Source organism: Acanthochromis polyacanthus, chromosome 13 (genome assembly GCF_021347895.1).
Source record: "Acanthochromis polyacanthus isolate Apoly-LR-REF ecotype Palm Island chromosome 13, KAUST_Apoly_ChrSc, whole genome shotgun sequence".
NCBI classification, from domain to species: Eukaryota; Metazoa; Chordata; class Actinopteri; family Pomacentridae; genus Acanthochromis; species Acanthochromis polyacanthus.
In genome coordinates, this window is record NC_067125.1 from 24,423,196 (window position 1) to 24,484,143 (window position 60,948).

Here is a 60,948-nt window from a genome sequence, read left to right on the forward strand (position 1 = left end):
AATTTTTGGCGCCTCCTAAAAAGCAAAATGATAAAAATTGAGAATTTAACAAAAATGTAACCAGTTTTGTTCCAATTACTAAAGCATAACAGACATTTTTCTTGAGAAAATGCTCAGAACTAACATGAAGATGCAAATATTGCTCTTAAACAAGGTGTTCGTCACACAAGAAATGCCCATCTTGAGCCAGGAAACCCTACTTAACTCACTAAAATCATGCTAATTTCCTTTAAATTCTGGGTAAATTAACTGTTTTTTTAGGTGTATCAAGCTTCTTGGAGAAAAAACACCAATGAAACTTGCTGCTACGGTCTTGAAAAACTCTTTTCCTTCTGTTGCTCCACAGCACCATTAACAAACCATCAGAGGACAATAATAAGAAGAGATACAAGCTGTTATGTGTCTCTTTTCTACTATAATGTGAGATTGCTGTGGTGTGTTTCACAGAGCAATTGCTACAGGAACTGGACTATCTACCATGAATGTGAATAGAATAGAATAGAATAGAATAGAATAGAATAGAATAGAATAGAATAGAATAGAACTTTATTTGTCATTGCAACAAGTACAACGAAATTGCAAAAGCTCTTCAGTCAGTGCAAAACTGTGAAGAAATACGATTTAAAAAACACAAAGATATAATAAAATAAGGTAAGGTGCAAAATAAAATAACAAATTAAGTAAGTAATAACAATAAGGTGCAGGAGGGAATGGACTGGAATGATACAGGAATGACATGAGGGAGTTATGTTATAGCAAGAGGTAGTGCAACTAGCCTTGGTTCAGAACTGAATTTCAGTCTAATCTGTCCAATAATTGTTGAAAACCCCCAACGTAAACGTCATCAGAGGGTCAGCAGGCTTTATCCTCAAATGAACACAAATGTCATCCAGTAGTTGTTGGGATATGTTGACGAAATTTACTCTAGGTCCTTCGTAGTTTGCTGTAGTGGTGTGTTTTATTGGTATTTCTGGTAATAGTGTAGATTTACCAACACAGAGTATGGGTCTGCGGAGGTAAGTCGACCCAGAGTGTTGTCAGGGTAGATGTTTGATAGGGTTGTCAGCAGACGGATCAAAGAGTAGGGAGGGAGCCATATGGAACTACCAAGATGAATATTGGTTAATTTGGTTGCTAATCAGTGATGGAGGGTAAGACAACAGAACAAAAGGGTAATCAAATCAAGGAGTCTGGCAAACAATTGTAAAGAGAAGGTCTGGCAGACGTTAGCACCTAATAAAGGTGACTGTAAGTATCTGTAGCTAAAGAAGTATCTGTAGTATCTGGTATTTTCTTCATCAGATACTTGGACCAAAATGATGGACCAACTCAATGTTTGATATTTTCTGCTTTCAGGAGGGTCGTCTTGGAAACGCATCCCACCGAGGACCAGTCGGGTTTGTCCAACCTGTACATCCTGGAAGTCGCCGAGAACTATGTCATGCTGCCCTGAGCGTCCCGCCAGCTGGAGCAGGGCATCATGGGAGACTTCCGGCTCTGTATAAACGTCTGCACCGGGAAGGATTTCAAACGTCTGGATGGAGGAGGAAATGTTGACATGGTGTTCCAGGTTGATTGTTGCTGCCTTCGTCCCTCCGTCTGAAGGGAAACTGCTCTTATTTATGCTTTTGTGGTTTGTGGAGGGGCTTGGAAGCAGCTAGGAGATCCCCGATACGCGTCCCGGTTAAACTCCTGCATGGAGTTTGCATGTTCTCCCTGTACACGTGTGGGTTTTCTCCGGGTATACAGTCCAAAAACATGCTCAGGTTAATTGGTGTTTCTAAATTGTCCGTAGATGCGACCCTTATGAGGGTTAAACGATGTATAGATGATGGAAGAATGGATGGTGGAGAATCCAGACAGCTGAGAAACTAGTGAAGGAAGACTCTCCTCCAACACTAAGAGGAGTCTCTGCTGATTGAAACTGATGCTCCGCCGTGTGTTTGTGAGCCGAGCTTGTTTTCAGTGTTGGATTAAAGTTTTACTGCTGTAATAAACGTAATTGACACAAACTGAGGTGAAGCTGTGTTGATCTGGGAGGGAAACGGGACAAATCAGTCAATGGAAGGTGACAGTGAAGGTAATTAAGTCATCTATAGTAACATTTGCTTTAAAAATGAGTATTCTAACAGTTTTCCACTGTGTTTTTTGGCCCATTTATTGTTATTTTACAGATTTTAACTGCTACAGATAATATGTAGTAAAATTAGAACACTGTCCGAATCACTAAACTGTATTATAACAAATTTTAATTCACTGTTTTACAATGTGAGACCATAAAATTACAGTTTTACTATATTTAAATTAGCAAAAAAGTCATAAAGTTACAGATATTTGCTGTTACTTCAAAGAAATGTGTATATATTAAGGATTGAAAAAATGGCAAAACATTCATTTTAACTTTTAATGTGACAATAAATCACAGAAAATGAATCATATGTAAAATAAATAAATTTTATATATATATTTGAAATATTTATTGAAATTGTATTTAATCACGTGTGTGTATATATACACACGTGGACAAAATTGTTGGTACCCCTCAGTTAAAGAAGGAAAAACCCACAATTCTCACTGAAATCACTTGAAACTCACAAAAGTAACAATAAATAAAAATTTATTGAAAATTAAATAATCAAAAACAGCCATTACTTTTGAATTGTTGATTAACATAATTATTTAAAAAAAACAAACTAATGAAACAGGCCTGGACAAAAATGATGGTACCTCTATAAAAGATTGAAAACTATTTGACCAGAGTGACATGATTAACTCAGGTGTGTCATTTAATTGACATCACAGGTGTTTCCAAACTCATAATCAGTCAGTCTGCCTATTTAAAGGGAGACAAGTAGTCACCCTGCTGTTTGGTGAAAAGGTGTGTACCACACTGAACATGGACAACAGAAAGCGAAGGAGAGAATTGTCGCAGGACATCCGAAAAAAAATGATAGACAAACATCTTAAAGGTAAAGGCTATAAGACCATCTCTAAACAGCTTGAAGTTCCTGTGACAACAGTGGCTCATATTATTCAGAAGTTCAAGACCCACGGGACAGTAGCCAACCTCCCTGGACGTGGCCGCAAGAGGAAAATTGATGACAAATTGAAGAGACGGATCGTTGGAATTGTATCCAAAGAGCCCAGAGCAACCTCCAAAGAAATTAAAGGTGAACTCCAAGGCCAAGGTACATCAGTGTCAGATCGCACCATTCGTCGTTGTTTGAGCCAAAGTGGACTTCATGGGAGACGACCAAGGAGGACACCACTGCTGAAAAAAACTCATAAAAAAGCGAGACTGGAATTTGCAAAAATGCATGTTGACAAGCCACAAAGCTTCTGGGAGAATGTCCTTTGGACAGATGAGACCAAACTGGAGCTTTTTGGTAAGGCACATCAACTCTATGTTCATAGACTCAAAAACCAAGCATACGAAGAAAAGAACACTGTCCCTACGGTGAAACATGGAGGAGGCTCAGTAATGTTTTGGGGCTGCTTTGCTGCATCTGGCACAGGGTGTCTTGAAAGTGTGCAAGGTACGATGAAATCTGAAGACTATCAAGGCATTCTGGAGAGAAATGTGCTGCCTAGTGTCAGAAAGCTTGGTCTCAGTCGCAGGTCATGGGTCTTCCAACAGGACAACGATCCAAAACACACAGCCAAAAACACCCAAGAATGGCTGAGAGAAAAGCGTTGGACTATTCTAAAGTGGCCTTCTATGAGCCCAGATCTGAATCCCATTGAACATATGTGGAAGGAGCTGAAACATGCCATTTGGAGAAGACACCCATCAAACCTGAGACAACTGGAGCTGTTTGCTCATGAGGAGTGGGCCAAAATACCTGTTGACAGCTGCAGAACGCTCATTGACAAATACAGAAATCGTTTAATTGCAGTGATTGCCTCAAAAGGTTGTGCAACAAAATATTAAGTTATGGGTACCATCATTTTTGTCCAGCCCTATTTCATTAGTTTGTTTTTTTAAATAATTATGTTAATCAACAATTCAAAAGTGATGGCTGATTTTGATTATTTAATTTTCAATAAATTTTTATTTATTGTTACTTTTGTGAGTTTCAAGTGATTTCAGTGAGAATTGTGGGTTTTTCCTTCTTTAACTGAGGGGTACCAACAATTTTGTCCACGTGTGTGTATATATATATATATATATATATATATATATATATATATATAAACATGATTAAATACAATTTTAATAAATATTTTAAATAAAATATAAAAATGTGAACATATTAAATACATTTTTTAAATATATACATTTTTTAAATATACATATATATATTAAAATTGTATTTAATCATATGTTTATATTTTTATACATATATATTTAAACATATTAAATATAATTTAATAAATATTTTATATATGTATATATGTAATATTTATTAAAATTGTATTTAATATGTTTAGATATATATTTAAAATATTTATTAAAATTGTATTTAATCATATGTTTATATTTTGATATATAAACATATTAAATACAATTTTAATAAACATTATTATTATTACTGGTGGTAGTATTATGGGGTGTGTTTTTTTTTGTTTTTTTTTGTTTTTTTGTGAGCCAGTCTCACAGTACTCGTATTATTCTATAAATGTATATTGTGGTGGTCCTGCCGGGTGTCTCTGGGGGTTACACCGGGGGTAAGTGGAGCGTAGCGGGGCGGGCTGTCCTCTCTTTACCCCCGGACTGAGCAGCGCCGGTCAGCGGCGGCAGCAGGCGACGCACCGTCACGTCCTGACGCTGGAGGAGGCAGAGACCGGCGGAGGATGCTGCTCACACCGGCTCAGATGGGCTGTCTCTGCGGGCTCAAGCGGCAGCCAGCGGCGGAGTAACATGCAGCGGAGCGGCCCGGGTGTCTGGTCGGCCTCGCTGAGCTCGGCTGCTGCGGCTCTTGTCTGCCTTTTCTCGGCTGCTCGTCCCTCCGTCGCGGCGTGATCGTTTCCAGGTCAGAATCTGTGTTTCCTGTGCGGCTTGTTTGTACTGAAAATGGCCGGAGATGGCGGCGCTCTGAAGGATATCAATGAGATTAAATCCCAGTTCCGGACCAGAGAGGGCTTCTACAAGCTGCTCACCCTCTCCGACTCCCAGCAACGGGGCGGGCTGCCGCGGGGTCCGTCCGCCGGAGCCACGCTGGGCCCCGGGGCCGGCCCCGGTCCGATACCCGGCGGAGGGGTCGGGCTGCTGCCGGGGCCCGGGGCCGCCGCCGCCGCTGCCGCCTCTTCCTCCTCCAATGCCGCGGCCAACTCGTCCCCGGCGGGCTTCCTGCCTCCGGTCCGAGTGTCCATGGTGAAGCTGCAGCCCGAAGACCCGAGCGAGGAGTCGGAGCGGGTCTGCTTCAATATCGGCCGGGAGCTCTACTTCTACACCTACACCAACATCAAGAAGGTGAGCCGCTAGCCTAGCATGCTAAACTGCCGGGGGATGCTGGGAGCCGCTGTCATGTGTTTTAACGGCACATCTCCGCCCGTTATGCAATGCAAGATGGAACTGCGGAGCCGGCCGAGTGGTGCATCGGGCGGCTGAGGAGGCTGGAGGCAGCGGCTCCATCCGCCGCAGAGAGCCTCCAGAGCTGCAGCCTCCTGGACGCTAAAACCAGCCTCCCCAGTCTGGGTCTGGAGGCTGCAGCTGTGGAGGGACACTGCAAGGTGAATTATTAATCAGCACAAAGTCAACATATTGTTGGTTTTAATGCAGAAAAACCCTCATTAGCCCTGCAGCCCACCCAGTCCTCCCATCAGCAGGTCAAACAGGCCAGAAACACACCAACACCCCCACTGTTTCTGTTCTGTTTATCTACCAAAACATCCTCATAGCTCAGATTCAGATGGTTTTCTGTGTGTGTCCTCCACTGTCTCCTTCCAGATCTTGTTTTTAGCATCACTAGCATTCACACAGGGTTCTCTGTGGAGCTCAGTGCTTCCAGCTAGCTGAACCTCCTTCTGCTAATAATACATTTAGTTTGTGCAGCTGTCTACATTTTCCAATAAGGATTTGTCTCTGTTCGATGGTTTCTATGATGCAAACACACAGAAGCAGAGATGTGCACTCCACATTTCATATTTTCGATGCTCCCAGTCTGTTTTTGGTGAAGAAACCAGCAGAGTTTACAGTTTATGCTCTGAAAAACAACAATTCAGCTGTGAAATAATTAAAATTCATCCTCTGACGTGTCTAGAAGTCATTAAAAGTGATGCATCTTGTGTGATTTTCCTCCTTTAATACCTAAACTCAGCACATCTACTGAAACCAAGCACATGATTTTGACAAATAACCTGAATTTACTGCTTCATAAGACACAAAAATTGCTTTAACTGATCAGTTGTTCCGTCCGTAAAGCAGAAATTATCATAATAACGTGCCGGAGCCCAACTCGTTCATCCAAAATGCAAAAATAATCAGTTTACTGCGATGTCAAATCACAAAATCGGAGTGGAGAAGCTGCAAATGTTTCCATCGAACCTGTAAAACACCAGATCTGCAGGATTTATTACATTTAAAATCAATAAAACCGACATTTTCTCCTCTATCTTTTCTCAATGACCACGGGAAACATGTTCTAGGAGGCTTTTAATCCAGAAACCTGCACAGATTCAGGTCTCCAGAAGCTTTGCCATCTGGATTTGTGCAGTTTTTGTCATTATTTCTTAGAATTTGATGAGGTTCTTGCTTGGTTTAAAGAGTCCTTCTAGTTCAGAGCTTCAGAAACAGTTTTATTCTGTAATCCTGATCTATGACCAACTGCGGTTGAGGTCTTCAGAGAGTTCTTGTGCTTCATTGTTGGTTTTTGTCCTGATTGTTGGATCAGGTGTGCTGTTTACTTTGCCACATTTCCAGCAAAGCTCAAGAAACATCTCAAGGATTGTTAATAACTGGATGCAACGGAAGACAAATAAAATGTCTGAATACTTTAGTAAATGAGAGATTTTAGTGTTTAATTTATTGATCTGCTGGATTTATTGAATTTAAAATCAATAAAACTGACATTTTCTCCTCCATCTTTACTCCGTAGACCTTAATGACGACAGGAAACACATCCTAGGAGACTTTTGATTCAGAAACCTGCACAGATTCAGGTCTCCAGAAGCTCTGCCGTCTGGATTTGTGCAGTTTTTTCAAAGAGGTTCTCGCTCGATTTAAAAAGTCCTTCTGGTTCTGAACGCATCTGAGAGATTATTGATTCCACTTTGCTCTCGAGAGCTTCAGAAACGGCTTTATTCCGTCGTCCTGATCTATAACCGAAAATGGTTGAGGTCTTCAGAGAGTTCTTGGACTTCATGGTTGGTTTTTGTCCTGATTGTTGGATCAGGTGCACCGTTCAGTTTGCCACATTTCCAGCAAAGTTCTAGAAACATCTGAAGGATTGTTAGCAAATCAAACTGGATGCACCGGAACAAAAATAAAGGGTCTGAATGCTTTAGTAAATGAGAGATTTCAGTTTTTAATTTATTGTTTTAGGACTCTTTGGTGTCATATTTTGCACCTTTGTTCGATGCACGTTATTCTGATGGACTTCTAAGAATCTGTAAATGTTGGAAATAGACGCCACGAGAAGTTTGCCTCCTAACATGTCTTTAAAAAGATATATTTAAACCCAAATCAGGATCTTTTTACCAAACTCAACCAAACAGTGAGTGAAACAAGACTTAGAATGCTAAATAAAACATAATTAATTGGAAAAAATCCCGTGACTGACCCGTCCACCACCCCTCCAACCTCCTCCTTGAGGCTCTTTCAAACTGGAGATACTTTCATACGTCTGTAGGTGTTGAACATTGATGTTGGCAGCACTGATGCTCCTATTCGTTGCTTTATGATGTTGGTAGCTTTGAGAAAACACCCTTAGAATAGGTTAAGTTGATATCTTAATAAATTAGTTCATAATTGAGTAGGCTTGGTTCAGATTCTGGCTCTTTTTCTGCTTCTCTGTCCAATGATTATAGGCCAGAATGCCAGAAAATAAACCTTTTTTTTTGTTCAAAAAGAAACCAAAGAAACCTATTCACTTTGAGTCGTAGAGTGTAGATTGATGACAAAAATGCTTTATATATCCCTTCAAATTAAATCTATATCACAATAAAGTGGGACTAAATTGACAGTAAACAGATGAATAGTTTCAGGTCTGGTGTTGATTTTGCTTCTCTAATGTTCAGTCTAGATACTCCCGAAGTTTAAGATGATAAAATGTTGTTAATGGTGCTTCTTCTGGGGTGAAGGTGAAATTGGAAAAGACGTCCAGTGGTTTTTAGACGGTTGTGTTTCATGTCGGTGTTGTTTAATCAGTGATTGTATTTACAGTGAAGAAGATCCAGAGAAAAACATCTTTAGCTGCTTCTCTGACCGTAAATCACTGTTTGATGCTTCACCTACGTCTGATTCACTCACTGACTTCTTGTATTAGTTGAAAGTTTTCCTCAAGGAAAGGATTGATCTCTAACCTCAGAATACACATTTATTGAGAGGAATGGTTTGCCCTTCTACAACAGTTCAACCAGAAAAAGTGCCCATTTTTTACCGCAGACACTCTGGCTTGCAGCAGAGAAAAGCACAGATGTATTTAGGTTATTATCACAAAATCACCTGATTGCAGTTACATTAGTTGTTTGCATCCGTTTTGTCCACCTGTATGAAACCAGCTGGATGAAAATATCATGTTTCAGTCATTATCTACATGTTGTTTCCTCCATTGGCAGCTGTTTCTTCTTCTGCGATGTTAGATTAATCCTTAAATAACTGTTTATCTCAAGGTACATTGTGCATTTATTGGCTTTAACATAATGAATTTAGCTGCAAACCCAAACATCTCAGCATGATTTTAGACTAAAAAAGTAATTCGGAGGAGATTTGCCGCCAAAAGGTGGCATTCAAAGAAGGCAATTCCACTTATATTACTTTAAAAAAGGCCTAGGATGAGCAGAAAAAGACAATGAAATCACTGTCATTTGTAAAATGTCCTGTTCGTGACAGCTCTGGTTGTATCAATGATGGCCGGGTTCCAGTTCTAGCAGGTTCTGCTGTTGTGATTGTTTGTTCACGGTCCTAACAGAACTGAGCTTCATTAACTCCAACTGTGCTTTTCATTACTGTGATGAGTCAAAATGTCTGCTGTCGAAACAGTTTGTAGAAACACAGACCCCTCTCTAATGTGATGCGATTCCTGGAAGGTGTTTCAGAAGTACATTTAGAGGAGATTTCTGAACAAGAGACACAAATAGAGCGAGAAATGTCTGTTTTATTGAACAGATACCCAACAGAGATGAGAAAATGTGAACTTTTTTAGTCAGTAAATTGTGTTTTTATCCTCTTGTTTTAACTCCACCTGAACCTTGACATCCTGAACAACTCCCCCAGAGATCAGCTGCGACCTTTCGGTTCGCTGTCCAATAACATGAGCAGGTTTTTCCGGTCTTGAAACACTCCTGCAGCCACGTTACCTTTCGGTCCTTCCTGGCCATTTTTCCTGCCTCCTTGTATGATTGATAAATGTCTACAGCTCCACAAAGAAACCTTTCTGACACCAAACCCTGACACTTTTTGTCTGAAGAGATTAAAAATGTTGTAGCTGCACAGGAAATATCTCAATGTCACTTTTCATTTTCTACACTCGAATTGGTTTCTCAAAGTAAGACAAACATGCCACCTGATAACAAATGTTGCGGGAGTGTGACGCACATCGTCAGCAGATGGTTGAAACTGTAGGAGATTGTTGGTTTTTGCCTCCTCTGGGACACATGACGCTGGTTTAAAGACCTCTAAATGTCCCTGAAACTTGTCTCTTTTTTTTTGTGCTTATGCGCATGGTTTTATTTCCCCTCGCTGTTGCCTGCAGGCCGTGGACCTCAGCAAGCCAATAGACAAGAGAATCTACAAGGGAACCCAGCCGACGTGTCACGACTTCAACCAGTACTCAGCCACGGCGGAGAGTGTAGCGCTCATCGTGGGTTTCTCGGCCGGACAGGTCCAGTATCTCGATCCCATCAAGAAGGAAACCAGTAAACTCTTCAACGAGGAGGTATTTGATTTGTTTCCCAGGTCGGGGTTGCAGCTCTTTGTGTTGCTGCGATTAAAGCCTGCTGCAATACAACACAAGTAATCCGTCATTCTCTACTTCGATTTTTCTGCCCCAGTTTGGAAGCTGTGATGTTGCCTAGAAATGCAACTAGGCTTCACATTCTTTTACTGTCTCCTGAACTGGCGCTTTTTCTTTAATGGGATTCCTTTAATGGGATTCGCAATTAAATTTAGACGATAGGAGGTGTGTGTTCACTGCTGCATGCAGACTTTGTGTTTGTGTGACTCCTGCATCTGTTCACCTGTCTGGGATTTGCTTCTCTAAATCTTTGTCTTGTACCTTCTCTCTTGTTTCAGTCTCTGCTCCAGTTTGTTTCTTGATCTCTGTGGATCTTCTTTCTGCATGAGCTTTTGTCTCGTTATCACATATTTTGCTACCTATGCGGTGACTTGTTTTTGTAATATCTTCCTCACCTTTTCCTCCCTTCTTTCCTTCTCTCTCTAAATCCTTTTCTCCATCCTGTCCTTCTCCTTCTACCCATCTCTTTCTGTTTTCCAGAGGTTGATAGACAAATCCAAGGTAACGTGTCTAAAATGGCTTCCTAAGTCGGAGAACCTGTTCCTGGCCTCCCACGCCAGCGGTCACCTCTACCTCTACAATGTGGACCACCCGTGTGGCACCACGGCACCACAGTACTCTCTGCTGCGGCAGGGCGAAGGCTTCGCAGTCTATGCCTGCAAAACCAAGACGCCACGCAACCCATTGTTGCGGTGGGCCGTCGGTGAGGGAGGCCTCAACGAGTTCGCCTTCTCGCCAGATGGTGTTCACGTGGCCTGCGTCGGTCAGGATGGCTGCCTGCGCGTCTTCCACTTCGACTCGATGGAGCTGCAGGGCGTCATGAAGAGCTACTTCGGCGGACTGCTGTGCGTGTCGTGGAGTCCTGACGGTAAATATCTGGCCACCGGAGGGGAGGATGATCTGGTTACTGTGTGGTCATTTGCAGAGAGCCGGGTGGTAGCGAGGGGTCACGGCCACAAGTCCTGGGTCAATGTCGTAGCGTTTGATCCCTTCACGACTTCACTGGAAGACGACGAGCCTATGGAGCTCAGCGGCAGTGAGGAAGACCTCCACCAGGGGGCGCCAAATAACTCCATGCACTTTGGCCGGGTTCGAACAAGCAGCACATTATCGCGTCTGTCTCGGCACAGCTCTAAAGGCGGCTCGGCATCGGTCACGTACCGGTTCGGCTCAGTGGGGCAGGACACCCAGTTCTGTCTGTGGGACCTGACGGATGACGTGTTGTACCCTCGGCTGCCACTGTCTCGCGCCTTTACTAACACTTTCGGACCCTCGCTGTCCAACTCTGGCAGCGGGGGAGTCAACAGCACCTCAGGTGGGGGAGGAAGCGGCAGTGTGGAGGGACACCATCACCCACCCAACACTAACACTGGCACCCCCAACCCACCGACCCTTCCCTTACCGCTTCCTCGCTCGCTGTCACGCTCCAACTCCCTGCCCCACCCCGCGGTGGCAAACGCCTCCAAGGGCCAGGGCGCCTCTGAGGGTGGCGGGGGAGGCGGAGGAGGGGGAGGCAGCAGCGGCGGAGGAAACAGCACCCCCTTCAGCATCGGCCGCTTCGCCACGCTATCCCTGCAGGAGCGCAAGTCAGACAAGTCCGGCGGCAGCGGTGGGGTGGAGAAGGAGCACAAGCGCTACCACAGTCTGGGCAACATCAGCAAGAGCAACGACAAGATCAACGTGGCGCCGCGGAGCAACCGGCTGGATGCCGCCAAGGTCCTGGGAACTACGCTGTGCCCTCGAATGCACGAGGTGCCACTGCTGGAGCCGCTAGTCTGCAAGAAGATCGCACATGAGAGGCTGACGGTCCTGGTGTTCATGGACGACTGCATCATCACAGCCTGCCAGGAAGGCCTCATCTGTACCTGGGCTCGGCCGGGGAAGGCGGTACGTCTCCAGTTAACTCTTCGGTTACAGATTAATGCTTATTGTAATTAGTGGAAACAATGTCCTTAGAGTTCAACAGTCTAAAATTAATTTACTGTAGTGTGATTAGTGACAAATAACAACAATTTGTGACATTGTACAAGCTGGAACCAAAATCATGCATGTAAGTAAACCCTCTTAACGGCCACATCATGTTTTCCATGTCCAATCAGCAGGCGTTTCTCTGTTGATACCACAGTTTGTCAATTGCATTTCCATTTATATTGACAACAGAATAACTATTGAGGAAACAGCAGCTGGTTACAGTTTGAAATGCAGTACCGTGGTAATATAATTATTGTTGAGGTGTGCCGAGCACAGTTTGAAGATATGGCACAGGATTTCTGGAGATTTTAGAACTTCTTTCTGTGTTTGAGCTCCTTCGATGGGAAGCATGTACAAATGAAAGCTCCTTCAAAGTCCAGCAGTAACTTGGTCACATGGTGCTGGATGTCCAGTAGCTGATTTCTTATTCTTCAGCTACAGACTCATTCTGGAAAGTAACAATCTCTCATACCTTTTTCTATGGTCGGTCAGCCTTTAATGGAACCTGAAACGTGATTCTTTATTCCCTACAATAGATTTTCGACTGGAAACTAAAACTCAGAGATTTACTTTTCTTGTAAAAAGCAATCAATGTTCAGGTCAGGGTGCTTTGTAAATCGACCACAGTGGAAATGTATCTGTTAAATAAACACTGATGCCTTAAAAATACATAGCTTCAACAGTTATCAGAGTATTTCTGTTTAATGATTTACCCTTAAATTGTGGGAGTGTCATACTATCTATACGTTGCCGAATTGATTGACTAATCAGGTACTAGGTAGTTGTGGTCAACTATTACAAGTCGTCTCAGCCTTAGTCCTAAGGCGAGACTTCAGAGGAAATTGTCCATTATCCACTAATTTATAATTCGTCGGTAAGAGTTGTAACTGAAGTAGTCACTGCTGAACGTTGGAGGTGTTTTGATTTGAACATGCTTTCAGTCAATGGTGCTAGGACTCTGTGGAATGCCTAAAATCTCCAGGCATTTTCTGCTATCAATGGTGTCCTTCAAAAATGTCTAAAATCTTCAGATATCCTGTGCTATCATGGTGTCCTGTAGCCTAGCCATGCTACACCCATGTTTCTGACGGCACAAGGGTCTAGGGAAGCTCGACAGGGAGGGAGGCGGGCTAAAAGATTGTCTATCAAATCCCTCTGCAGCAATTGGGTAGGTATACAACCAATCAACGCAACGAATAGGCCGACGTAATTCCTAGAGCACCGGCGGATTGTGGCTAAGTCCCATTAGCTTCCCAACCAGCGGAGCCGCGGAGCCAACTGGTATATTAAGGATTTGCCATATCCCGTCGACATAAGTCCAAATACGTCTTTCTTCTCAATGAAACACTTCAGTGCCGTCCTTTGCTTATCTTTCAAGTTGAATTTTAGCTTCAAATCTTTAAGGGCTATGGCCAAAGCCGAGTCGAAAGATAACTGTTTATTGTGCGCTGGTTGTTTCTGTCAGAATCGTCACGCCTCTGTCGTCACTTCGTTACGCCCGCCTTATGACTCTACACTTCATGGTGATTGGTCCGGCCAGTTTTAGGAGAATCCAGCCTCGAGCCTTATGGAGGGTAACTAGACCCTCCCTGGCAGTGAATTAAATTCGTTGCCGTGGGTTGTCTAGCGCGGCTAGGCTAGGTGTCCTGTGGAAATGTCTAAAATCTCCAGATATCGCATGCTGTCAATGATGTCCTCTAGAAATGTCAGAAGTCTTCACATGTCCTTTGCTATCATTGGTGTTTGTGGAAATAACTAAAATTTCCAGATATCCTGTAGTATCCATGGTGTCCTCTAGAAATGTCTAAAATCTTCAGATATCCTGTGCTATCAGTTGTGTCCTCTAGAAATGTCTACAATCTCCAGACAACCAGTGCTATCAATGGTGTCCTTTGGAAATGTCTGTAATCTCCAGATGTCTCTTGCTGTCAATGGTATCCTCTAAAAATGTCTAAAATCTCCAGGTATTCTATGCTATCAATGGTGTCCTGTAGAAATGTTTAAAATCTCCAGATATCTCGTGCTATGTCTGCCGACTGTGCTCAGTACACCTCATAAATAATCACACGGATGTTTGTGTTACAGTCTGATCTCTAACCAGCTGTTGTATCCTGCAAAAAGTGCAAAGCTTCAGCTTTTTAGACACTGTTTTACGTATTGTAGTATCGACAGAACCTGCCTTCAAAGTCCACGTTGGACATGCGGAAACCTGAAATGGAATTAAATTACTTCCAGCGATTAATTTCTTACCAGAATAGCTGTTTGAATACATTTTGTGATGATGATGAAGACTAAAGCTGCTTCCTGTCCGTTGGTGTTGAGGTTCAGAGGGATTGAAGTCATTTTTAAAGTTGCACTGTCTTATTGAGGCTTTATAACTTATGTGAAGATTTTCTGCTCTGAATTGAGGGCATCCCACTTTCCTCCACTGCGATTTTATTTATTTTAGGACACTCATTATGATGCTGTAATTAACCTACTTACTGCTAGTTTTTACTTTAATTTTCCAGTTTTATCGTGTAAAGTACAAGTCTAGTCAAGTCTGAAAGTTTGCAGATTTTCTGTGAACAAGTTGAGTCGATTTTTCAGAGCCCACCTCAGGAATGACTCAACAGTTGGAGGTGATTTTCCTCTCGGCTGCGGCGTTTCATCTTCCTGCACTCTAAAGTGTTTCTTTTCTTTTTTGTGCTGTGATTGTCTCCGCTGTCTGACTCTCCTTGGTGTTTTTGTGTCTCTCGTTCAGAACTTGACAGCACAGAACGGAAACTCTCCGAGCGGCACGGTGGTATAGCTGGAGGAGAAGATTTGCACTCGTCCCTCCTTCCATCTCCTCCCTCGTTTGTCATCGTCTTCTTCTCTCCACATCGACCCTCGGAAATGTCAGATTTGGGTCCAACAACCAGAGACTGAACCTCCCCACCACTGCAGTATTATACCCTCAGTCTTACTCTCTGTACTCGCCATGAACCAGAAGGTTGGAAACTCCTCCTGAATCCTGCAAAACTCAACAGATTCATGAAGTCTTGAAACAGATTCATAGTTTGGGAACAAAAGCAAATGCATGTCAGCTTACATCCAGGCTAAGTTAGCTCATGAGGCTAATGTCTGGTAGTTGGATGATAGAAACTTCGTGGCCAAATGTTTATGGACAGCTCTGATTTAGAGATGTTTTCTTAATCGTACAGCTTGCAGGGATATTATAGCAAAGGTTTGCATCTTGTTAATGCCCCCAAGTGCAATTTCGATCCATAAGCTAGTGGTTCTTCCAGTTTAATAAGCAAAGAACCTTGACCGTAACCCTAACCAACACTTTTAGGATTAACTGGAGCTACAACATCAGTGTTGGAGCTCAACAAAGTCCAAAATCTGATTAGACTAAAATCGTAGCTACTCTTCAACCGATTGGTTGCCAGGAAAAGAAATCCATAAGCTAAATAGACCACAGAGTTTTTTTTCTAGCCTAATTGAACTCTAAATCAACATTAAAATCTAGTATTTGCAGCATACCATAACTGCAGGTTAAGTCAGTGTTTTTATGTTTTCATAGCATAAATATGTGATACCAGCTGACCAGAATTACTAAAAGAAGCAAAAGATTCCTTATGATGTGATTTTTAGTAGCTATATTAAGTTAGAGAGAAGGTAGCTGCTGTCTGTAGACGATCAAACATTGAGCTTTGATACACAAACTGCCGTTTGCAAAGTTTACACTCGACTCTTTGGCACAAAATGCAGCCACGATGACGACTTCTTTGACCTGTTGTCAGAGTAAACATTCAGTAAAAGGTTAAATAAGGCAGAACCTGCAGGTTAGACGAGTTCAAAGTAGTGAAAACATGGTAGTGTTTACAGGTAGTTTGATCATCCTGCTGCCAAAATGGTGGTTTTATCTTAGAAGACTGTTGATGTAGAGCTTTTCTCCTCTAAGAAGACACATGAGAAATTGTCCGATCAATTAAATTTTGAGCCAATCGATCAACAAATCAGACAATTGTAATTTTTAGGTGTCCGTATCCTTTTGGACGTAAAACACCAACTTTGGTGGCAACAGGAGGAAATAATTTGAGTTTGTTAACTAAGGTTTAGCTGCTTAATTCTCTGTTTCATCAACTTTAGATCAGTAGTCGTTCATTTTCCAGTCAGAGTTGAATAAATTAAACGGACACCTTCCAAAAACCGGACATGGGAGCAGCTAAATGTCCAGATGATCTACTTCAGACGAGGTTTTCAGGAGCAGTTTCCCGCCTCGACGCCACCGTGGGAATAAACCTTTCATTTCCAGCTTCAGCCCTTCATGTTTCTCCGTAGAACGAACTGCATCGACGTCGTTCCTCTTCCACGTCTGTAACCGAACGAAGCATCCAGGAGCGAACGTCCGGCCAGGCTCCGACTGCTCCCTCCATCCTCCCCCTTCATGCCAGAGACACTGCGAAAGCCACGGCCATGTATTTAAGTTATTTATTTTATCACGAGACTGTGTAGTAATTTATACTGTACATAATGAAAATACTCTATAAATACAAAAAAACGTGAGATAAAGACTCTGGAGCAGCGACGGAGCGAAGACAAAGCGGGGAAAAAGAAGAAGAATATTAATATATGAAGATCCTTCTATTGTACATAGCAACAGTTATAAACCGAATGTCTGCTGTTTTAGGGAACTTGAAGATGTCAACGTGTTTTTATTTTGTGTGATAGAGTTTCTCCGGTTCGTCCCCCCGAAAGCAAAAATCTTTGGAGTCGAGCACAGACAGCCGTTGGCTCTGGAAAACGCCAACAAACAAACACTATCGCACATTCCCAAGGTAAACAAACAAACACCATCTACTGTCTCCATTCCTGTCGCACCTCAGTCGCCTCCTGCAGGAGTTTTGCACATAAAATAAACCCACAGTCCATCCTGAACTGCACATTCGGGGTTTTTTATTTTGTCGTTTGATCCGACGTCTGTGCAGGAAACGGCTTCCAGAAACTAAAACACACAAAGTCACAGATTCTCGGCTGGTTTAACAACACAAAACGGGTTTGTTCCCTTTGTCTCTGCAGGGTTCGATAACTTCTAGATTCATTTCTGTTCTGTCAGATTCAATAAATCGATCCAGATGGACATTTCAAGTATTTAGTGGCTTAAAACATGACACAAAACCAGTCAAATGTAAAAATAATACAACTAAATGATGCAAAAATGTGAAATAATGCAGAGTAAATTGTGGTTTACAGCAGAAAGGTAACGTTGCATATTACAGAAATGATGTTACAAAATGTTGTAAAATCTCTACAAAACTCCTGATTCCTGACGTTTTATCTAAAAATAAACCAAAATCAGTCGCAAGCAAATACATTTTACAAAATTAGCAACTTTGTGCTGCCTACATAAAGGTGTTTAAGGGTATTATTTTTGGTTAAAATGCGAAAATAAACTCCCTCTTATTTAAATATTGTTGTTTTTCAGCAGAAGTGACCTCAATACTCATGTTTATTATAATTTATGAATAACAGCCAGGGTGAAATACATGAATTTATCAATTAGTTCAGTGACTAAACATCAACTGGCAAGAAATTTGGTCATTATTTTAGGTTAAAATGGTAAAACACTGCCCATCCTGGTAAACAAAAGTTGAATATTAGCATTTTAACAATTGTTTTTAAGCAGAAGTGGCCTCTACTGATCCTCAATAGAAATGTTTTTATACCAGCCATCGTGAAATGTGTTGATTTATCAAAAAAGTTACAACTTTAATGAATGACTAAGCTGTTTTTTTTTTTTTTTCAATTTTCCCCCAAAAATCACTAATATTAGTGCACAAGATTTCTCACCTTCTCATTTCTGATTTTAAAACAGTCATCAGATGTGATATTAACAAAAATAATCTTTCATATCGTGAGTTTTTCTGGGTGTTTAATCAATAAAAGCACCGATAAAATGGAAGCAGTTTGATAAAAATATCATTTTACAAGTTGGTTCGATAAAAGCTAAAATAATTGAAGCTTTAAAACTGGATTCAGTTGATTTGACACTTAAATGGTGCAAGTTTCAAATAAATGTATTCAGATTTAGTGGAACCAGAAGACATGTAATTTGGAGGTTTTCTTCAGATCAGTTTTCTTGCATTGAGCATCCTGACAGGTTTTATTAGTCGAGGTAATAATCTGACTGAATGTTTGTTTAATATTCACTTTGACGTCTTTTATTTTGAAATTCACCCATGTTTACTTTCTTAATTTTGGCAGTTTAACGCTGTAAAACAAATGTTTTAGGAGAAATGTTGTCAGGAATCAATATGTGAGACTGAAAAAGAGTCCAGAACCAGGTCTGAACTCCCACCTCTGCAGGCTGAGGAGGCGTTTCTCAGCAGAATCTTTTATTTCTGGTATTTTTATGCACATTTGTTGAGGGGTTTTTTTTGTTTGTTTTTTTGGATTCTCTCTGCGTGTTCTCGTGTTACCTTTCTGCGACTTCCCGCCTGCAGAGTCAAGGTTGTGCCCTTGGAGCTTCCTTCTGATCCGGCTCCTTGATGTTGCTCATCTCCGTCGTCATGGCAACGGCATGTCTGTCGGCTTTAAGGGCGAATTAATGCTTTGTCACTACGACCGTCTGCTCAGATTTTAAAGGAAAATTCACCAAAAATCCTCCTCAAATACTGTTTGATTAAGATTCTGCAAACAGGTTGCATAAATTCTGATCACAGGCAACAACATCCTGGTCCAAATGCATGAAAAACCTGCTAAATTTATGATTTCTCTTCTTTTTTTAAAAATAGTTTCTCACTTCTTTTCTCTGATTTTGACATTTTCTAAGAGATTCTTCAGCTCTGATTTCACAGTTTTCCTCTTTGGCTCAATTTCTAAATGTTTTCTCTCTTCTCAGTGCAACAGATTAAATCACAACCAACTAAACAACAATCAGAGATCTCTCAGTCGTAATGTGGATGTTTTTTATGAACAGTTTTAGATCAGATATCCTGCTATAAAACTCTGATTGTCCTTTGATGAAGCATTTTAGGCTTTTTTCTGCAAAAAAAACTGAGACGTAACTGTTATTTCTGAGTAGTTTTTAACATTTACCTGCAGAATTGAATTATTCTGGGTGGTAAAAGGTGCAAAAACATGATTCTGCTTCTCCTAAACTGAAGGTAAAACAGGAATTACAGATTTTAACCTCTAATTCTTGCCTTGTGGCCACATTTCTGTGCAAAATCTTTCTTCAAAATCTAACTTTCTGCAACAAATTTGCTCTTTAACTCACTGATGTTCGAAGCTCCAAAGACATTTTTAACCTTTTTATTATCATGTTGTGTAACCCTAAATTGTTCTGGAGGCCCAAATTGCTGCTGAATTGATCCCATCTTCCACAATCACAGATTTTGAGAGTAGTTTAAAGCTCTAATTTGGAGTTTTTGATGCTATTTTGGGCCTTTTTTGACAAACCTAACCAGAGTTTAGAGTGAAATTGTCGACATCCACAAACCAGGAAGTTTATCTGACAATGGCTGCATTTAGTTTCTGCTGCTGTGGTGATTCATTTGCAGAATTGTTTGCATTTTTAGTTAAAAATCAGTCCAGGACTTAGAGATGTTTGTAGATTTCCTGACTTTTGGTAATTTGCTGTATTTTTTGCATTTCAAAGATTCCTCTCACTCAAATTAAACCAAAGTTAAGATTTTAATGTAAATGTGGCTGTTGGTAAAACTTAGACTGCTGGAGAAACTCAGAATTCATTTGAAAAGTCAAGATGACACTAAAACTGTCGTGTTGATGTTTTAATACGTTGTAGCTGAAGATTTTAAAGAAACAAGATCTGACTGGAGTTTACGCATCGTCCTGTGAAATAAACACAAAACAAATTATGTAAATATATGTTCTATAAAAAGGTAAGATAACCATAGAAAGATGCTAAAACTATCCTGAGTTCATTTAGAAATTGAACAATTGAGTTTCAAACAGATACAAGATGCTGTGACTGTTCAATTTGTCATTCAAGACTTCAAGAAACAGGATCTGACTGGAGTTTGTGCATCATTTTGTGAAGGAAAAAAGTTCAATTTTGAAGAAAAAAGTTGTATTTTGCGGCTAAACCAGCAGAGAGAAAAGTTAAAGAACTATAAGCTTTGAGTTTGCAGAGTTTGAAGGATACAATTGACTGCCGAAGCACTAAAAAGACGAGTTTTGCAGCTGATTAAACTCAGTAACTCACCTTTTATTGCCTTAAACCGATCGTCTGCAGGTAAAAATATAAAAAAACAAAAACAAATCTGAGCCAAAAATGTACAATAATTCACTGAAAACGTTCTTTTCTGAGCCTTTCCTGCACAGAATCAGTTCAAACGTTCACAACAAGCATCAGTTCATGATTAGCATCAGTTTTATTTCTGACCGGAACAAACAAGTTTAAGTTTTCCAGGTTTTCTTTCCCTGTGTGTGTGAATGTGTGTGTTTGTATTAAATATGCATCGTCCATTATCACCACACACACACACACACACACTAGAACACACTATCACACAGTCACTGCAGCTGATGGGTCGGAGTTAAACGGCAGAAAGACGTCACTGTTTGTAAATGGAGATCTGTTATTAAAACAACGTGAAACCTGAAACTGTCTCTTCTCTGAATGTTTGTTGGCTTAAAAATACAACACACAGCTTAAAGAAATACTCATTTTATTATTAGTGTTATGAAGTTATGAAGCTTGGGTTTAAAAACTGCATCAAATTAACAGAAATTGTCAAAAAATGTTCAATATCGTCACAAAATCTGAACATATAAAGGAGCCTGAATCACTTCAAGGCTGAATTTTGGTTGATATAAATAGAAATATGAATGATTTTGCATGTTTAACTGCAAAAAAAAAACACACTTCATGTTGTTTCCTAATCATTTCACAAACTGCTACTGCTGTGTTCTCTCAGTGTTTAATAAATGTTAACACCAGATATCACTTTAATCAAAGGAGCAGCAGAAAATAATCAACTTAATCACAACATCTAAAACCTGCAAAACAACAAATGTGATTTAAATCTGGTTTAAACTCGTAAACTTACATTTTTAGGCCTCCTAGTTTTGTATCACCAAAAGGACACTATTTAACAGCCAGAAAAACCTAAAAACAGAAATAACTATGATTTTAATCTTTCTAATAGCACTTTCCTGTTTTAATGTGGAAAATAAAATCTAACTGTGAAAATTCATCAAAACTGTCTTATATATCTCATTCAAAAAAGGTCAAAAGAGACAGTTTGAACCAGATTCTGTTAAAAAAAAGAAGACACTTTTAAGACAAAAATTCTGGAGGACTCGGGTTGAGTTGAAGGCAGAGGGAAGACCACAAGAGCGGTTTAGATTAAAATAAAACATAGAATAAATGTAGCATGACTCAGAAACAGGAAACAGAGGAGCAAGTTGTTGGAGATACATTTAGCATGGTGAAACATATTTCTACAGATGATGAACAGAGACTCAAAACTAGACTAAATTTTGTCCATTATAACTCAAAAAGTGTCAGAGCTAACATTAGCTAACACTGATGCAACCAGTGGTGGACGGAAATTTACATTACTGATACTCCGATTTCCAACGCTCCTGAACGCAACTTCGTTGTCCGACTGCACCTGAATGCACCAATGACATTAGGTTGATCTTTTGACTGTATTTCGTTTGGATTTGAAGAAGCTTTGAAGACATTTCCTAATGCCGGAGGAGAAGACGAGCAGCTTTGTTCCTTTGCGGTAAGTAGACTGTGGCCGTTTCTCAGTAACTGTCCGTACTTTTTTTTTTTTTTTTAATTAACAATACACAATAACACTGTACAATTTAACAAACATGGCTTTGGAAAGAAAAATATGAAAAGCTCTTAAAATGGGAACAAAGTCAAGAGGTAATAAAATAAAGTAGGTAAACAATAATTAGACCAAAAAAAAAACAATAGTGCAACAAATTGTGCAAGGGTATGAGTCCGGAACAATAAATACAGTTTGTAGTTCAAAGGGAGTCATTTTGTTGTTGACTTGAGTCCAGTGGGATATCACCTATATAAGAAAATAGTTTCATGGCTTTAGGACCTTTCATACATTTCAACGATTTTAAATACAATTTAAGTTCATTTTTGAAAAAGGAAAGCATTTTTGACATTTGCTTTTGTGAATACAGAATTTAGCTATACATAAAATCACATTAATACAGAGTTCTTCTTTTTTGTTATTTAACAGGATACCAAATGTTATATTATCTCTTGGAAAAACAGGATGGTGATGAAGGAAATATTTCTTTTATCCATTTCTGTAAATCTTCCCAAAACTTTTGTACTGTCCCACAGTGAAAGAAAAGATGGTCTGTTGTTTCTATATCAACGTTACAAAATGTACAACTGTTTTCTTGTATATTAAAATAATTCTAAGTAACTGTTTAGAAGGATAGATGTTGTTCATAATTTTGAAGTGTGTTTCCTTGACCTTAGGAGCAACTGGAAAAGATAAATACATTGATCTCAATATTGAAATGGTCTTTTTATCAAATTTGGAAAGAATATCATTTTTATTTTGTACCTCAGGAAATAATTCATCTGCAAAACATTTTCGAATAAGAGAGTTACTACATTTTTTATCTATAATATTCCATGAATCATGGGAGAGGTGAGATTAACTTCTGTTTTTTGATGAGCAAGGTCATTTTTGGATAAAAAGATAAATTCTTTGGGAAGAGCATTGAGTAAACGCATAAAATCTAAGAAAGGGGGGGGGGGGTGAAGTTGTATTTTGCACAGAAATGTTCATAATCTAGTAAATTTCCTTCATCATCCAAAAGATGTAATATTGACCAGATATTCTTTTTATACCAGTCATCATAATATAAGGATTTGTTACGATGAAGAACATAGCGGTTGTTCCAAATTACTGTTAAATGTGGAGAGAAGTTGTGAACGTATAACATTTTCCAGTACAGTAAGATTTGCTTGTGGAACTCTGATAAGGATATAGGAAGCTTATTCATTTTGAAGTCACAAACAAGCAAAAGATTTAGACCACCCAATTTTTTAAAAATGTAGTTAGGGATACAGTACCATAGGGAGCTCTGATTTTTGAGCCAAGATTTAAGCCAATTTATCTTTAATCTACCATTAAGGCATTCTAAATCAATCATTTTTAGGCCACCTTCATTTGTATCTTTGACCATATGGATTTTTTTCAGATAATGTGGTTTATTACGCCAGATGAAATTAAAATTAATTTGGTTTATTGATTTAATTAAATTTGAAGAAACAGCATTTGAGTAAAGAGGGTAAATGCACCTTGACAAGCTCTCCATCTTTGTTAGATATATACGACTTAATATTGATAAATCTCTTTGGAGCCACATGTTGAGTTTGGTATTACATTCTTTGAGTTTTGTCTCAATGTTGATAGTCTGACATATTTTTTGTCTTTACTGAGTTGGATACCAAGATATTTGATCTCTGATTTCACAGGTATGCCACATATTTCTTTTGTAGTGGTGTCATGAAGAGAAAGAATTTCACACTTCTTAAGGTTTAAACGTAATCCTGAAGCTTTAGAGAATTTTCCAATTTTTTCAATTACTTCTGGGAACTGTTCCTTATTTTTTTAAAATAACGTTGTGTCATCAGCTAATTGGCTGATCACAATTTCTGTACTCGGTACATTAAGTTTTTGAATATCATCGCTTTGTTTAATATAAATGGATAAGATCTCAGTAACCAGAAGAAATAAGTAGGGAGAAATTGGGCAACCTTGCGGGATACCAACATCAACCTTAAAGCTTGGAGTAGAACCATTTGGAAGAAGAACACAGCTATTTATGTTTTCATACAGGCCACAAACCAAATTTCTAAATTTAAGACCAAAACCAAAACGTTCAAGTGCAGTAAGAATAAATGGATGTTCCACCGAATCGAACGCTTTATAAAAGTCCAAAAAGAAAATAAACCCATCGTCTTGGATTAGATTACAATATTCAATTAAGTCCATAACCAACCTTATATTATTATATATTGATCTTCCTTTCATAAAACCAGATTGTTTCAGAAATTACACTTGAAAGTCCTGATTGTAGCCTTGATGCAAAAATATAAGTTAGAAGTTTGTAATCAGAGTTCCTGAGAGTAATGGGTCTTCTATTATCTATAATTCTAGGATCTTTATTGGGTTTTGGAATAGAAACTATAACACCATGTCTCATTGTAGTTGGGAGAGAGCAAGTTTCAAAAATTTCTAGAAAAACATTGAACAGCAATTCTCTAATTTCCATCCAGAAGTGTCTGTAAAAGTTTGCTGTGAGGCCGTCTGAACCAGGAGATTTGTTAAGTGCTGATCAGTTGATTACAGCATCAAGTTCAGCAATTGTGAGGGGTCCATCACAGGTGTCTCTGTATTTCTCATCAATTTTTGGAATATGCTGAGCAACATTCTGTAGAAACGTTTCATAATCAGATTTAGAAAATTCTGAACAATAGAGATTGCTGTAAAATTTGTAGGTTTCAATTGATATTAATTTATCATCACTAATTTCTTTGTTGTTGATTAATAAAGATTTCACATTGTTGTTTTTTTCTAATCCACAGAAATAAGATGAATTCTTCTCACCTTCTTCTATCCACTTTGCACGAGATCTAATAAATGCTCCTTGAGCTTTATGAGTGTAGATTTCATCTAAATTCGACTGTAATTTTAATATTGTTTGTTTATCATCTTCACTCAACATTTATTTGCTGCAAAAACTGTTTAGTTGATTTATAATGTTTAACTCTTTTTGATCAAGTTCTTTTTTGTGTTTTTTGCTGAAAGAAATAGAAGCTTCACGAATTTTGAATTTGACACATTACAATATTGTACATTCAACAACTTTTATTTTCCTGTCAGGCCAAAATATCATCAGGTACAAAATATAAAAACACTGACTTTAAGTCTGCATAAAATGTCAATATGGGACAACATATAATGATGAACCCAATGTTCCATATGCCATTTGAACATCAAATGGTTTGAAGTAAGTCAGTTCATTTATGTCCAACACCTTTACAACTTTGTCTGGATGCAGCCTAATCTTAAAGGCATGGTAATGCTCATCAAAACACAGTGTTTCCATCAGTTTTCCACAGAGCAATACAATATCATCTTTCACAACAATAGTTTTTATCTTACAAAACACAGGCAGATCAAATGCCACCTCAGTACAGACAATGAAGCCACAGCGGTACTCTGTACCATGATGTTTTATCCATTTGGCAGAATACACAATAGCTGTTGACAATCCAGCTCCAAATTTGGAAGCAACCCCTGGACCTTCCTTGAGCTCATCAAGCGTCACCATCTTTCCTGGACCTAAAGTTAATCTCTCCTTGCTTATGGTCTCCTGATAAAATGCCATACAACTCTGGTGCTTTTTGGCTAATGTTAGTGTAATGTTTTTAAAGCATTTTAATTGTTTCTTGAAGAAATTGTGCTTAGCTTCATAACGCACTGTGGAAGAAATTTCACTCTCGGTCCTTCAAAGTTTGCTTTAATGATGTGATTTTATTAGTATTTCCGGTAATACAATGGATTTACCGGCAGAGTATGGGTCTGTAAGGGTAAGTCGACCCAGAGTATTTTCAGGGCACACATTTTATAGGAATGTCAGAAGATGGATCAAAGGGTAGGGAGGGGCTGTATGCAAATACAGAGCATAAGACAAAAGGGACATCTCAGAGGATAGATAAAAGGGTTGGGAGGGGGTTGTAAATAAATGTAAAACAACAGAACAAAAGGGCAATTGGGTAACAGGAGGTAAGACGGGAGGGTATGGCAGAAAGGTGTGATAACAGGAGGTAGGACGGGGTATGGCAGACAGTATCAAAGAATGAGTCTGGTGACAAACACCAGCGATAACAACGGTGAGTTTTCTAACTGACAAGCTGGTCATCTGATGAAAATGCCTTTGGGAATAGTGGCTGGCTTGCCAGTTGTTTTTGCTTCTCATCCAGTCGGCTAGCTAGATAGTTAGCTGAGAGTTAGCTAATCCTAGCTGGTTAAAATGAAAATTACTTATGTCTGTAATGTTTAACTCCTGTCTGTGCTCATTCAAATTGTACTGCTCTACTTGGAAAGAACTGCCAATTTTGTTGTAAATTTTGAATCTCTGTTAATAAAAAAAAAAAAAAAAAGAAAATTACTGCCAAACTGACAATAACTGCCGTTAGCAACGATCCTTCGTAGCTCGCTCGCTGGCTAACAAGTAAGCGGTTTCAGAATGACAATTGCTGTCAAACTGACAATATTTTTTGGTATAATTATTGTAGATAGCTAGCTAGTTCATTTTTTAACACACACACACACACACACACACACACACACACACACACACACACACACACACACACACACACACACACACACACACACACACACACACACACACACACACACACACACACACACACACACACACACACACACACACACACACACACACACACAGCAAGGATATCAATAAATGTTTGCTGGTACTGCTAGCTCTGTAAGACTTCTTGGTAAACTAATGTTTATGTTATCAGCTGCAAAAACAACAACAACGTTTGTCTGACTCTGATAATTATTATTATACATAGGTAATTGTTTATGCATGTTTTTTATTGTATGTCTTTACCAGATGACAAGTGATAAGACACCGGAGTACGACAACTTTACTGAGGAGGATCTTTTCGCGAGTGAGGAAGATGTGGCTTATTACTTTGGAGATGAGGAAGTATATGTCCATGAGGATGAAATATACGTCCACGAGGATGAAATATACGTCCACGGTGGGGATGGGCTCTACGGTGATGATGACGACGATGGGATGCACGGTGTGGACGGTGATGATGTGGAGGGGTGTGTACGCTGTGGTGTCGTCACTTTGGAGCAGATGGAAGAGTGGTTGGCCTGGCAGCAGCAGCATGAGTTGGAGGGTTTGACGATGACAATTTATGAAATTTGGGTTCAATGGCTCTTGCCTAATTTGTGACCTGTTTGAAATTATTGACACTGTTCATTTATTTGTTCATTTATTTGTTGATTGATTGATTGATTGCAACCCTTTAAGCATTTCAGTGATTATGTTCCATGGAATTTACATGATTGCTGGTTAAACTTGTGTGATTTCAATGACTCATAGCTTGATTTTAAGATTATTTACATGATTTTTCTTGCTTGTAAATATTTTATAAATTATAATATATATTATATATATAGATAATTATTTATATTTGTATTATAATATATATTATTATATATATATATATTATAATATATAAGATTATTTACATGATTTTTCTTGCTTGCAAATATTTTATAAATTATAACATAATATATATATTATATATATAGATAATTATTTACATTTGTATTATAATATATATTATTTTATATATATATTATAATATATGATTATTTACATGATTTTTCTTGCTTCCAAATATTTTATAAATTATAACATAACATATATATATTATATATATATAGATAATTATTTATATTTGTATTATAATATATATTATTTTATATATATTATAATATATAAGATTATTTACATGATTTTTCTTGCTTGCAAATATTTTATAAATTATATTATATATATTATATATAGATAATATTTATATTTATAATATATATTATATTATATATATTATAATATACAAGATTATTTACATGATTTTTCTTGCTTGCAAATATTTTATAAATTATAATATTATATATATATTATATTATATATATATTAAAATATATAAGATTATTTACAAGATTTTTCTTGCTTGCAAATATTTTAATTTCTCTCTTAATTTCTTCATTTGTTTATTATTATTTATTCTACTGAATTTATTATTGTTCTTTATTTGATTGATTTAAAACTTGTGTTTAATGCATGTAACAGTACCAACAATATGTGGGCTATTTCTCCATCAGCATGCACCACATGTGCAGAACCGGGCCAATTTTCCTTATACAACGAGGGTAATGAATCATGAAGTGATGCTTTGGTAAGAGGTTGATTGCAGGAAATAACTGCTTGAAGAGCCGATGACGTAGCCTAGCCACGCTACGCCCATGTTTCTGACGGCACAAGGGTCTAGGGAAGCTCGAAAGGGAGGGAGGCGGGCTAAAAGGTTGTCTATCAAATCCCTCTGCAGCAATTGGGTAGGTATACAACCAATCAACGCAACGAATAGGCTGACGTAGTTCCCAGAGCACCGGCGGATTGTGGCTAAGTCCCGTTAGCTTCCCAACCAGCGGAGCCAACTGGTGTATTAAGGATTTGCCATATCCCGTCGGCATAAGTCCAAATACGTCTTTCTTCTCAATGAAACACTTAAGTGCCGTCCTTTGTTTATCTTTCAAGTTAAATTTTAGCTTCAAATCTTTAAGGGCTGTGGCCAAAGCCGAGTCGAAAGATAACTGTTTATTGTGCGCCGGTTGTTTCTGTCAGAATCGTCGCGCCTCTGTCGTCACTTCATTACGCCCGCCTTCTGACTCTACACTTCATGGTGATTGGTCCGGCCAGTTTTAGGAGCATCCAGCCTCGAGCCTTATGGAGGGTAACTCGACCCACCCTGGCAGAGAATTAAATTTGTTGCCGTGGGTTGTCTAGCGCGGCTAGGCTACCGATGATGATCAATGATTAAATGTCTGAGGTAAACGGTCACACCCTCTGACAGGACAGGTGATAAAACAATGTTGACAATGTGTAGAAGCAAAAGTAAAAGATGCCAGTACTTATCATCTGACTGGAATACATCTCCAAATATTAAAGGCATGTTGCGCAGTAAGCACCAAGACTGTATGGCATTCAGGCCCAAATCATTACTTCCATTAAACAACTTTACTCTCTGTGGACGGTTTCGTTGCCGATTGTACCCATAGTCAAATGCATGTATTCTACCAGCTAGTTGTTCATCACTGAGGAAGTTATCCTTAATGTACTGCAGAACAAGTTTCATCTCAAACTGAGCAACCCCCTCTAAAATATCATGCATTACATCTACAGAATAATTGGTTGCTGTATTGAAATACTGAAGAGAGTTCAACAGACAAAAGCGTTTCACACCATATACATGAGGTAACGTAGGATCTGCTTGCATAGTTTGACAGTGGATTGCATGCATCTCCACAGTTCTTAATACAATCCTAGGATCATCTTCACAGAACACAGTCTGAACTCCATCTTTTTCAAGGAGACAAAAACGACAGCAATATCGAGCCCCAAACGACTCCACAAAGCCAAACAGACTATGCAAACCAAGATTTTCTCCAGTGACCTGAATTAGAGTACCCCGAATCCTACGGTTAAACGTGGGAATTTCAAGTCCCTCCATCTCAAGTCTTTTCAGATCATTGACAAGTGGCTCCAGTATGGAATTAAAACCATAATGTTTGATGTCCTGTGCATGGAAAAGAGCACACAAATGAATATTAATTAAAGAGGAATTAAAAATTGGGGGGAAATTCCTTAATGTAAAATATATAGCACCTAATTTATGTACACCCTTTTTAGAGCCCAAAGGATTCGCAGTTTCAAAGTCATCATAAAACAGCTGAATCTGCAAGGCATCTTTTACAACAGAAAACAGGAGATTTTCTTTACAATAGGTGGCATCCCTTAAGTCTGCATACACTCCTTCCTTTGGCTTTAGTCTGGGCTTGAACATGTTTGCAATTTCTGGGTTTTGAAGAATTGTCTTCAGTGTTTCCAAAATGGAAACATATGCAAACTTATCAGTTACAATGACCTGGTCATATGTCCCAGTAGTTTTGTTTCTTCTGCTGTCAAATCTTGTGCCAAGCACCTTTTCAACAGGTTCAACAATTCCCCATTTCTCTGCAAAGTATTTTTTTCGTTTAGTTTCTGAATTTAAGGGTGTGAATGGGTTTTCAAACTTTCGGAAGGTTTGGTTTAATTTGTCCTTACTGTCTGTCCTGTGGAGATAAACACTGCATAGCTGCATCTTTTGCCTGACTATGAATCTCAAAAAACACTTCCTCCATAGATGAGACAAAACTATTTACAGTAGACCGATTTAATCCAGCTGCCTTAAGTTGTGCAACAGCATTGGCACACATATCCAGACAACTATTAGAGTTTCTTGACTCTGATGTTGTGGCTGTCTCATCTGTATTAATTGTTGCTGCCTCGTCTACCCTGTTTAAGTCAACATTGGTGTCAATCTGTTGTTCAGCACACTCAGTGTGTTTGGTGTTCAAATGTTTCCTAAAACCAGAAAAAGTACCAAACACACGGCCACATCCAGTTTGAACGCATTTAAGGCTTAGATTTTTTCCAGGCAGGTAACCATGAACCAGCCGTAAATGTCGAACAAGCATGTTTGAACTAGTTAACTCAGCCTGACAAACAAAGCACTTCATGATGGAAGACCAATGTCAAACACTACAGAAGCAACCTCGCCCTCACTTCTGCAACACGAGGACTCTCTTTGACTTTGCCAACATCACTGTTGTACACAGTGGTCTGGATGAACACGTACATGTTGTGGAGCATGGTGTTGTACAGGGTTATGACACAACAGGGTTGTAACGGCCCGTTACGCTGTCATAACGGGCCGTTACGCAGTCTTAACGGGCCGTTACGCAGTCTTAACGGGCCGTTACGCAGTCTTAACGGGCCGTTACGCAGTCTTAACGGGCCGTTACGTTCAGTTTAAAAGATTACGCTGTTGTTATGAGAGTGTGTGGCTCCGTCATGAGAGAGGGAGAGAGAGCAGCATGTGTGAGCGTGAGAGAGGAGGAGAGCAAGATGTCCAAGCTACCTTGAATGCAGCCCGAGACGGCAGTCGGTAGAGGTGGAGAGGTGTGTAGTTGCTGGGTTGGCGGTACTGTGCGGTTCAGCCACTGTTGATAGACAATAAAGGCTGCAGTGTTCTTTGATACGGCTGGGCTCCTGTGTCTTTGCCTCTACGGCTGCTGATGAAGTGAAGGGGGTTAACCCCGGGCTTCCTGACCACGGGCCGAACAGGAAGGGTTAACACTGTGATTAGGGCCGCTGCGCTGTTATTTTGACAGATAACACCATGTGCGTTTGTTTTAAATCGACTGGGTGCCTATCTAGGTTAATTTATGTCTCCCCACCTCAGCTGTACTTTCCTGTCGATTGACCCGTTCCCGTCTATTGCGCATGCACGTTCCCATTTATTGTGCACGCGTGTAGGAGGACCTGCCGTTACGCTGAAAAAAAATCCTGGTGAGAACCCTGTTGTATGATGTCCCAAACACAAAGTGCGCCTTAAACAGTTCATCAAAAGCACAAAGAGAAGAGGGTGACCTGCAAGGTATGGCATTCTTGTCGAGAATGACGAAGAACTGGTGGATCGCGTTCTTCCTCGCTCCAACAGCCAAGAGATAGGGTTGAGTGCTCGTAGTAATAGCATCAAGATGCTCTTGAATGCTTGTTCCAGTCTATGGAGAAGAGAGAAAAAATTATATGGTTAATATTATAACAGAAATGTTTACATGACTAATTAATGTAAAATATACCTTATCAATTAAGAAAAAATACAAACCTTCTTGAAAACCACAAGATGCTTCTCAGCCCGGGACGCAGACACCTTTCCTGGTCTCTTTCCACCCAGAGCAGTAGGTGGAATCAAGTGTAGGAGCAGTAAAATCAATGAGAGGTCCCTGTCCCAACCTGTAACAACACAAGTTTGATAATGCACTTGAATTGTGGACCACCAATATCATTTAGTACACTGCAATGTCAGCAGCATCTTTATTACAATATAGATAAATGATCATACTTTAACACCACCACATCAAGCTACTCTATTCTAAAAATCCTTTTGGTCAAGCCAAACATTTTGTTCAATATACGGTTCCAGTCAACATTTTGGACACACTTCCACATTTAAATGAATGTATGCTTACAAATATCTTACCAAAATCAACATCCACTTCAGCCCTATCCTCAGGAGGATCAGCTGCCAGCAGGAGGTCCTCAAGCTCACTGATGGAGGGAAGCTTTCTGCATTGTTGATCTTTTTCTTGAATGTGGTTGGCCACTTCTCCAGAAACTTGTCTGATAAATCCTCACCAAACATCAGAACAAAATCCTGTTCAACCTGGAGTGGGATGTTTGGTGATAATTTCAGGATTACACAGATAACCAAAGTTAGAAGGTGCAATAGTTATAAAATATTGATATAATTCCCATCTACTGAATTGAAAACTATTAAAGTACTATAAAACTGTTAAAATGAGATAATTACCAAGCCCTTGATGTCTTTGAAATGTGGAAAATCAGATAGTATGTCATCTGACTGCTGTGGGTCAAGGACCATGTTACGTCGATGGACAAATGTCAGCTTCATCTTCTTCCTGACCATGTCCTCATCAGCTGAATGTTTCATCAGTGAGATCGCTTCCTTGCATTCATCTTCACTGAGGACAGTCTCTGGAACGAATTGGGAAACTCGTCTGACAGTTGGTCCTCACGACATGTCCTCACCAGATGGTCCTTCTGCTGATGCTAAACAATGTGGGGACATAGTACTAATGACAATCACATACATTTTAAAACACTTTGTCACTTGGATGTAATCATATTATTTTAAAAAAAATAGCTTATTGGCTGAAAAGCATTGCAACATATAAAACAAAGGCAATAACTGATGTTGTGACTATTCTGTTCAATACTTGTCCAACACTATTGCAGGATTACCTCCAAATAAAGATCGCCTGTCTTTAGCACTGCATCTCTGAATAGTTTTAAGTCTCCAGGCCAAGTACCCAGTGCCACTGTCACCATCATAATAATGCTCCTTGGACAATGAAAGGATTGCAAAAACAGGCATTCTATTAGTGATAAACGTGGAAAACAATATGCTCTAGTAGGATTTTAAATACTTTAACATAACAACCATCAGTGTGTGCAACTCACATAGCCATACTTGGAGAATGGGTCTCTGAGGTAGGGAAAGAAGTTCACAATTCCTCGCACATACATTTCTTTCACCTGTCTGGGTGGAGATGTACTGCAGGAAAAAAAAATCACATTAATATTTCAGAGATTTATTTTAGATTTCAAATTACTCTGAAATTTGAACAAGAACACAAATGCTAATTAAAGCCAATAAACACATTACCCATTCTTCTCAGTCATATCAGCTACCAGTATGTTCACCATTTTCCTTCTGCTCTCATCTGCCAAGGACTTAGTTCGGTTGTATTCATTTATCAAATATTCTCCACCAGATTTCTTGGTAAGAACGGATTCCACCAGCTTAAAGACAAATACCAAACAAAAATAGAAAACAGTTTCAGGATTATATCTACTGCAAAACAAAGTTAACTTAAATGCTGGACATAATGACTTTAACAAAGTCCTCACACAATGCAGTTTAAGATCAGCATTTGTACCATTTTAATCCTTGTCCAATAGAACGCATTAGTGCAGGGATGTGAGGGTGTATCCTGAATCGATTAAAAACTGATACAATTAAGGGAGGAGCTAAATCGATGCAGAAAAATTTGTGTCTGGATAGTCTTTTTAAATGGTGAGGGAGGTGTGCTTAATATGTAGTTTGGCACCAAAGCGGCACAACAAGCAGGAAAAATAATCTGAACGCTGTCAGAAGTAGCTGCTGAGACAACGGTTCCTGATTAACTTAGAAGCTAATGTTAGCTGTTAGCTCGCCATGTAACAAGTACGTGCGCAGTGTTCATGGAGAAATGAGCCTCGGTTGACATTGTCGACACCCACTGCAACAAAAGCTTTGAGTATTCTCAGTTAATTACTAATGAAAAGCAACAACAACGTTGTGAGTGTTTACCTTGAAGCATAACATACACAGTTATCCCCTAACCAGACTAACGGAAGAGCTAAGGAAATAAAGTGCAGGTATTTCTATGGCTTTTATGATGTTTTATGTTTTACAAACATGGGATTTGATAAACACATTACAGCTAAAATTTTGCATTCCCATATCCCCACATTTCAGCCAGTCTGTAATGCCTGCCCTTTGCATGGAAACAAAAACTTTGTTTATAAAAGAACATAAGAGGAATATATATTTTTTAAACTTTTCTTGTTTGAGAGTGGAAATAACACTTATCTAAATTTTAACTTTAATCTAGCTTTCTTAAAAATCAGAATTTGAATCATTTCGTGGGCTGAGTGTATTATTATATTGCTACATTCGTGTCTGTGTGAAGTCTTACTTGCTTAGCTTCCGAATCCAGCCTCTGACGCTTTCTGGAAGGGCTGTCTGGAAGCATAATTGTATCAGAGTCCGATGAAGCAACAGATGAAACCTGGGACTCAGTTGAGGCTACCATGGAGACAAATTCTAACCACAATTGGTAAGAGGAGAAAGAAGACATGTTACACATAGTTCGCTCACACCCATACCGTATCTAATGAAGAATATAAGCTTCACTTGAGATTAAACTAACTTAGCTTTGTTAGAAATAAAGATTCACCTGGAGTCACTATTTGAGTAAAAAGGTTAATAAAGATTACAAATTTAACTGGAACAAACCTTTTTCATATGTAATGGTTAGCACCCCAGTGGAGGGATCTTTTATGATGTCCTCAAAGACATCATCATCCAACTCAGTCCCTGAACTGTCAATGACTAACACCTTCCAGTGTTTCCCCTGGGTTGAAATGGCTGTGAGGTGGTGGGGTGTAGGCAAGGGCTGAGGGCCCTTGCATTGGCGAGCGCCGCAGGCGTGAAGGAACTAGGGGGGTCCGGGGGCATGCCCCCCCCAGAAAAATTTTGAAAATCAAGATGCAAAATGGGGCATTCTGGCACAATTTGGAGCACATTTTGTTGTATTTGTAGCCATTTCCAAAAACTAAATTAAATAAAATTTTCATGTTTCTTTTCTAAAAATTTTTGATAGGGAGAAAATATGACAAATATAAACCCACTTGTCCTCGCGATCAAAACATGTCAACTAGTCCAGTCTATTATATTCTGGTCAGATTTCCACAAGCCATTCCAAAATGCCACATCAGTTCTTATTACAAATTTGAAAAAGACGACAAAGGACTTGAATCTGGAATCAAGTGGTGACTTTTACTTTTTTTCTAAAAACAACTACATGTTAGGTACCAAATTCCCACTTCATTTTTATTTATAATAAAAAGGTTGTCATGACCTTCATTTTACTTAAACATGTGAAAGAAAACTTGAACTCTGGGTTGACAACTGGTTTTCTGAAGGAGTTAGTTCTGTTTTCAAAACTGTTACCTTTTTGAACAAAGAAATAACTTCTTTAGAATACCAGTTGTTAACCTTGAGTTAGAATACATAATTTTGCACTGTGATATGTGTCAGGCAGCTGAATTAAAGACTTTAAGTAAACATTCTTGAAAACACAAACACCAAATTTGAACACATGCCCTCTTTATTACATGAGGCAAATCAAATATAAGTGGGGATTAATGTTGATCAATCTAAGCTTTCCATGGGTGTATAGTGTTTCTATAATCGCGTTGGCAGTGCCGTTCTATTTTGAAAAATGCTTATGCAGATATCAAAACGGCCCGCCTGCAGGCCGCTGAACCGTTGAAATTACAGAATTTGTTTTGCCATTGAATGATATAATTTCGGGCACTCTATAAATCATTTTATCAAAAGAAACTAGGAACTTCATAGTCCGTTGAAATCATTTGTCTCGTTGGTGAGAACGGGTTTTGTCGTGCCTAAATGTTTTAACTGGAGCCATTTTTGCAGTCAATGTAAATTCGTATCGCCACAGACAACAAAACAGTAAGCAAACTCAGTAAAGGAAGCGAGATCGATGCCTACACTGCGTTGCTCACTTTATTTTGATGACATACGATAGTTTTGATACTTAATTTGACATATGTCTGTGATACACACCTGCTTTTAGCCCCGAAAAACGAAACCCTGGAGCGCTGCTGCTTCTTGTCCGCAATGGGGATGTGCCTTACTGTCTTCAGCCACGGCGAGAAAAGGCTGCCATTCTGGCTTGTTGATTTCAGCGGCGAATATACCGTACTTATGTGTCAATGCTTTCTAATATTTAGCATTACCTTTTTTTTTTTTTTTGGTGCGGACCAGTGAGGCGGCAATGTCTTCAGAATTGTAATGAGGCGGTGGCCTATACCAGCGAGGCGGCCCGCCTCATCGGTCATATAGGAGGGGAAACACTGCCTTCCATTACAGCCGGGACACCAAATTTGGCAAATGCTAGGAAACAGGAACAAAAGTGGAAATCAAAAAGTAGATATCTTTAAGGGCTGGACCCAAATATCTGAATATTTGTTTGTGATGGCAGTATCTGAATATTAAACTGCTTCTCAGATATTTTGGTGTCATAATTGTACGCTCTGGCTGCCTATACTTATTAGTGTCCTCCATTTTTGTCACAAACAACATCATTTTAGTAGCTTACTTTACTAGCAAGTCAATAGGGCAGGTCATAGGTCACATTTTAAAGATTTACAGAGCCATCTGCTGTATCAAACAGCAAACTACATCACATTATCTGTTGGGCTCATAGACAGTTCATTTTGAAATCAAACCTGTCAGAGTTACGATCTGAACTTTTGGTTGACGTTTTGATATAAAGCGAGAGCCCTAATCTCCAGTAAATCAATTTTATATAGCTAAATTCAGTTAATAGTGCAGTTAAAGCTCCTTGCACAAACCTCACATTCACAATATCAAATTCTTACCTGCATTCAAAAAGTCTGACAGATTTGGCTCCGTTATTCTAACAAACTTTTGGGCTTCGCCAAGTTTCACCTTCAGTAGCATGTTTCCTGCAGAAAGTATTTTGCACATAAGCAGGATCAGCACAACATAATAGACATGTTCATTCTTACAATAAACAAAAGCAACAAAATAAGTTTGACAGGCACATAAAGCCAGTTCTAATTAAATTAGGGAGTTTTTTTTAGATAAATGCACACAACTTTTGATTAAAAATGGTTTTAAGCCACATGCAGTTGACAAGGTATCAACTAGGCTAACAACTCATCTTTTCTAAGGTAAAAACATCACAAAATCATTTTAATAAATCACATTTCTCAATACAGCAATATGCCTTCTATCTAGAATTACAACAGTCACTGTAGTTATGTCAGTTTATTTTAAGGCTACTGAGACATTAATGTCAAGTAAAATTTACTGCCCAACACACATTAGACAGAACTACATGAGTAGGAAATCACCACTCTCCTAGTTTTAATGAGCTATCACAGTCTGCTTCACAGTCACTTTAATGGACAACAAAAATAGTGTTTGTAGCTCAAGGAGTAATTCAACGTTAACAGTAACACTACACTGAAAATCGTTTTTTTGGTCAATAAATAACCCAAACACAAATCTGTTAGGTTGTACAAAAACTACATATGTAAAACTTGCATACGAAATCCTCTGGTTCACTTACCATTTGTACTTGTTGCGTGGCCCGCGCGCGCAATGTAACCCGAGGTGGCTAACTAATCAAGCTAACGTTAGCTAATTTCTCCCCTCACAAACTATGAACACTAGGCATGGTACACAGCTCAATCACTCTTCGGGCTTATATAAACCGTATTGACCTTATCTCGTGTCTAGTCCGACGCTATCTAGTTAGTTAAAAAGTTTACGGACAATGGCACAATTAAGCTAGCATTCACTCAGTCACATTAGCTCTTTTAGAATTCAGTATTTTCAGATACAAACCCGCCAGAAAATAACTGAAATGTTCAGTGAACAACGATATAAAGTAATTTTGACAGCTGTTTCAGTTAAAATTCCAAATAATTAGTTTAGTAAGTAATGAGGAGAAACTTACCACAGTCTTTCCACTTTGAGAAAATGGCGTACTTAACATTCCAAGGAGTTTGAAAATGAGGAGGACGTGGGCGGAGCTCTTCAGAGTACTTCTAACGCTGCCTCATTTAACGCTGGGAATTAACACCAACACTGGGGGCGTTGTACTCCAGCTGTTGTTGAAATAACTCTGATAGAGTCGATGCACTTGACACTGCATATTTAACACTGTGGAATTTACTGTGAAGGAAGGAGGAGAGAGTAGAGAAAAAGACCGAGGGAGGAGAGAGGCAGGGAGGATGGAGGGATGGGGAGAGGAGAGAAAAAGACTGAGGGAGGAGAGACAGGAAGTGAGGAAAGAGACAGGAAGGATGGAGGGAGGAAGAGAGAGAGACTGAGAGAGGAGAGAGACAGAGAAGGTGAGGAAAGAGACAGGAAGGATGGAGGGAGGAGGAGAGAGACAGGAGGTGAGGAAAGAGACAGGAAGGATGGAGGGAGGAGGAGAGAGACAGGAGGTGAGGAAAGAAAGGATGGAGGAAGGAGGAGAGAGAAAGACTGAGGGAGGAGAGAGACAGAGAAGGTGAGGAAAAAGACAAAGGATGGAGGGAGGAGGAGAGAGGAGAGAGAAAGACTGAGGGAGGAAAGAGAGAGAGAAATGTGGATACTTTTTTTTTGCACTATTTAAGTGTACATGTATGTACACTTCTTCCTAATTGTATTTTGTATATTCTTTTTAACAGGATAAGTTGGATGACACTGCACAGGTTTGGAATGCACACACCATCACACCATTGAATAACATCCCCAGTGGTCGGCCCAATGTGATGTATGCATTGCCTCAACTCTCCGGGACCAGAGACTTCCTTTCCCCTGTTGAAGATGAATATCTACAGCTGTGCAAAGAGGAATGCGTCTTTCGCCGGGTGATACCACGTGATTCAGATGTGAATGAACTATGCAACATCTTCATGGCAGAGTCCCATCTGACTCTACCAAGAGATCCCTATCAGGCTGTGAACTTATATATTCATTTAAGAGAGGCCATCACTGCATCTCTGTAAGTCAGGGATATTTCATTGTGCCCTGTAGGGGCCAGTGTGTCAAGTAGGGAGGTGTGCCACTATGGAGTAAATGTCCACATCACTCCTCACTTCTGTCATAGCATTTGTTTTACAACTGGAAGATAAAGAATTATATTACTGCTAGAAAATTGTAAGACAAACATCAAATGTAGAGCTGAAACAATTATTCGATTAATCGATCAACAGAAAATTAATCACCAACTATTTTGATACTTGATTAATCGTTCGAGTAAAATTTTCCTGTAAAAATGTCAGAAAATGTTTTGTATTTCTCAGATGGGAATGTTTTTCCTCTTTTCTCTGTTTTGTGTCATATAAAACTGATTCTTTTGAGATTTTTGGACAAAACAAGACATTTAAAGATGTCATCTTAGAGCCTTTTCACCTTTTTCTGATATTTTTCAGTCTAAATGATTATTGATGATGAAAATAATCATTAGTTGCAGCCCTAATCAAGTGACATGTAACTGACAGTGAAGATATCTGTGGATGAATGAACTTTGTAGCCAAGCACTGCAATGTCAGAGTGGAACAGAAACGTTACTCATTATTCTGTATGAATTTTGAAAAACGTGTGAAATCTGCAACCCTGAATAAATGTAAATTTTGCCTAATCTGACTGGTTTGTCAATTAAAAGCAATTGATACAAATATTTACATTACAGTACTTACAGGTCACTTCATGGGAAAATGCTCTCACATTCAATAAAAATATACGGAATGGCAAGCTCTAGCAGTAAATTCAAGTAATATAATGGAAATATTACAATCATTCTTAAGGCCATCTCACACAGGCATAATCAGCTTATACAATTTGTAAACAGGACCGCTCATTGGTATCTCAACATTGAGTTTCAAACTGTCTCTGAATAAGCAACCAACTGGCATGACTTTAACATCAACAATTAACAATTCTACCAGTGATGGACAACTCTGTAAATTACAGAACATTACACTAATATGCTTTTTAGGAACAAGTTCAGCATTAAAGCTGGGTTAAACTCAAACTGATGGAAATGAATGCTGCAGTCATTTTCAAAGTATAATTCAAAATATAAAATCCATGTAAAAGTATGGAGGTGTACTACTGCACCAATAGAAAAATAGAATTATAGCTGAATATAAAATGAGATGAAAGACTGCTTACTACAACGTTCAGTGCATCAGATGTTTAAATGACAACAAAAACAGACATAAAAAATAAATTAAAAAATTAATAAAATAGACTCAGCCATACAATGAGGCCTGTTACTATTTGGCCTGATTGTTACGGCCACCAGTATTGGTGTGCCGTCTGTTTTAAGGGGGTGTTTTGTTGGGGCCTTCGTGTGAGAGAAATGTTTGTGTGTGGGTTCAGTTGTGACTTTTTCAGAGTCTCTAGAACCCCAGCTGCCGGCCGTTTCAGCTGATGACACACAGAGCTGATGACCTGCGCTTCCGTCTGGTTCTCCCCGCCCTTCGACCATCCTGATTGGACCACCCTCCAGCTCCTCCTCCTCGGACCAATCGGAGGCAGCCAAGCACCACACCTGCGACCTATAAAGCCCCACCATACCATCAGTCGTGGTGGCTAGTACTTTGACCAGTCCACCCTGGTGCTCTCTTTGTATTGTGGCTTTGTATCACTGTTCTGTGTGGTCTTTCGGTCTGGAAGCACTTGTGGTTGTGCCCAAACAACTCCGACCTTTCTGTTGGCGGCTTTTGTTTAGTGTGGAGGCCTATGTGTCAGTGGAGACTGAGGCTCCTCTTTTGTAGTCGGCCAATTACGTGTAGAAGCCACTTCGTATACTGAGCTTCTGTGAACTACGCTCAGTATGTATACTTATTCGGAGGCACCAGTTCTGTTTAGTTTGATTCGTACACCTTTTGTATTAGCTTTTGTTTCTGGTGGTGGGTGTTGCTTTTGTAGTTCGGTTTGGCTAAGGAGTTTAGTTGTTTTCTTTGTGTTTAGCTTAGTTTCAAACTCTGTTAGCCTTTGTTATGTTTTATTCTGTTCTTTGTTTTAGCAACACCCACTTGTCTTGTGTTTTATTGTCACTCTTCCGTTCCTTTTACTACTAAGCAATAAATCCCTTAACCTAAACTAATAACATCTGGTTATTTTGTTGCATCCAGCCAGCCCCTAGAGGTTGGATCGTAACACTGATCAAGATTGCTCTCAAGTTCAAATGATGTCCATTTCTAAGTAGTTGCTGGACAGGATGTTGTCAAACTCTGTACGAAATTCTGGGTAAGAACTGTATGTACTCGGCACTTCGAGTGTAGCTCCACAGGTGTGAGCAACAGGCCTTCTGTTGAGCCCAGTTTCAACATTAAAGCAACATATGTTCAACACATATGACAGAGAAACCTGTGCAGAAGCGCAGGATTTTCTCAGCTTTGACTTGATCAGCATTTTTCACATAACGTTGGAGATGGTTAAAGGTTGCTTGTTCTCTTTGAGACAGCACCATGTTTGTTGTTTCAAGCAGCTGCATCACTCTTTTGCCTGTGGCTTTCTTTAACTCATACAGACTCAACACGCTTTCCTTATCTGGCAGTTTCAACTTTATAAGTGACATGGGGGTGGAGAAGCAATCAGCTATATACTTTGGCTCTTGGAGAATAGCTTTGTGAGCCATTGTTTCTATGGCAGACTTCATGCTGTTCTTTGGAGGTAGGAAATGGGAACCCATCCGTGTGAAAAGGTCGAGCAAGTCCTATTGATCACTTTCTTCCATTGTGCCTTCGAGAGCCTTCTCAACATCTGATCTCTCGATGGGAAGTAGGTAGTTGAGAAACGATGATATTAAGATGTCTGTATCAACAGAGTCAATTCCACTGATGCATGCTAAAATGAAAGCCACCGATAGCTTCACTGGCATGACACCATGGTCTACAAATCCTTTCACCCAAATGCGTCCAACTGCTTGCCATTCAGCCTCAGAGAAATCTGGCCTGAGCCTTGGAACTCGTTCTGTTTCCCCTTCACACTGTTCAAGAAATTGCTCCCAGAAGGCTGTGTACACCTCCCTGCACACTCCAGCATCATCAATAGCTTTTTCATTTACAAAGTCCATCTTTAAAGTCATATTCATGATGCTGCTGTCTATAAATACAGCCAAAAGATCATCAACAACCTTTATCCTGCAAATTGAAGCACGTCGTGTGGTCTGTGGATTTCCTGGGTTGCTGGCTGATGTTGATGATGAAAACTGGTTGTTTGAATCTGAGGGCAAATCGAAATTCAGCTCACTGTCCTGCTAGAAGAACAAAACACACACATAAATAAACAAAGTGGTCAATGAATGAAGCAGAGGCCAAAGTATCCTAGCTTTTGACATGTTTGTGCCCAGGTTAAAATAGTTTGGGTCCTATGTTTCTCATAAAGCAAGTCTGAACTTAAGCATCTTTTCATGAGACCCTGTTACAAACTTCACCCCTCCTCAAACTGCTTTCTATTCAAAATTTGTGATCTCATACCCCAATACAAGATAACCCATGACAACAGAGTTGCTTGAAGTGGTGTGTCTTACCTGGGCAGTTGGCACTGCCTCCTCATGTATGGACTGCTGCTCATCCAGTGTAGGCAGGCCATCATGTGAAGGCAATAGGAGCTGTACATCCTGCATAGGTGCTCCACTCACCTCAGTGCTCTGAAGAATACAATAAATGACAGCAGACACATTAACCCTAAAATCTATGATGTCATTGCAGACTATTATCTATAAAAGTCTTTCTAAATGACTCCTCTACATCAAGTTACAAACTGTAACTTCTAGTCAAAACCAGGAACACTCCAGATATAGCATGTAAAAAAGTCCACTTAGGTTTTGAGAAATGAAAAAGGCAAATGTCTTAAATTTCAGAGACAGAACAGTACAATAAAGTCATAAGTCAGAGTTACAATTGCTGTATAATCCCACGAATTAGGTCAAAAGGACTCAACTACAAGTTGTGCATGATACACCACTAAACACTGGAAATGAAAGTTCAAGAAAAATATTTTCATATACAAATTTTAAATAAAACATTACCTGTGTGACATCCTCATCAACATAATTCCATTTTATAACCACCACCTCCTCTCCACCAAGGTCATCCTCTGGATCCCATACCACTGTATGTGCCTTGTCAAAGAAGGAGTCCGGTAAACTATCCTCACTTGTCTTTGTGTCCTGCCTTTGGCCAATGTGACCATTTTGAATGTCTGTTGGGGTTCACAGAAAGGGATGTGATGGACCTGGACCTTGTGCTGTCTCAGTCTCGGATATTGCCCTTCTCTTTTTTGATCTTGGTTGCATCTGAAAACAAATCAAAGACAGAAGGTTTTAATGTTGTCAGCAGTAACAGCAGAACAATGCTCCACATTTAATATTAAATGCTGTGTAAAAATACATATCAAAACACAAAGTCTATTAAAGGGATGGCTGAACATGCTGGCAAATTGGTATATTGCAATAATCCCTATAGTCATATGAGTAGGTCTATTCCCTTTATTTATCAGTGCCTGTTGTTTTGAGAGCCATGAAGCAGAGACGCACGCTGCTCAGTGAACATAATGGAGGTGAACAAATGCTCCATTCCTCAAAACCAATCCAATACACCATCCAACAACTCCAAAACATTCTTAATGGATTAATGGACAAGTTGTGACCTGCACATTCACCACGCTATGAAATAATAATGAACATTACGAGACAGTTTTTTTTTCATGACAAATGCATTGCAGGAACTACATTCCAGCCATACTGCTGTGCGGAGTGATTTCAAACAGCGCATGTTTAGTGCACCTCCATTGTGTTCACTGAGCGACACGCACCTGTCTCACAGTTCTAAAAACAAGAGGCGCTGACAATTAAATGGAATGTATACTCATATGACTATAGGAATTACAGCAATAGGTGAATTTGCCAAAATGTTGAACTATCCCTTATGAATAAAGGACAACTTGGCCATCATTTTTATATTGTCTTACATCTTGTCTCAGTCTCTATGATGCACTGACAGCAAACATGTGTACAGGTGATATATTGTGAGAAAGAAGGTGTGTAACACAGTCAGTCAAAGTGTTAATGCAACACAGAAAGCCTGGTTTGTGCACATACACTGATCCAAAAATGTAAAAAAATTCAAAAATAAATGTATTAAGTTGCCACACACACACACACACACACACACACACACACACACACACACACACACACACACACACACACACACACACACACACACACACACACACACACACACACACTCTCTCTCTCCAGTAAGTGCACGAGAGACATGATATTTATTTTTACATAAACAATACTTTAATTTAAAAAAAAAAAAAAACACGTTCTGAAGGTGTCCATGTCTGGTCTCCTAGGAACCTGGGGTCGATTACGCTCCCACCGAGGCGGGACCGAGCACAAGGGTTAAGAACCAGCTGCCACAGCATCTGGTGTAGCTGAAGAAGGCAAACAGTTTATTGACCATGTGGCTGTATCAAGGAACTAGGCCTTCTCAAAAACTCTTCAGTGTGAATCTTTTGTATTCTGTATCAATTTTTCTGTAATTCATCAACAATACATGCAACATATGCCCGACTTAACCGATTCCTGCGTGCGGCCCTTTGCTGCATGTCTTCCCCCCCCCCGACTCTTCTCCCTCTTTTCCTGTGTCTCCACTGCACCTATCAAGAAAGCAGTAAAAAGGCCAGTCGCATAGATTGTCTTTGTCACATAGGACTAAAACAGACGGCAGAGAAGGAAACTTGAAGCCGACACGCTCAAGGTAAAGCAGGTTCAGGAGGAGACTCTGCTGAAGCGTTTGCGTAAAAACGCAAACACATACACCTTTACAACCACAACATGAAAATAATGAACACTCAGAATGAAAAACTTAGATTATGCCTGCTTGCTGATTGATGTCAGATAAACTACGTAGAGGTGCATCATTGCCCATCCATGACCCCACACAACCCAAGTTTACAGACACAATATGCAACACATTGCCTGGAAAATCCAGACTGACTTTATTTATGTATTAATATAAATACAAACAAAGGCAGTCTGGCATTGTGACGACAGGAGACGATTTCAAAAAGGAGGGGCTAATAACGAATGCAGCTTGAACGAGAAAGAACCAATCAGCGTAACACGGATGTGACGCACTAACAAATCAACCTTGAAGTCCATGTAGTCCAAACAACAATGGCATGCAGCCGAGAAAGCGTCCAAGCTATGCAACACACACATGTACACGCAAGCAGAAACTGAGAGTGTGCTACTGATTGATCTCATAAAAACAAAAAAAACTTTCTTGTACAGGTGTCACATCAACCATCCACAACAAATCTCAAGTTTTACCAATTTCAAACAAATGACACATTTCTTGAAAGCATCGTTTACTAACGGGGAATGTGTTCAGAGGCTAGAAAGGTGCTGCAGATGACAGCACCACCAGTTCTCTCTTTGCTGAAGCCATGAGGGCAGTTTTCAGGTTTCAGTACCCAGCAGGTCAGAGATCAGATTTTTTTTTTCAGTCATCCAGGAGTAACAAGGACCGTTAAAACAAATACTGTGTGCTGCACGTGTGACAAATATAGTTGCATTCTGTCCTCCATGTGTTAATTAGAGCTTAATATGTTCGTAATATTTTGCTTGAATCTATTATTTTTTCTATTCTTATGATTGATGTAGGTTATACAGCTTGTCAGTGGGAGCAATGATTCAAAAGATGAGAGAATTCTAGTATTTTGTAGTTTTACATTCCATCGTGCAGTATACAGTACATTGTTGTTTCCCTTCAAAAATGCATTTCAAGTTCATTTCTGCACATTTCTGGTACTTTATTAGGCTATAGAAGTATTATCTCTTGCAAAACAAGAAATGTTTACACCTATGCAGTACCTTTAGCAGCAATAATAGTGATAACAAACCTCTACTTAAAGAAAGAAAACAGTTACATCATAAACAATGGTATAAAAATGAATGGTGTTCACTGATTAAATACAGTCTTTCTACCCTCTGAAGAAGGAAAAACAGAGGCATTCACAAAGTGTGTGATGCATGACAGTCTGTTTCTTCATGTAAAATAGATTTTTGGTTAAAAATTCCATTAAGCTGCTCTATTTTAGAGGCTCAGTGGAGGCAGGTCATTTCTGACCCTGAGGACAGGAGGAGTGTTCAGGACGTTCAGACAATACAAGGGTTCAATGTGCTGTATGACGACACAATGAGATCCTACTAACAAATCACACAGATGACCTATGTGGTGACAATAGAAGAAATAAATAGCATAAGACCTTTATCTAACCAGCAGAAACTGCAGCACAGCTTCACCTGTTTTTACCATTTCTGGTTTTGACATTTGCAGGAGTGTATCAGCTACTACTAGTAAAACCACTTGTCTGTTGCTTGAAAACATAATCATGTTGGTTATGTCTTTGATATCTGACTCAGAGATATTCTTGCTGGGACTCTTCAATGTTACATTCATTATGAAACAACTTGTAAATGTACATCTGTTTGAAAACATTCAAAACATTTCATGAAGCAGTTATGGAGCTGCACGTTTTATTATAACTTTATTTCACGTCCAGATCTCCTCTGCTGCAGTGACACACTCTGTTGTGTCCTACTGTCACAATGTCTCTGTATCTCGTTTCCTCCTTTTACTTGAAAGACGGCAGAGCTCAAGCTGAGTGGATTCCAGCAGTATGTTCACACCTGAACAGCCATGTTCTCTCAGCAGGATGTGAAAATGTTCCAAACAGCTTCACAATATCTCCAGTCACTGCTCTGCTGATGAAGGATGTCATGATAGCAGAAATGTAGCAGTCTGTACCAATACCATATCCATCCAGACATTCAGTTTGGTTCTTCTGCCTGCTCCACCACCACCACAGTCCAGACTCCATCTGGTCTGATCATCAAGGATTGCTTACATACTTCCTCACAATTGTTGTTAAAGCACAGACTAAAGGTACTTTAAATCTAAAACATCTACTTTTAACCGCTACCAATTCTTCTATGTTGTTTCAACCTTAGTTCTGACATTATGTTTTCCACAGATGTTTCAGGATCACGACTTCTCAGCTGTGTGGATTCTCATGTGGGCTTTTAATCGATGATGACGGTTGAAGCTTTTTCCACAGGTTTCACAAGAATATGGCTTCTCAACTGTGTGACGTCTCATGTGGGCAGTCAAATAGGTCTGATGACTGAAGCTTTTTCCACAGGTTTCACAAGAATATGGCTTCTCAACTGTGTGACGTCTCATGTGGGCAGTCAAATAGGTCCGATGACTGAAGCTTTTTCCACAGGTTTCACAAGAATATGGCTTCTCACCCGTGTGACATCTTAAGTGGACAGTCAAAGAGCCCCGTTGACTGAAGCTTTTTCCACATGTGCCACATAGAAACGGCTTCTCACCTGTGTGACATCTCATGTGGTCAGTCAAATGGGTCCGTTGAATGAAGCTTTTTCCACAGGTGTCACAAGAATATGGCTTCTCACCTGTGTGACATCTCATGTGGTAAGTCAAATGGGTCCGTTGACTGAAGCTTTTTCCACAGGTTCCACAAGAAAACGGCTTCTCACCTGTGTGACAACTCATGTGGTAAGTCAAATGGGTCCGTTGAATGAAGCTTTTTCCACAGGTGTCACAAGAATATGGCTTCTCACCTGTGTGACATCTCATGTGGTAAGTCAAATGGTCCCGTCGACTAAAGCTTTTTCCACAGGTTTCACAAGAATACGGCTTCTCACCTGTGTGGGTTCTGCGATGTATGAATAAATCTGATTTATACCTAAAAGCTTTTCCACAGACATCACATGGTAGAGATTTTGTTGCCTTGTCATTATCACACTGTCTCTCTGACAATGGAGCATTGTCTACATCATTACTGTGACTGCTGTCACTCTGATGTCTTGGTTTCTGCTCGATACATGTAGTTGATCCTGAGTCTACATCCTTGCTTCCTTCCTGATCTGGGCTCTTAGCTACACAAGAGATGTGAAACAGGAGCTGATCACGGTTTGGTTTTGGTTCACTGTGGTCACTTTCCTCATCAGCAGGAGTCACCTCAAAGGTATCAGTCTCCTGTTTCAATCCAATTAACTCTTCCTCTTGACTGGAGCAGAGTTCATCCTGTTCCACTTTAATTTGTGGTAACCCTGGGTTTGATTGGTCCAGACTGGTGCACAGTTCTTCCTGTTCCATTTTAATTTGAGAAATCTCTGGGTTTGAGTGGTCCAGACTGGTGCACAATTCTTCCTGTTCCATTTTAATTTGAGAAATATCTGGGTTTGATTGGTCCCAACTGGTGCAGAGTTCCTCCTGCTGATCTTTAATCCGTAGAGGCTCTAGGTCCTCATGATCCACCATGGACTTTCTCTCCTGGTCATGGGGCTGATGGTCAACGACAGTCTTCTCATTCTCACAGACATAAGACTGTGGGAGCTCTGGAGGGACAAAGAGACAAAAGATAATGGTTACTACAGTGATGAGAGAACACACATCTGTCACTTTGTCCAGGACTGGCTGTCTCCAACAAAATCAGCTCAAGAGTCGAATGTTTGATGCAAAAAGAATATGATGGTTTATAGTAGAAGTCCAGGAGCCATGACACAGCAGCAGGAATGATACAAGCATCTCCAAATGACTGGACATTTCTATGAACACGTTGTTCCACAGTGGATACAGGATCACAAAGATTCTAATGGTAAACACCACAGGGAAATTTTCTACACACCACACAGACAGGTTTGATGGGGATCCAGTAAAATCTGTCTGAATAAAGCTGCTGTCCTCTTCAGCCTTCAAACCTGTCAGGAAATATGGATTTTAATGTTATTCTTATTTTACTGCTGGTTACTGTACTGTTGATTTGACTCACCAGTGAAACCCAACAAGTTAAAAGTGGAATGCAGTTGAACACATTACTTCTATACTCTCTTACTCTGTACGTGCACTTTCTTTAGATCATGAATGATCTCTATACATGGAATTATGTCTCTGGACAGAAATGATGAAATGACTGAGTCCTCTGTCAGAGTTTTATTATTAAACTGTTTGGTAACACAATGCAGTTGCTGTCAGTGTGGAGTAGTTCAGATAAACACTTCCAGCACCTCTGAACAGGAAAGTTTGGTTCTTGCTTCCAGGGTCAATAAACACAATGATCACGATTTTAAAACTCCACACAGCATCAACTAACAAACACCATTAGGGCTGCACGATATATCAAAAAATATCGTTTTTGCAATAATGGTAAGTGCGATATCCATTTCGCAAAGTTGTGCGATAATTTTATGATTATTTAGATGTATAAATCATGCTTTTTGCATGCATAGATGCTTTCTTGTGACCAATTGAGCGCGACCTTAAACCCCCCTCCCCGAATAGCACTTTTGTTACCAGCGCCACAACACAACATGGCAGGACACGAGAAAGACGACTGTAACGAACAACTTGTGCCTAAAAAACAGCGCACCTCCAAGATTTGGGAGTACTACGGCTTTAGGAGACAGGACGAGTCACAGACGCAAGAACGTTGCAAGTCATGCCGAAAACTTGTGGCTACGTCGCGAGGAAACACTACAAATCTGCACAGCCACCTCGAACACAACCACAAGGAACTGTATGCCATTTTCTTACAATCTAAAACACCACAAGCTACTCCCACGAAGGCAGACAAACGAAAGGCAAACACACAGACAATTGGTGAAAGTTTCTCTTCTGTTACACCATATGAAAAAACTTCTAAGCGCCACCAAGGTTTAACTGTGGCCATTACACGTTATATCGTGAAATGCACACTCTCCATGAATGTCGTGTGCAAAGAAGGTTTTTTTGGATATGCTGAAAGAAATCGACCGCAGATACCAAGTGCCATCACAGAACTATTTAACAAGTCGCCATTCCACAGATGTACGAGGCATGCTTGGGGTCTGTAAAAGCGGAGCTTAATAATGTGGATTTCTTTGCAAGCACCACAGATTTATGGTCCAGTCGTACTACTGAGCCATACATCAGTTTTACTGTTCACTTTCACACAAATGACTTTGATCTGAAAACACGCTGCCTAGAAGTCTCCTACTTTCCGGACTCCCACACCGGTGAAAATATAGCGGCTGCCCTGTGGGATGTGTTGACGAACTGGGGGTTGCAAGAAGAGAAACAAGTGGCTATCACATTGGACAACAGCACTAATATCCAATATCGCGATATATATTGATATCGCAGTTCTTGACACCCATATTGCACATATTTCCAATATTGTGCAGCCCTAGACACCATATTATGAGCCAATCCTCTCTTCCTCACAATGTGTCTCAGTTCACCGTTAACTATTCACCTGAACACTTCATGATGTTCTACATGTGTAGCGGAGTTAATGATTCCACTTGCCATCTCATATTACATATTTGGTTCCCACGGTGACCACCGGATATGGCGTGGACGCACAACGTCCGGGTCCGTGCAGACTTGGGGTGTGTTCCATAGATATGAAGAGTAGATACGACACGCCCCTCTGAGCAGCGTGCCTACGGAGGCACTAAGCTAGTGGGGGCAAAGTTTCAGTGTTTTCCACTGATGTCAATGGCACGAAAACTAAAACAAGAAGAAGCTCACTGTGCTGCATACAGTTGCACACTACGTTGGATGATGAAGACAAGGAAACTTGGAATAACGTTCCACAGATAAGAATAGTTTTTGGCTCTTTTTTCATTATTAAATCTTGTTGAGAGCTTCCAGTCTATAAGAGCTAGCTAGTTAGCCACTAGCAAAACACTAACATGGGCTAACAGCTGGACAACCAAATACCAGACGGTTAATAGCGGCTGTAGTATAGTTGTACAAGCAGTAGTAGTAGTATAAGTAGCTGTTAGAGTTGCAGAAGTAGTATCAGCATGTGTACTAGTATTACAAGTTGTAGTAGCAGTGATAGTATCAGCAGCAGTAGTTGGTGTATTACCACTACTGCTAGTAGTAATAATAATAATACATCAAATTTATATAGCGCTTTTTGGGACACTCAAAGACACTTTACAAGACAGACAGATAAGCAGACATCTAGTAGTCGCATTATTATTAATACCACCAATACTACCAATAGCAGTTATAAAGCCTAACTCATATATATCCAGATTAGCATCTATCTAATTCCTCCAAACCCATTTTATGATTGGGATTACAGGCAATTCTTTAGGACTGCTCTCAAATAATTGAAATGTAACTAAACAGTGTTATACACACGTGGACAAAATTGTTGGTACCCCTCAGTTAAAGAAGGAAAAACCCACAATTCTCACTGAAATCACTTGAAACTCACAAAAGTAACAATAAATAAAAATTTATTGAAAATTAAATAATCAAAATCAGCCATCACTTTTGAATTGTTGATTAACATAATTATTTAAAAAACAAACTAATGAAATAGGGCTGGACAAAAATGATGGTACCCATAACTTAATATTTTGTTGCACAACCTTTTGAGGCAATCACTGCAATTAAACCATTTCTGTATTTGTCAATGAGCGTTCTGCAGCTGTCAACAGGTATTTTGGCCCACTCCTCATGAGCAAACAGCTCCAGTTGTCTCAGGTTTGATGGGTGTCTTCTCCAAATGGCACGTTTCAGCTCCTTCCACATATGTTCAATGGGATTCAGATCTGGGCTCATAGAAGGCCACTTTAGAATAGTCCAACGCTTTTCTCTCAGCCATTCTTGGGTGTTTTTGGCTGTGTGTTTTGGATGGTTGTCCTGTTGGAAGACCCATGACCTGCGACTGAGACCAAGCTTTCTGACACTAGGCAGCACATTTCTCTCCAGAATGCCTTGATAGTCTTCAGATTTCATCGTACCTTGCACACTTTCAAGACACCCTGTGCCAGATGCAGCAAAGCAGCCCCAAAACATTACTGAGCCTCCTCCATGTTTCACCGTAGGGACAGTGTTCTTTTCTTCGTATGCTTGGTTTTTGAGTCTATGAACATAGAGTTGATGTGCCTTACCAAAAAGCTCCAGTTTGGTCTCATCTGTCCAAAGGACATTCTCCCAGAAGCTTTGTGGCTTGTCAACATGCATTTTTGCAAATTCCAGTCTGGCTTTTTTATGAGTTTTTTTCAGCAGTGGTGTCCTCCTTGGTCGTCTCCCATGAAGTCCACTTTGGCTCAAACAACGACGAATGGTGCGATCTGACACTGATGTACCTTGGCCTTGGAGTTCACCTTTAATTTCTTTGGAGGTTGCTCTGGGCTCTTTGGATACAATTCCAACGATCCGTCTCTTCAATTTGTCATCAATTTTCCTCTTGCGGCCACGTCCAGGGAGGTTGGCTACTGTCCCGTGGGTCTTGAACTTCTGAATAATATGAGCCACTGTTGTCACAGGAACTTCAAGCTGTTTAGAGATGGTCTTATAGCCTTTACCTTTAAGATGTTTGTCTATAATTTTTTTCGGATGTCCTGGGACAATTCTCTCCTTCGCTTTCTGTTGTCCATGTTCAGTGTGGTACACACCTTTTCACCAAACAGCAGGGTGACTACTTGTCTCCCTTTAAATAGGCAGACTGACTGATTATGAGTTTGGAAACACCTGTGATGTCAATTAAATGACACACCTGAGTTAATCATGTCACTCTGGTCAAATAGTTTTCAATCTTTTATAGAGGTACCATCATTTTTGTCCAGGCCTGTTTCATTAGTTTGTTTTTTTAAATAATTATGTTAATCAACAATTCAAAAGTAATGGCTGTTTTTGATTATTTAATTTTCAATAAATTTTTATTTATTGTTACTTTTGTGAGTTTCAAGTGATTTCAGTGAGAATTGTGGGTTTTTCCTTCTTTAACTGAGGGGTACCAACAATTTTGTCCACGTGTGTACGACTTTTCCAAAGAAAGATAACAAGCATCTTATCAATAAATTTGACAGTTTTACAGTCCAGTGCCAGTGAGGAGGCGGCATACACAAGTCTGGAAATTCCCTCAGCTTGTGACAGAAGAGTTCGCCCTTTGAGTGATAAGTCTCTTTGTAGCCAAAGGTTAAAATTATTTTGCACCTTTTTAATCCTTGGCTCAAAGTTGAGATGGCATCTCTCTCGCTGATTTTTGGTTACAATGATACCTAAATAGTTAACCTTACTCTTTACTCATATATCATCAATTGAGGTTATATCAGAATTTTGGAGAGCAAATAGCTCACACTTATTTAGGTTTAAGTACAAACCTGACGCTTTTGAAAAAATTTGGATTGCCCTAATTGCAGGCTTTATCTGTAGGGCATTCTTTAAAAATAATGCTGTATCATCAGCCAACTGACTTAAAAGTATGCTTCTACCAGTGATAGAGATACCCTCCAACTTACAGAATTTAACAAAATGACAAAACATTTGAGCAACAACCAGAAAAAGGTAAACTGACACAGGGCAGCCCTGTCTTACTCCTCTTTCCAAACAAAATCTCCGAGTTGTGCCATTACTCAAGTTTACCGAGCTACCCAGCATATGGGAGACGCCAGTGTTTACAAACAGTGACGTCACGCCAACCAGTCACGTTACCGCGCTGGTTGGCAAGAGGAACCAGAGGAACAATGGCTGACGATAACAATGCGAACTATCCTTCCGTGAAATTGTCCGATTATGCTCAATCCTTATCACCTGAGGCCTGACAAATATACGTGAATAAGCTGAGATATCAGGGAAACAGTAAAACCTTGCCAGATCCCTACAATTTGAAGACTGGGTGGGTTGACAATCCTTCATTGTGGCCGGACATTTCCTTCACCGACATTTATTTTTACTTGATTGACACCGCTGGGCAGTTCATCCACCCAAAAATATATAATTATGAATTAAAAATAATATATCTTCTGTTAATCTTCAACAAGATGTCAAAGAAACGTCAAGAAGTTGCTGTATTTTTTGCCTGCAGTATGGCTTCTATGTAACAGTAACAGACCCACAGCATTGGTGATCGAAAACAGGACAATTCTAAAAAACGATCGCTAGACGCATACAGAAACAAATATGGTTACAAATATGAGGCTGCTGGCTTAAGGAGATGTTATTGAATATACTTCATTCGACTTTAGTATACTTTCATCGCCTAAAAAGCGATCGGTAACACATGACAACACTGAACCAAACCGAAAGTGTAGAGATCGCTTCACGCGAAGGATGCGACACTAAATCAATATCTTTTGGTAAATAAGCTCAAAGTTGGACATACTAAACATGCTAAACTGTTGAATAGTTTACCTAAAGAAAAGTGGGAGCCACAAACACAATCTCTGCTGCTTACTGGGTACAATTTTTCCTGTTGATGGCTGAAGCCACCGCCATCTTCTCTCTCCTGAAATCAGTATTCGGTGAAATTCCAAGCCTGATCCCTTCTCAAAACGCTTCGTACAACCAACAACTACACACGCTATTACCATTATGGTAAATACATGTGCAATTGTCGAGTGAGGGGCTGGAGCCTTATAAGCGTAAGCTTCTTCCATCCCCTTTTCAAATCACAGGAATGTAAATTTGTACTTATATATATATATTATTATTATTATTATTATTTGTTGTAAAAAGTATGAACTATGTTATTGCACCCCAGTACTGATTTGAAATAAAGAAGAAGAAGAAGAATTTCATTCATGAAAAGCGATAACTTTACGTATTTGTTTCAAACCCGATACCATTCTCGCAGCAAGCCGTTATGTTACTGCCGGTGTTCTTGCCAACCAGCAGCGGTCTTGTACCACGTGACTGTAACAAATGACGACACGCTGGCGTCTCCCATAATGTTTTCATCACACTGCAAAAGTATGGCTCAAAACCAGACCTGTTAAGACGAGAAAAAATAAACGAGTGTTCAAATGTATCAAAGGCTTTGTGAAAATCTAAAAATAAAATGAAACTATCATCCCTAATAAGATCAGCATAGTCTATGACATCTAAGACTAACCTAATATTATTGAAAATATGCCCGTTACTCATAAACCCAGACTGATTCTCATCAATAATAGAGTTAAGAACATTTTTAAATCTTTTAGCAAAAACAAGAACTTTATAATCATTGTTCAATAATGAAATTGGTCTCCAATTATCAATAAAGAGAGGGTCCTTTTTTGGTTTAGGAATTAAAGTAATCAAGCCTTGTGTCATACTTGCTGGAAGAGTCCCTTTACTAATGCCTTCCGAGAACACTTTAAACAGAAATGGGGCCAAGAGATCGACAAAATCTATATAAAATTCTGAAACAATACCATCAACTCCAGGTGACTTATTACTCTTAAGTTGCATCATTGCATCCAATACTTCTTGTTGTGCAAGAGGGATGTCACACATCAACCGCTCTTCCTCCGTTATAGAGTTAGGTGGCGTGCAAATGACGTGACATCCGCCTCATTACCTATGCATATCATGAAGTGGTGGTCAGTGGAGCTGATTGTTGACTGCAGCGAGTGTGGCTAACGTTCACTCTTCGGTCAAAAATGCCTTTTGCGTGTGTTGTTTTCAGTTGTTCTAATCGATCAAATCGCGAAATTGATAAAGGAGACTTCAGGGTTCCTCGTGAAGAGATTAAAAAAGGGCCTCGCACTAAGGATTTTACGAAAAGACGCAGAGAAAAATGGCTTGCTAACATTTCCTTAAGTTCGAAGGGAGCAGAGTCAAAGAATGCCAGAGTCTGTGGCGATCACTTCGTTAAAGGTTAGTGAATTATTATGATATACATGCTTAGAGCCTTTCTGTGTTGGTTTTAAGACCCATCCTTTAAAGATTAGTAACACTAACTACCCACTTAAAGCTCGTGTCCGGAGTTTGAATTGCAGCGTCTCCCAAAACACTGTTGGTCCCACCATCCCTCTGATTTCGCGAGATACCTCGTGCAGCGTTTTTGCACCCTTTATTTGTGCACGCTTGTGATTATACTCGTGCATCCCTCTCGATGACGTTGTTTATCAAACTTGGTGCATTTACGCGTGTATATGTGTTACATTGTTTATTTATTTCTATCTAGAGTTCAGAATTGCATGACTCCTCTGACGAAGAGTATGTCCCAGACGCCCCAACATCTTCCTCCTGAGGTCGGACATCTAAATGAAGCCGTCAGGCGGGCTATGGAGGCCGTGGTCGGGGAGCGACACGAGCACCCCGAGCCAAAAAACGTCCTGCAGTCTCTTGGCCTGACAAGCCGTGGGATTGGTAACTTTTCTGGAAGTTGCTGAGCCCTGATGCTCTCTCCTCCACAAGCAAAACAAATGTACGCGCAGTTGCGTAGTGCGTAGAGTGCCTATATAATGAGAGTGGCGACAACTGGGGATTTGAAGCCATTTTGTTTCCATTCACTCAATATGGGACGCGCAGTGCAAGGTGCACATTCACGGAAACTATGGATTGTTTACTGATTTCAAGACATGTTTTGGACAAAATAATTTACTGGCTTGTTTTGTCTGGATGTCCAAGGTTGGATTATGACCGTTTTTTGGAATATTTTCATCTGTGACTAGTTTTGAGCCTTCAAAGGTGAGTTGTGCTGTTTATGTTATTTGCCGTTTGTCGGACAAATGTGTTTATATTACCCGCTGTGGTAATCACATCTGATAGTGGTTTATACCGGCGGATTCATGAGAATCTAAGCTTTCCATGGGTGTATAATGTTTCTATCATCGAGCTTGCAGCTTCGGTCAGTTTAGTAAAATACGTTTTCCCGTCCGCCTGTACGGTGCTGCAGCTGTAAGCATATGGCTAAAAGCATCCTCATGCTAACGGCGGCTAACAGACCAGAAACAGGTAAACAACACGGAGCCTGTTCGGGTCATATGAGGCTGATAAGTGACTGCAGGTTGGACGGAAAACAGAAAATAGGAAACAGAAAACTGTCAGCTGTTTGTTGAATTGGAAATCATGTGAATGAACAGGGAGGCTGTTGTCGAAGCTCAGATGGGCCGCTGAAGTTTAACGGGTTACCCCGTTAAACTTCAGCGGCCCGTATTTCATGCATCTCCATGCATGAAAATGGTCAAAGTCAAAATAACCACAACTGCCTAAAATCACATCAAACTTTTCTATCTGTCATTCACCCATACATCATAACATGAAAGTACATACATGGGACTAACCTGGCACAAAAATCATGATGAAGTCGGTTTCCATCCCACTCTCCGGACTTTATTTTCCCACAGTTTCATTCTTTCACTACTCCTGGGAAATCTAAACATGTGGAATCTCTTCTCTGATCGATTTGTGCACCCAAAGGCACAACAGCCCGTCATTTTTCAGGTATTTATGAAGCCAAAAAAGACCGAGAATTACTCCCTGCGTTGTAAACAACGTTAACAGGCATAACCGGCGTTCATGAATAGGAAACAAAATGGCTCCTATAGATCACGTGACCAAAATTTTTGGACCCGTCATGTCGCCACTCTCATTATATAGGCACTCTAGTAGTGTGTAGCTCGCCCACCTCTGCATGGGCGTGCTTGCTGTGCGCGTAACCGTTGATTGACAGCATGACAAAGCGGAAGCTCGAACTTGATTGGCTAGCTGCCGACCGGCGCTTTTTGGAATAACATGGGGGTCTATGAGAGGAAGGCGGAGCTCATGAATAAATTTTCATATCGCGTCATACTAACATTATATTATAGTATTGAACTAGACTAACACATTTAAGCTTTGTTAAACAATGATACATAAATTGAAAACAAACGGAAACTCCGGACACGAGCTTTAACAAGCTAACGTTCGCTGTTTTTATCTTGTTTACTCTCGTCCAAAATGACGGTTTCTGTTGATAGGCAAACGAAGCAGTCAGAGTAGTACGATTTTAACCCGTGTAATATTCCCACATTGTTCAACAGGGCGTCCTAGCAATCTATATGATGAGGAGGACATAGACTGGGCTCCGACGGGGAAACTTGGCCACGAGAAAGTGAAACAGCCGACTGCAGAGACGCTGCATATAGCATATATACACTGTCACTAGCAAAACTGTCACATTGAAGGATTATTTACCCTGCCATGCAGTCGCAGTGCGCGGTTATTATTTCTCCATCTTCTTTTATCAACAACCAGGTATGAGTTGGTGTTTTTGATAAACATTGCGAATGTTTCACCTGAAAAGAACAGCAAAAACAAGTTTTAGCATCCACCGAGCTAACACACCTAGCAAGTACAAGTTTACATAAATCGCTACTTACACGGCTTTTTATTATGCAGGATTTGTCTTTCAGGATCTTAACTCCGACTTCTTTAACCCATCCACAGACAAAGACATTGTATGAATCCATGCTTTTCCAAGCCTTCATTTGTTTAGCAGTGCAAAAGCTTGTTTGTAGCACCAGATAGTTTGAGATATCAGGGAACTGAACTGGCGGATATTTTTCCAACTCGTAGGTCAAATCCTTCGTGGATAACCCATACGGATCAATGCCATCACAAAATTTGAGTTTTCGATGTATCGAGTTTGAGAATTAGAATCTAAAGCACGAAAAGACTCAGAAAAAGAGTTGAGTTTTCCTTGCTCTGCAGCAGTCATTTTGGTTGGCCTGACCACCACTTCATTAACCGGAAGTTAATGCCACCACTAAAGTCACATGTTTGCAAGCCACCTCTAGAGTTGGTAAAATCATTACATTGAAAAAGTCTATCCATTGCATCTTTGTCAAACTTTGTTTTATAAAGTGAGGAAAAGTAGCTATAACAAAACTCAGAAATACTACTCTTACTTTCAGTCACAACTGCATCAATATTCAATTGAGGCATGGCATTGTACTTAGCATGACTTTTTTCCAGTTTAAAGAAATAGGAAGTCATTTGTTCACCGTGTTCAAGCCACTTAAGTCTCGATCTAACAAAAGCACCCTCTGCTTTAACCTTATATATTTCATCTAAAGTGTTTTGAAGTTCAATTAATTTTAATTTTTCATCATGTGAGAGATTTTCTGGTGCAATGCTCGCCAAGGACATTATATCTATGATTACTTTCTCCTCATTTTTGCGTCTAGATTTGGCTAACTCACTTCCATATCTTCTTAAAAATCCACCGATTTCAAATTTAAGGAGTTCCCAATTTTTTCCATAATTTTCTTCCTTCAGAGCATTTAACCAATGAAACTGAATAATTCTACTAAGTTAATGTTTGACATTGTCATGCCTCAATAAAGAGCTATTCATCTTCAGAGCAAGAACTGTGAGTATCGTGTGTTGCTAAGAACGGGCTGTACTGAGCTGTATTCCAATGAATGGCCGAAGCAAAATAAAGTTCATCTGTTAATTAAGAAGCTCCACCTGGGGTTACTACCTTCACCATCAAAACACACACACACCTGTGGGTAGTAAGGGGATGTGTGGTTTCCAGATGACATCCACCAGTCTGCGCTGACGATCGATTTCCTCCTGGTACTGGACGATGGTTTTTTCAAACGCTGTGAATATTTCTCCAGCAGCAACAGCTAGTCTGTCGCTGATCAACTCTCTTAGATACTCAACTGAACACATCGTTACTTTATCGCTCTGATATTTCTCATTCATACTATAATACATCCGTGCTCAGTCCACACAGCAGTGAAGCTAACTCTGCTCATGCTTCTTTGTTTACATCCGCCAGGTGTCACACTGTGAAGTTCCGGCAGAAACACTGCGTTCTTCTTCCTCATTGAATTAGGCGGACTAGACGCATCACTGGCGTATTGCTGCCACCTACTGGATGTTACTCATAGTCCTTAGAGATTCATCGATATTGTTTTTCTTATGCAGTCCGATGGTTATGAGAAAGTTCAGAAGTTTCTTCATATTTGAAACTTAAAAACAGTTCATCCAGTTGCTCCTAGTCTCTAATGTTTCTTCTGTTGGCATGAGTAGAGCGTACACTTAAGAAGAACATTTCTCACAGTTTCTAGTTCACTAAACCCTCTTCCATATTTCTTTGACTAGTTTGTTAATGACAGAGTCATAATCTGACTTTCTGTGTGCTAAATCAAATTCTATTGTTTCCTCCTTGGTTGCTCTTTGTGCCAAGCTATCTGCTTCTTCATTGCCCTCCACACCCATATGTGCTGGAACCCAAATAAAACCACCTCACACCCTGCTCTGTGAATTTGAAACAGTGCTTGAAATATTTCTAATAGAAAATTGGGTCTGGATTTGGAGTTTGCTTCTTTATTGATGTCAACATGGCTGATAAATCGCTACATAAGACTGACTTGACCAGTTTGTTGTCCATCACCCATCAAAGGGCCAAAATGATCCCTGATGACTCTGCAGTGAATGCTGTCATCTGGAATTCTAAAGCCTTTTCTGATCTTGAAATTTGGAAAGAATAAACCAACAGTGACTTCATCATTATCAGCGCTGTTAGATCCGTCTGAGTAAATTTGTATATGAGAACCCCATTCTTCTTCAGTATGGGCCTTGACGATGTTATTCATGAATTCTGACTCCTTCTGAATTTTGATTCCATTTATATACTTAATGTGATCACAATACTTAATACTGTTTATACCACATCATAATGGAGAAACCCAAACTGTTCATGAAGCACTTTTACTGCTTCTTTTGCACTTACAGTTACGTACTCAACTGCATTTGTCTTTATACTTGGACTCTGTGTAATGACAATAAAGTTGGTGTAGGAACCAAATTGAGCTTCATGTTGATTTCATACATTCCCTTTTGTTATCAGTATGTGGATGTGAATAGAAGAGAGAGTGCATGTGTGTCTATGGGAGAATGAATGGCTATAGGTAGGGATGGCTGGTATAAATGGGTTAACAGGGCTAAGCCCTCTCAGGTCAACACAAAAAAGATGAGAAAATTATTTTTTAAATAACTTACAACAGATTGTTTTAAGTTTAGGTGAAAACAAAGGTAGCAACAGCACCAATCAGTCAAAAGAAAAACAGAATATCTCTAAATGGGCTTATTTTTTACAGTCCCAGCAGATACAGTCTGCTTTCATTCATTTCGTTCTTGTAAGTGATTGACAGGTGTCATGTCCTGCCCCCGTGATTTACTGATCATTTGGGCTAACTTCAGTCAGCCCACA

The 60,948-nt window shown here is 39.7% G+C and overlaps 4 protein-coding genes and 1 long non-coding RNA gene across 5 annotated transcripts in view; 2 read left to right on the plus strand and 3 right to left on the minus strand.

Moving 5' to 3' along the window:
- The window catches only part of LOC110970744 (mitogen-activated protein kinase kinase kinase kinase 5-like), a 57,874-nt gene extending 55,861 nt beyond the window's left edge, over positions 1–2,013 (plus strand). Inside the window, exon 35 of the mRNA XM_051958132.1 lies at positions 1,357–2,013. Coding sequence (XP_051814092.1) covers positions 1,357–1,453 — 97 coding nt within the window. The 3' untranslated portion in view covers positions 1,454–2,013. The remainder of the gene's footprint in view (positions 1–1,356) is intronic.
- Positions 2,014–4,656: 2,643 nt separating this feature from the next.
- Positions 4,657–20,682, plus strand: zmp:0000000529 (WD repeat-containing protein 20). The gene is made up of 4 exons (XM_022221055.2): positions 4,657–5,413; positions 9,855–10,037; positions 10,596–12,002; positions 14,830–20,682. Exons 1-4 carry the CDS (start codon positions 5,015–5,017, stop codon positions 14,875–14,877), a joined length of 2,037 nt encoding a protein of 678 aa, XP_022076747.1. The 5' UTR covers positions 4,657–5,014; the 3' UTR covers positions 14,878–20,682.
- A 10,947-nt stretch (positions 20,683–31,629) lies between these two features.
- On the minus strand, positions 31,630–36,384 carry LOC127536769 (uncharacterized). Its single transcript, XR_007945963.1, has 7 exons — positions 34,280–36,384; positions 33,205–33,341; positions 33,000–33,093; positions 32,781–32,880; positions 32,329–32,588; positions 31,999–32,181; positions 31,630–31,751 (listed from the first exon to the last, which is right to left on the minus strand). It is a non-coding gene; the product is annotated as an uncharacterized LOC127536769 (long non-coding RNA).
- Positions 36,385–39,678: 3,294 nt separating this feature from the next.
- Positions 39,679–43,117, minus strand: LOC127536708 (uncharacterized). Its single transcript, XM_051957830.1, has 3 exons — positions 42,953–43,117; positions 42,452–42,571; positions 39,679–42,178 (listed from the first exon to the last, which is right to left on the minus strand). Exons 2-3 carry the CDS (start codon positions 42,545–42,547, stop codon positions 41,636–41,638), a joined length of 639 nt encoding a protein of 212 aa, XP_051813790.1. The 5' UTR covers positions 42,548–42,571; positions 42,953–43,117; the 3' UTR covers positions 39,679–41,635.
- A 1,784-nt stretch (positions 43,118–44,901) lies between these two features.
- Positions 44,902–59,525, minus strand: LOC127536707 (zinc finger protein 391-like). The gene is made up of 2 exons (XM_051957829.1): positions 59,231–59,525; positions 44,902–48,367 (listed from the first exon to the last, which is right to left on the minus strand). The coding sequence occupies exons 1-2, from the start codon at positions 59,445–59,447 to the stop codon at positions 46,986–46,988; spliced, it is 1,599 nt and encodes a 532-aa protein (XP_051813789.1). The 5' UTR covers positions 59,448–59,525; the 3' UTR covers positions 44,902–46,985.
- Positions 59,526–60,948: the final 1,423 nt, after the last annotated feature.

Coding starts and splice junctions, on each gene's coding strand:
- zmp:0000000529 (XM_022221055.2), top strand. CDS start 5,015: ATGGCCGGAGATGGCGGCGCTCTGAAGGATATCAATGAGATTAAATCC. Junction 10,038..10,595: donor GTAAACTCTTCAACGAGGAG/GTATTTGATTTG, acceptor TCTGTTTTCCAG/AGGTTGATAGACAAATCCAA. Junction 12,003..14,829: donor GGGCTCGGCCGGGGAAGGCG/GTACGTCTCCAG, acceptor TCTCTCGTTCAG/AACTTGACAGCACAGAACGG.
- LOC127536707 (XM_051957829.1), bottom strand. CDS start 59,447: ATGTATTATAGTATGAATGAGAAATATCAGAGCGATAAAGTAACGATG. Junction 48,368..59,230: donor CATCCCCTTACTACCCACAG/GTGTGTGTGTGT, acceptor TTGTCCCTCCAG/AGCTCCCACAGTCTTATGTC.
- LOC127536708 (XM_051957830.1), bottom strand. CDS start 42,547: ATGCAGGATGTACAGCTCCTATTGCCTTCACATGATGGCCTGCCTACA. Junction 42,179..42,451: donor AGGCAGTGCCAACTGCCCAG/GTAAGACACACC, acceptor TTGTTCTTCTAG/CAGGACAGTGAGCTGAATTT.